This window comes from Lathyrus oleraceus, chromosome 6 (genome assembly GCF_024323335.1).
Source record: "Lathyrus oleraceus cultivar Zhongwan6 chromosome 6, CAAS_Psat_ZW6_1.0, whole genome shotgun sequence".
NCBI classification, from domain to species: domain Eukaryota; kingdom Viridiplantae; phylum Streptophyta; class Magnoliopsida; order Fabales; family Fabaceae; genus Lathyrus; species Lathyrus oleraceus.
In genome coordinates this window covers 1,080,139-1,152,227 of record NC_066584.1, presented here as the reverse complement: position 1 = coordinate 1,152,227, position 72,089 = coordinate 1,080,139, and the positions used below count along the sequence as shown (strand labels likewise).

The following is a 72,089-nucleotide window of genomic DNA, read 5'->3' as shown; positions in this document are numbered from 1 at the left end:
TCGACGTGTTAGAAGAATTGAATATTATTGTCCATACATAACTCTTACGGACGCTAGCCCAGATGGGACATACATGCATTATTGGGATCGTGTAGAAAATGATCTGGATGTTACTTGTATGTTTTCTGCACATAGTGGAGAAGTTAGTCGAGGTGTTGAAGATCCACTTGTCTTAGCTATTGTCGTTTAAAATGGTAATATGATCAAAGGTGATGTAGTGATTAGTTGTTATAACGTGTTGGAATAGTTGTAGTTTTTTATCTTTAGATGAAGTTGTTATTATGTTGTAATCTGTCTTGTGTTGTAGAAGATAATGTTACGCTATTAATAGAACTTGTTGTTGGAAAAAGGAAATACACGAAATATAATGAAGATTGAATATACTAAAACTTCAGACATAACTAAGTAGAAGGGCCAAGCCTGGTAGGACATTTTCTACGCATATGTCCTATTTCTCGACAAATACCACACCTCCTTTTTTCTTTTTCAGCGTTGTCCATTTCAGTTCTAATCCGACAACTGTTTGGGCGACCTTTCTTGTTTCTCCGCATGCGGTCGTTGTGGCATAACGTGTCACCTTCATATTGTGGCCAACTTGTTTCGGTCGGGATCCCGAGGAAACTTTCCTCGTAGACCTTAAATACGTTTACAACTTTGAACACGTCAGCTATATGCACAGAATAGTCTTGTCTTATGCTTGAACACGCTGCAATAACATATGAGAAAGGGACATGAAACGTTTGGAATCTTCCACACTCGCACGTAAGATTCTGAAGGTCGACGTTATAATGGGTAGTCGGTATGTCGTCACTATGATGAACAGTTTCCTGGACCAGGAAGCAGAACCTCTCACGATCAAATTGCATAACTGTGTGGCTATTTGATTTGATTACTTCCTCCTCAATTCCCTTCATGGAGTTTTCAGTGAACAGTTGGCCAGAACCCAACATTTTAGTCCAATCATGTCCTCTTTTCCCAAACAGTGTGCCCATTCGATAATATGTTGATTTAACAAAGCGGTAATAGGTAGGTTGCGTGTGGATTTTAAAACTGAGTTCATCGATTCTGCGAGGTTGGTAGTCATATGACCCCAACGTTTCCCTCCATCAAATGATCTCGTCCATTTTTCTCTTGGAATATTGTCTACCCATTCTAACGCTTCTATGTTAACCTTACGTATCTCTCCCCTGTAGTATTCATATGTTGCCTCATTTAATGCATACCCTGAAAATGAAAAGGAAAACTAAATTAGTATGTAGAAGTTAATGTTAGATATGGTAACAAAGATATTTTTTGGAAGATACCCATGTTAATAATTTTTTTCCGAAGTTCCTTGTCTCTGAATTCTCTCATGAAATTTTGAGCTATATGTCTGATGCAATAGACGTGTGAGGAGGGAGGGTGTTGCCAGCCATTATCCGGGTTATTATAGGCACTCTTTATTGACTCATGTCGATCTGATATCAAACATAGGTTGGGTTGTGGTGTCACATGCATTCTAAGATTTCTCAAGAAAAAACTCCATGCTTCTCCGGTTTCACCCTCTACCAATGCAAAAGCTATTGGAAATATGTTCCTATTTCCGTCTTGTGCCACAACCATTAATAAAGTTCCCCTGTACTTTCCATATAACCATGTGCCATCTACTTGAACCACCGCTTTGCAGAATGCAAAACCCTTGATGCATGGTTGGAAAGACCAAAAAAGGCGGTGAAAAACTCTAGCACCACTGATTTGAGTCCCTTCATTTGAAAATATAGGAAGGGTCTCGAGTTCTATTATAGTACCTGGTAGAAATGTTTTCGTGACCAACAACCATTGCGGCAGGTCGTTGTATGAAGTCTCCTTTTTGTAAGAGATTGTGTAGTTGAATGTCTCCCGAATATGAGCAATGATGTGTTTCACTTTCAGTGAGGCATCACTGTTGATTAGAGACTTGATACTGTTACATATTAGATTAGATTCAAGTTTTGTATGATCTTGAGACATTGTGGAAGACATGCATGTGTGCGGACCACTAACCTTAGTGAAATTCTGGTGTAGTCAGTGTTCAGATGTTCTACTCCAAGTCATGACATCTGATCCAACATTGTTACTAATACAACAAGATAGTTATACAATTAACACCCAGTACTAATGTGCACACATTCACAGATGTCACGACATCTGCTACTATATTACCATAGAATGGAAGAACACCCAGTTCTGTCCATCTGATACAAAGACTCAACAGAGATCAAACATAACACTAACTTATGTTGAGCTTGCACAGTTATCAGCCTGATGTCTCAATAATGATTTGAACATCACCTGTTACAGTATTACAGTTTGCTGGCCTTGTACTTGTATTTCCTAAAATAAAAGTTAAACACGTTAACCTAATTTCCACATATTAGGGTGCTAACAAATAGGCTATTTGTTAGGTTCATTAATTGTAGCTCAGTTGTTAGTTTCCTGGATTTTAGCTCGGCTGTTGGATTCCTGAAGAATAGGCTGAGATAAATACTGAAACAGAAAAACTAACCATCCTACAATTTAGCATATGCTGTCAGGAATGAATGTCACAACATTCAGTTTGACGACCAGAACATATACCACATGCTAAGTTTGTTTTGTTCCTGAAAGCAGACTGTGCTAAATGTTGTACTGTAAAAGACCAACCAGTATATACTTCGGTATCAGCTTACAGTAATAAATGTCAAGACATCCAGTTTGACATTTTCACAATGAGCCTTATGCCAGGTCTGTTATCCTCCTGAAGAACAGACTGAAATAAATACTGAACTGAAGCAGAAAAACCAACCTGCCTATTATTCAATATATGCTGCTAATGATGAATGCCAAAACATTCTGATTAACATTCAAACAGTATGCTATGTACCAGGTCTGTTATTCTCTTGATAAACAGACTGAAATACATGCTGAGTTATAACAGACAGGATTATACCGTGCAGAAGGAAAAACAAACACAGGAAATTGTTAACCCAGTTCAGTGCAACATCACCTACTCTGGGGGCATACCAAGCCAGGAAGAAGATCCACTATCAGTAGTATTAATTCAGAGTTAAACTCCCCCGTTTACAACTCTTCACTTAATCCCTACCCAATGCAATCTATAACTAGGAACTCCTAGATAGAAACCACTAGTTTCCATTCCTATCACTACAATTTCAAAGTAATGCTAAACAAATTGAACTTGCTTCATAGCTTCGTTCAAGACCATAACAACTCTTACCTACAGGCTTTGAGTTACAAATAATCTCAGCTTTGAGCACTGAGAAACACATGGTAACCTTCCCACAGGTTGGGATGTTTACCTCACACACACCCCTAATTTTTACATTGTTTGAGGCTTACTTAACCTAGGTTACAATCTGCTATTTATAACCTAAACACCCAACTGGATTTGGGCCTTAGAAATCGTAACAAGCTTCTCCTTTGCTGTTACAAAGTCAGCAGAAAACTTCTGCTACAATCAAGGTCTTTAATCTTTTAGTTCCCAAAATATCTCCATATATATCTCCATATTTAGAAACTGTATATTCTGATTGAGTCTTTAAGACCTCCACAAAGAAGTTAGGATATTCACCAAATATCCTCACTAATCCCAGAATATATGCCTGAATTAACTAATTCAGTTTTCTACACATGTGTGATGTCACAGTCACGATGTCGTGACATCGTACATGACATGTTGGTCCAGATGTTGAACTTCTTCAACCCAACATATTAAAACAACAGAGGTGATTACATTATTTGTTTTACAAAATTAATGCCAATCCTAAGGTATTAACACTTAGTGATCACCCACTTACCACCCCCCATTCCCCACATATGCTTTGCATTTGAAGGTGCATTCTTCGTTAACACACTTGATTATGAGTCATTTAGAATCAGACTTATACACTGAATAATCAAGACAATTTCTAATGTGAAATTGGCAAATGGCGAATACACATCACTCTTTCCTATTAAATTCCATGCCAAGCAACCCCCCTCTATCCGAAGTGGCTCCGTGGTTTCAAAAATTGATGCATCTTCGTCAAGTGAGTATGTGGGATTCTCATGTGTAGTGGTGGATTGTATAGATCTTGCACTTGATCTTGATGCACCACGGGGATATCATTGTCAGAGTTGTCACTTTCTCCACTGAAAAGATTTTGCGTTTCTACGTACCGCGCTTCTTCATAGTCACTATCATCCCCGACATCCTCATCTGGAACTGGTGTCAACGATAGTATAGTCTCTGGAACTGGTGTCAATGACAGTATAGTCTCTTGACTCATTTGATATTGATGAGATTGAGAAGTTTGCGTCAGATACGTTACTTGATCACCCTCATCGTTGTCTACTAAGCATACGTATAACTCAATCACATCTGACAAATTATACGTCGAATGGCACTGGAACATTAACCCGACGTCATTGTCGTCTTCTATTTTCGTTGTTGTATAAGTCACGTTAACGCCGTCATTAAATACTGGATATCGATAATAAATATCGTTTATCTGTTGTTGGAGCTTGTTTTCGAGTCTTTCTTTTAGACGCGTGTAATTGGATCTGGGGTGTATTTTGAGTTGCTGTACGTTGGTGTTTTGAAATATGACTCCGACATTAACATCTGGAAAAATACTTCCATTATAATGGATTTGAACTGTGATATTATTTTGAGCCATTGTGTGTATGATTTAATTTCAAAATTAAAGCTTCAATTATATACAAGGGCTGTTTGGAATTGGACACTGTAGACGTCCTCCATTTGAGATGGAGGACCTAAACTACCTCTAAAAAGTAGGAAGGGGTCCGCCGTTTGAGATGAAGGGAGAGGGCGTGGGGTTCCTAAAGGCGTTAGGGTCCGCCATCTTGGATGGAGCGCGCGTGCAGGACTCCATGCGTAAGGACATGTGGAGTGAGGGTCCGCCGTCTTGGTTGGAGGACCTTGGCGCGTGGAATTGTGCACGTTAGGGACGGCCATCTTGGTTGGAGTACCCCTAAAAAAATTTCAGAAAGGCTACTATTTTTGTCCACCAACTTGGAAGTTGTATATATACTGCATGTTTGGTCTTATCAAACACATTGTAGAATCCAGACCTGAGCAATTCAAACGTATCAGCTACCCACATGGCTCTCTTAATCGGTCTAATATACATTATTAGGCCAAAATCATCTAAAAAAGTTGATTCTTGCAATGCTATTTCTGATCCAATATCAATCAGATTATTGGAAAACTTTGGTTTTGACGACATCCAAACTCAGATACTTCATGTTACCGAATTTGAGAGAGAAATTGTTGCTCTGCGCTATCGAAAACCATACATCAATTCAAATGGCATGTTGTTGTATGAAGAAATTCGAATTTGTAATGATGAAGATGTACGTCAAATGTTTAACAATTATTTAAATTTCATTAACTTAGGGCCATTAGAGTTATATGTAAGTCTTCGTAGAACAACAGACGAAATTGTATCATTATGTAAAAGTGAAAACTAGAACACGTCATGAAAATATATCTATAAATACTCCTCCATGATTTCATTTTTACCACAACTCACTTCTCTATCATCATCTCATTTTTACCACAACTCAAGCTTCTATCATTTTTACCACAAATCTCAATATGTCTCAAACTCCTTTTTTTTGGATGGGTGATAAACATAGGGGAACTAATGATAACATTCAAGCATTAGTAAGTGATACTTATCGTTTTGATAATTGTTTAACATTTGCTTTGTTATTTTTTTTACAAATAAAAATATATTATGTATGTGTTATTTTGTTTATTGTTTTCGCTACATGTATCAGGTGGAACCTGAAAGAGCTTTTAGAACCCGAAACCATAAGTTAATTGATGCCCCACATTATATTCAACCTTTTTTGGATACCTCTGGTTTTGCAAATGTCGTAAAACTGAAGGATATATTTATTGATACAAGTTTCATATATGCTCTACTTGAACGATGGAGACCCGAAACACATATTTTTCACTTCCCAACCAGTGAGTGCACTATAACTTTAGAAGACGTAAGTATGCTTTTGGGTCTACGCGTCAATGGTAGAGCCGTCGTAGGACCATCCGAGATTAGTGCAAGTGGATGGACCACGTTTTTGGGCCGTCAACCTCCAGAAAATCACATTAAAGGTAAACGTGTTAGTATCTCTTGGTTAAAACAAATATTAGAAGAAACTCTAATATCTGAAAATACCTCCCATGACGAACTTATTATATACACAAGAATTTATATTATATTGTGCATCTCCCTAACTTTATTCCCTGATAAATCGGCAAAAGATGTACATAGTATGTGGATACCATTTGTTCAGGATTTGGGTCAGTGTGGTGAATATAGTTAGGGATCAGCTGTGTTAGCGTATCTATATAGGGAAATATGCAAAGTAGTTGACAATAGGTGAAAAAATATATATTTTCTGCTCCCTTATCTTTCTGTCAGACATATAGCCATCAAAAGATACGACACTAAAGTCAAGCTATGGAAGATGCAAGAGGGTTATTTGGTCTTAAAGCAAGTCGTTATGCCCGCACAGCAGGAAAAACTACAATCCAATTGGAAGAGACCAAATCGCTTATTCCAAAAACTTCCTCATCGTGCGTACAAGTTGGAGGAACTGGACTAACAACTCCTGCCCAAAACTTGAAACCTTTCAATCTTAAGTATTATTGTCGTACTCCAAATTTTGACCACTCATAATTCAGCCAGTTTATTGGGATCCACTGTTCCTAACTATGAAGTAGTTAGTGAATAACTGTTGCGCTTGACTACACCTCATGCTTTTGGACTGATTTCTATGCCATGTCCCACTAAATCATCCGCTCTTGCTTCCCACTACCATGGTCGTGGTGAACGAACTGGAGGACTTTGTGGTCATCATCATGGTATTCATTATAACCATTGCAATCGTTACGGTCGCATTAAAGTTGATTGTCCTACAAAGGCAAGAGAACGACAACGACAACCACAGGTCATTGTTGTTGCTCAACCGATGATCATTAAAGGCATTACTATTCCCGTTGCTGATTACAATGATTTACTTCAATTCAAAGTAGCCCATCAACCATCATCATTTGTCGTCGTTGCTCAGTCTAATAATCCTGTAATCTTTGTCTCTACATCCTCTCTTGGTCATTGACTCTGGTGCCTCTGATCATATGACTCGTAATAAATTTATTTTATCTCACTTGTCTTATTTTGATTCTTTTCCTTCTGTCACTGTGGCAGATGGCTCTAAAATCAAAGTTCAAGGCCTTGATCAGGCATACCCACTTCCAAACTTGTCTTTAGACTTTTTTTCCTTTACATTCCTGGTAATCTAATATTTGTTAACAAGTTCACTCGTACTCTTGATTGTTCAATCCTTTTTATGATAATTTTGTTTATGCTCGGGATGGACGTATAAGACGGACGATTGGAACAGGGAGTGAGTTTGGAGGATTATATCATTTATCTCCACTAGTGGCATGTGCTTCTATTTCTTCTCAAGACCTTATACATCAACATTTGGTCACCCTAACCTTAATAAAATGTGTCTTTTAGTTCCTAGTTTTTTAAGCTTTCATCATTTGAGTGTCACACATATCAATTAGACAAACATGCTTGTAGCATTTATTGTCAACGAGTACATAAAAGTGTTTCACCGCCTTTTGCTTTAGTTCATTATGATATTTAGGGTCCTAGTCGTGTCAAGTCAACTTTAGAATATTATTACTTTGTAACTTTAGATGATTTCCATATATTCCAAGAATTTTATGCTGAAAATAAAAACCAGTTTGACACTTCCATTAAAATTTTATGCACTGGTAATGCTTGTGAATATATGTCATCCCAGTTTCAACATTTTTTAACATCACATGGAATTATTCATCAATCATCATGTGCTCATGCACCACAACAAAATGGTGTCACTGAATGGAAGAATCGTCATTTTTCGAAGGAAGGAAAAACGGCCAAGTTTCCACAATACCATGAAAGATTGGAGACTTGCAATCTCACTTACTAGAATGATATGCCTTTAGGGTCAAATTTATCTATATGTTAAGCAATCGTAATTGAACTTATGTAGAAATCACAACTATCTGAGGTTGGGCAATAAAAATTTAGGTGCTAATGCATGTTAGAGATTTGGTATAATGAACCAAACTCCTAAAACATACCACACACTAAAAGAAAAGATCAAAATGGATGAACCTATCTCATCCATACTTGTACTGGTTCATCTGACACAAGGTCATTGATGAACCAATTAGCCTTAGGATATTGAGATTTCATTGGTCAATGAAAGGGATGGGAAAGAATGGGAATGAAGATGAAAGGGGAGGGGAAATGAGAGAAACACAAATTGGACATGGGAGGAATTTTATCAAATTAAAATCATTCATTCATGTCGGGAGATGAAATGTGCATAATGTGTCATAAGACAATTTAGCGTTATGTTAAGCAATCGTAAGTGGACTAATGTAGTAGTCACACCTATCTGAGGCCGGTCAATAAAATTATAGGCAAATAAACACAAGTTAGAGATCATGACTAGTAAGCCAATCTCCTACAAGGAAATCTCCAGCAGAGTGAGCAGGAATTCCCAGCATGAGTAGAAGTCCTCAGCAGAGTAAGCATGTTTTCCCTGCATAGCTATCTTTCAGGTATCTCCTCAGCAGTAATTGTTTAGAGCAGTTGGCAAGTTGTAGGAGTTTGGCTTACTAGTCATGATCTCTAACTTGTGTTTATTTGCCTATAGTTTTATTGACCTGCCTCAGATAGGTGTGACTACTACATAAGTCCAATTACGATTGCTTAACATAGCGCTAAATTTTCCTTATGGCACACTAACTGAAGGAGAATTGCCATCCAAGGCGCAGCGGAATTTAAAAATTTCTCCATTTAGTGATCCTTACGAATGGGCATGATCAGTGATAGAATCGTTACCTCTTTTGATGATTGAAACCTTTGGTGCAGATCTCTTGTAACGATCAAAACCTTTGATACAGATCCACAGAGCGATCACAAACGTTGAACGATGACAACGTCTTTACTCAGTCCACACGAACGGATTCCTTCAATCTCAGTGCTAGCTGGTACGAATGAAGGCTTTGAGTGAGAGAGAGAGGGAAACGAAATTCCAAGTCTAAGAGTTGAGTGACAATGCTTCTACCCAAGGGTTCTATTTATAGAACCACTTGTGTGGGCTTCAAGCTAAAAAGCCCACTTAAGTGTATTTTGGCCCATATCTCATAATATGCCAAAATCACTTAAGTATTTGGTACCTTACCATATTTCGTATTCCACTTAAGTGCATCATACCTTACGATGTTCCTTAGTTACTCTATCTCTCATCAATCCGTCCTTTATGTGTGACCCTGTAGGTTTTCGCGACGTTGGCAATTATATTAAATCACGCATTTAACATAATAAACAGTGAGCGGTATCTAGCAACACATCACTGCTACCCAAGTCACGAAAATGTCATGTGATCTGACAAAACCTCCGGTGATAATAATTATGTGTATAATTACCCATTTGCCCTTATGTCTATATTGAACACAAGGTATATACTGTGTCATCCTTGTCCAGTTCAATATTGGGCCCATAGACATTTATCCTGTTACGCAGGATGGGCAAATTCCATCTAGGACACTCATGTCCCTCAGCATGCTTTGTGGAGTACCCATCAACTGTCTTTATGGTTATCCAGTTACGGACAACGTTGGATCAACAATAAAGCACTTGACTCTACATCTAGGATCCATAGTGGTTTCAGGTCGAAGAGTGGTATACACCATTATCACCATGAGAATAACTTATGACAATTTACATAACTTTCTATATAGTATTCTCATAGCGGGTCAATCCGGTATAAATATTACTCTTAATATTCATACCTATGTTTAAGACTTGATAACTCTTTATCCATGATCCATGAGATGTGATCATCAGTCTACAAACATAATAGTCTTAATGCTTTAATGTTATCCCACTTCACAATAAAGCTCGACTACGGATACTTTAAGAATAGTCTCCTTATGTTTAATGTGCTCTCATGATCAAGTCACACTTGATACATTAAACGAACTATCTATTCCAGGGACTTTATTAAACAAACATAATAAAGAAAAAGCCTTTTATTATTAATAAATAATTCGATACAAGTACCAAAAGTATTGGCCTCTAGGGCTTACACCAACACTAACTACTAACACTAACCATTAACCATTAACATTTACTTTTTGCTCTTTACATTTATGCAATTTACTATTCTTGTCCATATTATTCATTTGCTTTTCCCCCTTTGCTCACTTGAGCACATGTTTATGTTAATGCAATTTGCCTTTTGCTCACTTGAGCACATAATTGTGTATATATATTATTGTGCTTGTGTTTTGTTTTGATTATTGTGGATCAAATGCAAAGAAATGGACAAATGGACTTAGTTTCTAGGATATTCCCTATGCAAATTGGAGTAAAAGGACCCTAATGTTGAAGATGGATTAGAAGGACCAAACCTCTAAACTCACTCTTGTCCATTCTTGATTTACTTCATGGAACTTTTGATGTGTGTGATTTTGTGCTAGGGGATCCTATGAGAGCTCAAATTGAAGAACCATTGTCATTGTTCATCCAAAGTGAAAGATACAAGATACATTGGGGACCTCCTAAGGAGCTTGTTTGGTTATGTTGATTGCTTGAGCTTACTTATTTTGCTTGCTTATTCCAAAGGATGGAAGCTACTTGGATCATCAATATGATCTCAAGAGAGGAACTCCATTTGTGGTCTTGTTTCTTATCCCTCATCTCTTGTATGACTAGGACTTTAGCCATTCTTCTTCTTCCCTCCACTCTAACCCAAGCCAAAACTGTTTGTGCAAACACTTAACACTTCTTTTCAAACATTAGAAACCTAAGCCTTATGCTTTTGATTTTCAAACTTTCTTTTCATAATACTTATTTTGAATTGAATTTCTAAGCCAACTTTGACCATACTTTGTACATACTTTTCATTGGTAAATATAACCCATTTAAGTACCTTTTTGTGGTTTCAATGGCCACTCTCTTAATCAAAAAATTTCATAACCTTTAGCTATTAGGTTTGAGTTATCCTTGAGGTAGATGTAATACTCACCTATATCCTTAGTGATGGACAATGAGTCTTCCATGCTTATTATAGGGTTAACCCCTCACTAGCATGTTGAAGCTATCTTCACATGGTGGATTTGTGGTTTTGGGTTGAGTTTTCTCCCTTGGATAATAAAAGACCTTAAGGCTTTTGGATCAATCAATTCACCAACTCATTTTGAGATTTTTACCCCGAACTACGAGGTTTTGATCCTAATCTTTTTTAAGATGGTACGTAGGCAATGGGTTTATCCATCCAAACACAAAATGTAAATAACTTGTATATTCTTCTCTCATCTCTTCAATCATGTTTGCATAAACAAATTTTCACAAAATACCAACCTTACAACAAATGTGAAAAGGGCCCCCTAGGAGTACCTAAGATGTTTTGGGTGCTTAAAACCTTCCCATTGCATAACCACCCCCCTTACCCAGATCTCTGACATTTTTACTAGTTTTTGATTCGATAAAACTTTTAGGTTTTTGTTCGCTTTCTAACCATTCCTTTGGATAAATAGAAGTGCGGTGGCGACTCGACTTGTATGGTTTACCTTGGATTTAGTCAATATAGAAGTCCGAAAATTTACACTGAAGTGAAAAAATGAAGTAACAATGCCTGTCAGAATCGACCAAGAGGTCTTGATCTGAATATCAACAAAGAATCCGTCTGGTACGGTGGGAGTCAGTCTGAACACCGAAACAAGGAATGTTAGCCTGAATACCAAAATAAATGGTAACACAGAAATAACCATGGTTTGAATGCCGCTCATCAATCTGAATACTGGAAATGACTTCGATCTGAGCATCGGACGATACTTGATTATCAAACATCGGTCTGAACACCGGGAAACTTGCCTGAATGCCACTTCGGTCTGAATACCGAAAAACTGGCCTGAATGCCACAAGTTGCATCGACCTGAATGCCGGAAACTTCTTCGATCTAAACATCGGAAAATTGGCCTGAATGCCACTTCGGTCTGAATACCGGAAACTTGGCCTGAATGCCACAAGTTGCATCGACCTGAATATCGGAAACTTCTTCGATCTGAACATCAGAAAATTAGCCTGAATGCCACTTTGGTCTGAATACCGGAAACTTTCATGCCTATCAGCATCGACAGAAATAGGGAAAATGATAATTGAGGCGGCGCGTGGGCCAACGACCCCTGCTGGGAATAATAAAGATAAGTCATGAACAATCTTCAGTCTGAGCACTGGAAACAAACTTCCGGTTTATCACTTGGGATACCGAGAATGCCTTATGCTTTACATGCGTATGTTTGAATTTTTCAATGGCGTAATGCTCCATGAAAATGGAAATGCTACGCAATTTGGGAGGATGCAATGCAATATGATTCTACATGCAGGGATGCGAAATGCTTGATTAGAGAGAACGCCAAGCTGAGGCAAGGAATTCTGCTGGGGAAATGATCACAATCTTTTGGACCCTGGCAAGGCTGTTGGAGATGCACAGCACAAAGAACTCTATGGGGAAATGACCCGCCACACGGTGTTCTCGCAAATAACAAAATACCGAGGCTCTGACTGGGGAGAGAATGACACTGAAAACTTGTTGCTGAGGAAAGCGACAGTGGTTCTGGCAACCATAATATGCGAGAGAGACGACTCAGCAGGGGAAGCAAATGTGGTGACGACTTTGATTTTATTGACGTTAAGCTTGTCCATAGCTTGATGGTCATGAATTTACCGCTATAACTAGAAAGCTCTGAAGTGGATTCTGAGATACATAAAAGGATCTCTGAGTTGGGTCTTGGTTTATGGTTGAACCATGAGTTATGGTGAAGTCGAAGTCGAAGAATTTATTGACTCTGACTATGCAGGATGTATGGATTCCATAAAATATCTTTTTGGATATGTTCTCATAATGTTTAGCACCACAATCAATTGGAAAGCTTCTCTTCAGAAAGTTGTTGCCTTATCAACCAGTGAGGCCAAATATATTGCCCTTATTGAAGTTGTGAAAAAAGCATTGTAGATTGAAGATTTTGTTAAGGAACTGAAACTTCAAGGTCAAATATCACTATTAAATGCGATAGTTAAAATGCTACAGATCTGTTGAAGAATTCAACATATCATGAGAGAACAAAACACATTGATGTTAGCCTACATTTCGTCAAGGAGAAAATCGAAAGTGGAGACGTCAAAGTGATGAAGATTTCGACATATCATAATGTTGCGGATATGATCACTAAGTCATTGTCAAGTAGCAAGTTCTTCCACTGTATCATATGTAGTTGATAAAGTTGTATGATAAAAACTAGTTTGTTCCCTTTATGTTGTAGAGTTCATTCCAAGGTGGAGATTTGTGGTATTTTGGTTTGAACTCTAGTCTCGACAAAGATAACTTCAAGTTTCAACAAAAGTTGTGCATGTTGTAGTCAAAGTTTATTATAACATGCAATTGTATAAGTTAACTTCTTGCTTAAGTTAGCTTAGTGCTTAAGTTAGCTTATTTCCTAAGTTAGCTTAATGTTTAAATAGGTTGCTCTCTCAGGTTGTTGAGAGAGGGCTGAGCGTTGATTGTTGTTATTCATTTGTAAAAAAAATTTGCCTTAATTAAAAAAGTGAATAGAAAAACAATTTTAACCAATTCTTCTTCTTCTTCCATTCTCTCTCTTTTTCATAAACCTAAAAGGAGTTTCTTGTGTTTGTTAAAAAAATTCAAATTTTCTCATAATTTTATTTGTTCATGGTGTGGCGTTTATCACAATAGTTATTTTTTTAATCTCATGGGCCATCATATTCCACTTATCACTTGCACTTCCTTATAATAAAAAAAACATGGATTGAGTTGGATTTCCTTAAAAAAAACCTCAATGGACTTTCCTCTAAAGCTTACTAACACTATTAGAGATGTGTAAACTTTGTTAGCTTGTCTATTTTCATTAATGACAATTCCTCATATGTTCTATCCTCGCATATCTCCTTATCTTTTTATTATCTTTGACAAAGTTCTTTCAGGTCTCTCTGTACATGCTCAATCAAATAATTGTATCCATATCTAAGGGATAAAGATCTTCATAAGAGCTCCGGAAATCATTCACTCTTTTGTATGAAATATTTTAGTTGAATAATTAATAGTTAGAAGATAATAGTAACAATTAATGTCAGACTATTTAATAGTTAAAAGATATTAGTAATGGGATTATGTGAAATTCTTTAGTTAATCTTAACATTAATAGAACTAAATAGAAATATGCTGCAACTTTAGATTATTTGGTTATCTCTTATAGATTGTCGTTTACTTTTTATTTTGACTAAAATATTTTATAAATATGCATCAACATCAATAATTATATGAATGAATAAAAATACTTTTGATACACATATTTATTCATAAATACTATCAACTTGGCTCAACGTGTAAAGGAACACAGTTTCAATTGAATTTTGTTATGCGAAGCTTTCAGAATAGTAGCAGCTAGTTGTAGTTGCCAACAAGTGTATAATGTTTTGTTCTAGCAGTTGAGATGCTAAGTCTACTGTTCAAGTTAGCTTCAACTTCCCACTTTCTAGTTGGAATATGATAGAAGGAAGTTTATCTAGCAAACAACCTACCTATCTACTAGCTTGTCTCAAACCATAAACACGTTATTTTGAGATAAAAGCAGTATGATACCCAAGATTTTAAAAAAAAATGTTACTGCGATTTAAGCTCCCACATCGATAATCTTATAAATTCAAATAGTGTTTATATAGGTAACAGATACCAATTGCTTGGGTAGCCTTGGATTTATTAAAGAGTATCAATGGCATGGATAATTCATTTTTTAAAACTTTTAATGATTGATTTAGTTATGCCTATTTGTTAATTATTTTTTAAAAAAAATTCCCCGCCATATCCCTCACTTCAACGGATTCTAATTTGTTTTTTCCACAATTCTACATTAACGATCCTTTATTTAACTGTTTTTCAATTCGTTTTTTTCTACATTCTACACTAACGATGTTTCACTGAATCGCTCTCTTCTCTGGCTTCTGATACCAAAACGTTCGTTCTGATTCTCTCTCGCTCTCTTCCATTTGCTACTCTAGGAGGTTCTTTCTGAAACCAAGAAAAGCTCACTCTTTTCCATTTCTTTCTGATACCAAAGAAAAAAAGCTTCTTGACTGTTCAGGTAAATTTTGATCCCTTCTCTGATTCTACACTAACGATGTTTCACTGAATCGCTCTCTTCTCTGGCTTCTGATACCAAAACGTTCGTTTTGATTCTCTCTCGCTCTCTTCCATTTGCTACTCTAGGAGGTTCTTTCTGAAACCAAGAAAAACTCACTCTTTTCCATTTCTTTCTGATACCAAAGAAAAGAAAGCTTCTTGAGTGTTCAGGTAAATTTTGATCCCTTCTCTGATTCTACACTAACGATATTTCACTGAATCGCTCTCTTCTCTGGCTTCTGATACCAAAACGTTTTATTCTGATTCTCTCTCGCTCTCTTCCATTTGCTACTCTAGGAGGTTCTTTCTGAAACCAAGAAAAGCTCACTCTTTTCCATTTCTTTTTGATACCAAAGAAAAGAAAGCTTCTTGACTGTTCAGGTAAATTTTGATCCCTTCTCTGATTCTACACTAACGATATTTCACTGAATCGCTCTCTTCTCTGGCTTCTGATACCAAAACGTTCGTTGTGATTCTCTCTCGCTCTCTTCCATTTGCTACTCTTGGAGGTTCTTTCTAAAACCAAGAAAAGCTCACTCTTTTCCATTTCTTTCTGATACCAAAGAAAAGAAAGCTTCTTGACTGTTCAGGTAAATTTTGATCCCTTCTCTGATTCTACACTAACGATATTTCACTGAATTGCTATCTTCTCTGGCTTCAGATACCAAAACGTTCGTTCTGATTCTCTCTCGCTCTCTTCCATTTGCTACTCTAGGAGGTTCTTTCTGAAACCAAGAAAAGCTCACTCTTTTCCATTTCTTTCTGATACCACAGAAAGAAAGCTTCTTGACTGCTCAGGTGAATTTTGATCCCTTCTCTGATTCTACACTAACGATATTTCACTGAATCGCTCTCTTCTCTGGCTTCTGATACCAAAACGTTCGTTCTGATTCTCTCTCGCTCTCTTCCATTTGCTACTCTAGGAGGTTCTTTCTGAAACCAAGAAAAGCTCACTCTTTTCCATTTCTTTCTGATACCAAAGAAAAGAAAGCTTCTTGACTGTTCAGGTAAATTTTGATCCCTTCTCTGATTCTATACTAACGATATTTCACTGAATCGCTCTCTTCTCTGGCTTCTGATACCAAAACGTTCGTTCTGATTCTCTCTCGCTCTCTTCCATTTGCTACTCTAGGAGATTCTTTCTGAAACCAAGAAAAGCTCACGCTTTTCCATTTCTTTCTGATACCAAAGAAAAGAAAGCTTCTTGACTGTTCAGGTAAATTTTGATCCCTTCTCTGATTCTACACTAACGATATTTCACTGAATCGCTCTCTTCTCTGACTTCTGATACCAAAACGTTCGTTCTGATTCTCTCTCGCTCTCTTCCATTTGCTACTCTAGGAGGTTCTTTCTGAAACCAAGAAAAGCTCACTCTTTTATATTTCTTTCTAATACCAAAGAAAAGAAAGCTTCTTGACTTTTCAGGTAAATTTTGATCCCTTCTCTGATTCTACACTAACGATATTCCACTGAATCGCTCTGTTCTCTGGCTTCTGATACCAAAACGTTCGTTCTGATTCTCTCTCGCTCTCTTCCATTTCCTACTCTAAGAGGTTCTTTCTGAAACCAAGAAAAGGTCACTCTTTTCCATTTCTTTCTGATACCAAAGAAAAGAAAGCTTCTTGACTGTTCAGGTAAATTTTGATCCCTTCTCTGATTCTCCACTAATGATGTTTCCTGAATCGCTCTCTTCTCTGGCTTCTGATACCAAAACGTTCGTTCTGATTCTCTCTCGCTCTCTTCCATTTGCTACTCTAGAAGGTTCTTTCTGAAACCAAGAAAAGCTCACTCTTTTCCATTTCTTTCTGATACCAAAGAAAAGAAAGCTTCTTGACTGTTCAGGTAAATTTTGATCCCTTCTCTGATTCTACACTAACGACATTTCACTGAATCGCTCTCTTCTCTAGCTTATGATGCCAAAACGTTTGTTTTGATTCTCTCTCGCTCTCTTTTATTTGCTACTCTAGGAGGTTCTTTCTGAAACCAAGAAAAGCTCACTCTTTTCCATTTCTTTCTGATACCAAATAAAATAAAGCTTCTTGACTGTTCAGGTAAGTTTTGATCCCTTCTCTGATTCTACACTAACGATATTTCACTGAATCGCTCTCTTCTCTGGCTTCTGATACCAAAACGTTCGTTCTGATTCTCTCCTGCTCTCTTTTATTTGGGACTCTATGAGGTTCTTTCTGAAACCAAGAAAAGCTCACTCTTTTCCATTTCTTTCTGATACGAAAGAAAAGAAAGCTTCTTGACTGTTCAGGTAAATTTTGATCCCTTCTCTGATTCTACATTAACGATATTTCACTGAATCGCTCTCTTCTCTGCGTTCTGATACCAAAACGTTCGTTCTGATTCTCTCTCGCTCTCTTCCATTTGCTACTTTAGGAGGTTCTTTCTGAAACCAAGAAAAGCTCACTCTTTTCCTTTCTTTCTGATACCAAAGAAAAGAAAGCTTCTTGACTGTTCAGGTAAATTTTGATCCCTTCTCTGATTCTACACTAACGATATTTCACTGAATCGCTCTCTTCTCTGACTTCTGATACCAAAACGTTCGTTCTGATTCTCTCTCGCTCTCTTCCATTTGCTACTCTAGGAGGTTCTTTCTGAAACCAAGAAAAGCTCACTCTTTTATATTTCTTTCTAATACCAAAGAAAAGAAAGCTTCTTGACTGTTCAGGTAAATTTTGATCCCTTCTCTATTTCTACACTAACGATATTTCACTGAATCGCTCTCTTCTCTAGCTTCTGATACCAAAACGTTGGTTCTGATTCTCTCTCGCTCTCTTCCATTTGCTACTCGAGGAGGTTCTTTCTGAAACCAAGAAAAGCTCACGCTTTTCCATTTCTTTCTGATACCAAAGAAAAGAAAGCTTCTTGACTGTTCAGGTAAATTTTGATCCCTTCTCTGATTCTACACTAACGATATTTCACTGAATCGCTCTCTTCTCTGACTTCTGATACCAAAACGTTCGTTCTGATTCTCTCTCGCTCTCTTCCATTTGCTACTCTAGGAGGTTCTTTCTGAAACCCAGAAAATCTCACTCTTTTCCATTTCATTCTGATACCAAATAAAAGAAAGCTTCTTGACTGTTCAGGTAAATTTTGATCCCTTCTCTGATTCTACACTAACGATATTTCACTGAATCGCTCTCTTCTCTGGCTTCTGATACCAAAACGTTCGCTCTGATTCTCTCTCGCTCTCTTCCATTTGCTACTTTAGGAGGTTCTTTCTGAAACCAAGAAAAGCTCACTCTTTTATATTTCTTTCTGATACCAAAGAAAAGAAAGCTTGTTGACTGTTCAGGTAAATTTTGATCCCTTCTCTGATTCTACACTAACGATATTTCACTGAATCGCTCTCTTCTCTGGCTTCTTATACCAATACGTTCGTTCTGATTCTCTCTCGCTCTCTTCCATTTGCTACTCTAGGAGGTTCTTTCTGAAACCAAGAAAAGCTCACTCTTTTCCATTTCTATCTGATACCTAAGAAAAGAAAGCTTCTTGACTGTTCAGGTAAGTTTTGATCCCTTCTCTGATTCTACACTAACGATATTTCACTGAATCGCCCTCTTCTCTGGCTTCTGATACCAAAACATTGGTTCTGATTCTCTCTCGCTCTCTTCCATTTGCTACTCGAGGAGGTTCTTTCTGAAACCAAGAAAAGCTCACGCTTTTCCATTTCTTTCTGATACCAAAGAAAAGAAAGCTTCTTGACTGTTCAGGTAAATTTTGATCCCTTCTCTGATTCTACACTAACGATATTTCACTGAATCGCTCTCTTCTCTGGCTTCTGATACCAAAACGTTCGTTCTGATTCTCTCTCGCTCTCTTCCATTTGCTACTCTAAGAGGTTCTTTCTGAAACCAAGAAAAGCTCACGCTTTTCCATTTCTTTCTGATACCAAAGAAAAGAAAGCTTCTTGACTGTTCAGGTAAATTTTGATCCCTTCTCTGATTCTACACTAACGATATTTCACTGAATCGCTCTCTTCTCTGGCTTCTGATACCAAAACGTTCGTTCTGATTCTCTCTCGCTCTCTTCCATTTGCTACTCTAGGAGGTTCTTTCTGAAACCAAGAAAAGCTCACTCTTTTCCATTTCTTTTTGATACCAAAGAAAAGAAAGCTTGTTGACTGTTCAGGTAAATTTTGATCCCTTCTCTGATTCTACACTAACGATGTTTCACTGAATCGCTCTGTTCTCTGGCTTCTGATACCAAAACATTCGTTCTGATTCTCTCTCGCTCTCTTCTATTTCCTACTCTAGGAGGTTCTTTCTGAAACCAAGAAAAGCTCACTCTTTTCCATTTCTTTCTGATACCAAAGAAAAGAAAGCTTCTTGACTATTCAGGTAAATTTTGATCCCTTCTCTGATTCTACACTAACGATATTTCACTGAATCGCTCTCTTCTCTGGCTTCTGATACCAAAACGTTCGTTCTGATTCTCTCTCGCTCTCTTCCATTTGCTACTCTAGGAGGTTCTTTCTGAAACCAAGAAAAGCTCACTCTTTTCCATTTCTTTTTGATACCAAAGAAAAGAAAGCTTCTTGACTGTTCAGGTAAATTTTGATCCCTTCTCTGATTCTACACTAACGATGTTTCACTGAATCGCTCTGTTCTCTGGCTTCTGATACCAAAACATTCGTTCTGATTCTCTCTCGCTCTCTTCTATTTCCTACTCTAGGAGGTTCTTTCTGAAACCAAGAAAAGCTCACTCTTTTCCATTTCTTTCTGATACCAAAGAAAAGAAAGCTTCTTGACTGTTCAGGTAAATTTTGATCCCTTCTCTGATTCTACACTAACGATATTTCACTGAATCGCTCTCTTCTCTGGCTTCTGATATCAAAACGTTCGCTCTGATTCTCTCTCGCTCTCTTCCATTTGCTACTCTAGGAGGTTCTTTCTGAAACCAAGAAAAGCTCACTCTTTTCCATTTCTTTCTGATACCAAAGAAAAGAAAGCTTCTTGACTGTTCAGGTAAATTTTGATCCCTTCTCTGATTCTACACTAACGATATTTCACTGAATCGCTCTCTTCTCTGGCTTCTGATACCAAAACGTTCGCTCTGATTCTCTCTCGCTCTCTTCCATTTGCTACTTTAGGAGGTTCTTTCTGAAACCAAGAAAAGCTCACTCTTTTATATTTCTTTCTGATACCAAAGAAAAGAAAGCTTGTTGACTGTTCAGGTAAATTTTGATCCCTTCTCTGATTCTACACTAACGATATTTCACTGAATCGCTCTCTTCTCTGGCTTCTTATACCAATACGTTCGTTCTGATTCTCTCTCGCTCTCTTCCATTTGCTACTCTAGGAGGTTCTTTCTGAAACCAAGAAAAGCTCACTCTTTTCCATTTCTATCTGATACCTAAGAAAAGAAAGCTTCTTGACTGTTCAGGTAAGTTTTGATCCCTTCTCTGATTCTACACTAACGATATTTCACTGAATCGCCCTCTTCTCTGGCTTCTGATACCAAAACATTGGTTCTGATTCTCTCTCGCTCTCTTCCATTTGCTACTCGAGGAGGTTCTTTCTGAAACCAAGAAAAGCTCACGCTTTTCCATTTCTTTCTGATACCAAAGAAAAGAAAGCTTCTTGACTGTTCAGGTAAATTTTGATCCCTTCTCTGATTCTACACTAACGATATTTCACTGAATCGCTCTCTTCTCTGGCTTCTGATACCAAAACGTTCGTTCTGATTCTCTCTCGCTCTCTTCCATTTGCTACTCTAAGAGGTTCTTTCTGAAACCAAGAAAAGCTCACGCTTTTCCATTTCTTTCTGATACCAAAGAAAAGAAAGCTTCTTGACTGTTCAGGTAAATTTTGATCCCTTCTCTGATTCTACACTAACGATATTTCACTGAATCGCTCTCTTCTCTGGCTTCTGATACCAAAACGTTCGTTCTGATTCTCTCTCGCTCTCTTCCATTTGCTACTCTAGGAGGTTCTTTCTGAAACCAAGAAAAGCTCACTCTTTTCCATTTCTTTTTGATACCAAAGAAAAGAAAGCTTGTTGACTGTTCAGGTAAATTTTGATCCCTTCTCTGATTCTACACTAACGATGTTTCACTGAATCGCTCTGTTCTCTGGCTTCTGATACCAAAACATTCGTTCTGATTCTCTCTCGCTCTCTTCTATTTCCTACTCTAGGAGGTTCTTTCTGAAACCAAGAAAAGCTCACTCTTTTCCATTTCTTTCTGATACCAAAGAAAAGAAAGCTTCTTGACTATTCAGGTAAATTTTGATCCCTTCTCTGATTCTACACTAACGATATTTCACTGAATCGCTCTCTTCTCTGGCTTCTGATACCAAAACGTTCGTTCTGATTCTCTCTCGCTCTCTTCCATTTGCTACTCTAGGAGGTTCTTTCTGAAACCAAGAAAAGCTCACTCTTTTCCATTTCTTTTTGATACCAAAGAAAAGAAAGCTTCTTGACTGTTCAGGTAAATTTTGATCCCTTCTCTGATTCTACACTAACGATGTTTCACTGAATCGCTCTGTTCTCTGGCTTCTGATACCAAAACATTCGTTCTGATTCTCTCTCGCTCTCTTCTATTTCCTACTCTAGGAGGTTCTTTCTGAAACCAAGAAAAGCTCACTCTTTTCCATTTCTTTCTGATACCAAAGAAAAGAAAGCTTCTTGACTGTTCAGGTAAATTTTGATCCCTTCTCTGATTCTACACTAACGATATTTCACTGAATCGCTCTCTTCTCTGGCTTCTGATATCAAAACGTTCGCTCTGATTCTCTCTCGCTCTCTTCCATTTGCTACTCTAGGAGGTTCTTTCTGAAACCAAGAAAAGCTCACTCTTTTCCAATTCTTTCTGATACCAAAGAAAAGAAAGCTTCTTGACTGTTCAGGTAAATTTTGATCCCTTCTCTGATTCTACACTAACGATATTTCACTGAATCGCTCTCTTCTCTGGGTTCTGATACCAAAACGTTCGTTCTGATTCTCTCTCACTCTCTTCCATTTGCTACTCTAAGAGGTTCTTTCTGAAACCAAGAAAAGCTCACTGTTTTCCATTTCTTTCTGATACCTAAGAAAAGAAAGCTTCTTGACTGTTCAGGTAAGTTTTGATCCCTTCTCTGATTCTACACTAACGATATTTCACTGAATCGCTCTCTTCTCTAGCTTCTGATACCAAAACGTTGGTTCTGATTCTCTCTCGCTCTCTTCCATTTGCTACTCGAGGAGGTTCTTTCTGAAACCAAGAAAAGCTCACGCTTTTCCATTTCTTTCTGATACCAAAGAAAAGAAAGCTTCTTGACTGTTCAGGTAAATTTTGATCCCTTCTCTGATTCTACACTAACGATATTTCACTGAATCGCTCTCTTCTCTGGCTTCTGATACCAAAACGTTCGTTCTGATTCTCTCTCGCTCTCTTCCATTTGCTACTCTAGGAGGTTCTTTCTGAAACCCAGAAAATCTCACTCTTTTCCATTTCATTCTGATACCAAATAAAAGAAAGCTTCTTGACTGTTCAGGTAAATTTTGATCCCTTCTCTGATTCTACACTAACGATATTTCATTGAATCGCTCTCTTCTCTGACTTCTGATACCAAAACGTTCGCTCTGATTCTCTCTCGCTCTCTTCCATTTGCTACTCTAGGAGGTTCTTTCTGAAACCAAGAAAAGCTCACTCTTTTCCATTTCTTTCTGATACCAAAGAAAAGAAAGCTTCTTGACTGTTCAAGTAAATTTTGATCCCTTCTCTGATTCTACACTAACGATATTTCACTGAATCGCTCTCTTCTCTTGCTTCTGATACGAAAACGTTCGTTTTGATTCTCTCTCGCTCTCTTCCATTTGCTATTCTAGGAGGTTCTTTCTGAAACCAAGAAAAGTTCACGCTTTTCCATTTCTTTCTGATACCAAAGAAAAGAAAGCTTCTTGACTGTTCAGGTAAATTTTGATCCCTTCTCTCATTCTACACTAACGATATTTCACTGAATCGCTCTCTTCTCTAGCTTCTGATACCAAAACGTTTGTTCTGATTCTCTCTCGCTCTCTTCCGTTTGCTACTCTAGGAGGTTCTTTCTGAAACCAAGAAAAGCTCACTCTTTTATATTTCTTTCTGATACCAAAGAAAAGAAAGCTTCTTGACTGTTCAGGTAAATTTTGATCCCTTCTCTGATTCTCCACTAACGATATTTCACTGAATCGCTCTCTTCTCTAGCTTATGATACCAAAACGTTTGTTCTGATTCTCTCTCGCTCTCTTTTATTTGCTACTCTAGGAGGTTTTTTCTGAAACCAAGAAAAGCTCACTCTTTTCCATTTCTTTCTGATACCAAAGAAAATAAAGCTTCTTGACTGTTCAGGTAAATTTTGATCCCTTCTCTGATTCTACACTAACGATATTTCACTTAATCGCTCTCTTCTCTGGCTTCTGATACCAAAACGTTCGTTCTGATTCTCTCTCGCTCTCTTTTATTTGCGACTCTATGAGGTTCTTTCTGAAACCAAGAAAAGCTCACTCTTTTCCATTTCTTTCTGATACCAAAGAAAAGAAAGCTTCTTGACTGTTCAGGTAAATTTTGATCGCTTCTCTGATTCTACACTAATGATATTTCACTGAATCGCTCTCTTCTCTGGCTTCTGATACCAAAATGTTCGTTCTGATTCTCTCTCACTCTCTTCCATTTGCTACTCTAGGAGGTTCTTTCTGAAACCAAGAAAAGCTCACTCTTTTCCATTTCTTTCTGATACCAAAGAAAAGAAAGCTTCTTGACTGTTCAGGTAAATTTTGATCCCTTCTCTGATTCTACACTAACGATATTTCACTGAATCGCTCTCTTCTCTGGCTTCTGATACGAAAACATTCGTTCTGATTCTGTCTCGCTCTCTTCCACTTGCTACTCTAGGAGGTTCTTTCTGAAACCAAGAAAAGCTCACTCTTTTCCATTTCTTTCTGATACCAAAGAAAAGAATGCTTCTTGACTGTTCAGGTAAATTTTGATCCCTTCTCTGATTCTACACTAACGATATTTCACTGAATCGCTCTCTTCTCTAGATTCTGATACCAAAACGTTCGTTCTGATTCTCTCTCGCTCTCTTCCATTTGCTACTCTAGGAGGTTCTTTCTGAAACCAAGAAAAGCTCACTCTTTTCCATTTCTTTCTGATACCAAAGAAAAGAAAGCTTCTTGACTGTTCAGGTAAATTTTGATCCCTTTTCTGATTCCTAATTTTTCAACTTTTAGGGTTTCTCATCTTTATTTTTTCTCTCTCTATGTTCGATTAGCTACTCCTATGTTTATTTCTGATACAAAGGGAAAAAATTTACTGCAATTTTCAGGTAAATTTTGATCCTTTCTCTCCTTATTGTTAAGTTTTAGGTTTTATAATACTGAATTGTAAGTGTTACAAATTATTATATGAATTTACTTAAATTAGGTTACTTTAGTATCAATAAAGTAGCTGTAATGAATAAGGGCAAAAGGGGTAACAAATCACAACAAAGCTTTGCAGCAATTTCTGGAGGATTCAGATCGTCGTCACTCCGAAAACACCCAACATCGTCTCATGGACCAAGCCCGTTTGGAATGCGTCGAAAATCAACTGAGTTCGCTCCATTCAACACCGCACCCCGGCAACAAGGGCTCCGTCGTTCCTCCACTACCACAGCAGCCGTTTCAGACCTGGAACATCAAGCTTGATTTCCCACGATTCGACGGAACAGAGGTAATGAATTGGATCTTTCGCGCTGAACAATTTTTTGATTATTATGCCACACCGGATGTTCACCGCCTTACCATAGCCACCGTATACATGGAATAAGATGTAGTGCCATGGTTTCAGATGATTTCATGTAATCATCCCTTTCAGTCGTGGGCTATGTTTACTCGGGCCTTAGAGATGGAATTCGGCCCATCCCCTTATGAATCCCTTAGATTAGCCTTGTTCAAACTTACCCAAACATCCACTGTTGCTGACTTTTACTCTGCTTTCACTATTTTAGCCAATAGAGCCTAAGGACTCAGTCCAGATGCTACCCTAGACTGCTTTGTTAGTGGGCTCAAGCCAGAAATCAAACGAGACGTCATAAGCCAAACACCAACCACCCTTTCTCGTGCCTTTGCTCTGGCAAGGTTGTTTGAGGATAAATACAACCCACCTCCATGCAAGAACCCACCCCCCATCAATTCCAGACCTTACCATTACCCATGCCCAAACACTAACCCCAAGCCTACCAATAATGTACCCATTTTACCTAACCCCAAACCACCCAATCCATCACCTAAATTCCATCCAGTCAAAAACATCACCAGAACAGAGATACAACTTCGCAGAGAGAAGGGGCTCTGCTATTACTGTGATGACAAGTTCTCTACCACACACAAATGTCCAAACCGCCATTACTTTCTATTTCAAGTTGAAGATGGTGACACTGCACAAGCCATCGAAAACAATGATTCTGCTATTCCTGACTCATATATTGTTGACGATTCTGAGCACCATATTTCCTTGAATGCTTTGAATGGGTCACACGGAACGGGTATCATGCGTTTCCAAGGGCGTATTCAAGGGGTGGCTATCACGGTGTTATTGGATAGTGGAAGTTCCGATAATTTTTTGCAACCTAGAATTGCAAATTGTCTTGAACTCCCTATTGAATCTACTGCTCAATTTCCAGTTTTGGTTGGTAATGGAAATTCTTTAACTACCATGGGGTACATTGTTGATTTACCGGTGGATGTCCAAGGCAGACATTGCACCTACCAGTTTACCTACTCCCTATCACTGGCGCGGATCTGGTACTAGGAGCACCTTGGTTAAAGACATTAGGGCCACACATAGCAGATTACAATGCTTTGTCCATCAAATTTTATGTCAAGGACACATTTATCACCCTTTATGGTGATCAACCTAAAGGTCCAAGACATGCTCAGTTTCATCACATTAAGCGATTGCACAACACTCACTCAATTGAAGCTTCATTTACACTTCAGTTTCAGAAAATTGAGCCTTCTTCCACTTGTGCACCAACTGAATTACATCCGGACCTAGCCACCATTGTTACTACTTTCTCTGATATCTTTGCCGAACCAAAGGGCTTACCACCACCGCGGTTTCAGGACCACACTATTCCATTGCTAGAGGGTAGCAACCCGGTCAAAGTGAGGCCTTATCGCTATCCACATAGTCAAAAGGCACAAATAGAGAAGATGGTTGCGAAAATGCTAGAGCAAGGCATTATTCAACCAAGTAACAACCCTTTCTCTTCACCTGTGTTATTAGTGAAAAAGAAAGATGGTTCATGGCATTTCTGCACCGATTATCGTGCATTGAATTCCATCACTGTCAAGGACAGCTTTCCTATTCCCACTGTCGATGAACTACTTGACGAGCTATGTGGAGCACAGTACTTTTCCAAGCTTGATTTACGTTCCGGATATCACCAAATTTTGGTGACCCCAGAAGATCGTCATAAAACGGCCTTTCGAACACACAAAGGACTCTATGAGTGGCTTGTCATGCCCTTTGGACTCTCTAATGCCCCAGCCTCATTTCAAAGCTTAATGAATCACGTGTTTCAAACGCAACTTAGAAGGTCGGTTTTGGTATTCTTTGACGATATTCTTGTCTATAGTCCGACTTGGTATGCCCATCTTACTACTTGACTGAAGTTTTGACACTGATGCGTCACCATTCCCTCTTCGCAAAGCTATCTAAGTGTTGTTTCAGATTTACTACTGTGGATTATCTTGGTCACACCATCTCTAGTCAAGGTGTGCATATGGATAACTCTAAGGTCCAAGCGGTACTTGACTGGCCTGTTCCACAAAATCTCAAGCAGTTGCGTGGTTTCTTAGGCCTCTCAGGTTATTACAGACGCTTCATTCGCAATTATGCGACCATAGCCGCTCCTTTAACCACCTTGCTCAAGAAGGATGCTTTTGGTTGGAATTCTTCAGCTGCCACTGCTTTTACTACACTTAAGCAGGCCATTATTGTTGCCCCTATTCTGGCTTTACCGGACTTCTCTAAGCCATTTATACTAGAAACTGACGCGTCAGGGACTGGTATAGGTGTTATTCTCAGTCAGGAGAAGCATCCCATCGCTTATTTCTCGAAAAAGCTCAGTCATTCGATGCAGCATAAATCTGCGTATGTGAGGGAATTATATGCAGTCACCGAAGCTATGGCTAAGTTTCAACATTATATTTTAGGCCATAAGTTTATCATTCGAATAAATCAGCAGAGTTTGAAAGCTTTAACTGAACAAACGATACAAACACCGGAGCAGCAGAAATGGCTTCACAAATTTCTGGGCTTTGACTTCACCATTGAGTACAAACCCGGAAAAGAAAATGTGGCAGCCGACGCCTTATCTCGTTCGTTCTTTATGGCTCTATAAGGTCCAGTTAATCCACTATTATCACTCATATCCACTGTTGTTGATGCGGATACTAACTTATATCAGATTAAGTTACAATGCATCCATGGTTCTTGCCCTGACCCCTCGTATCAAGTGAAACAAGATATGCTTTATTGGAAGAACCGTATTGTAGTACCTCAGGTGCCTAGTATCATTCAAGCTATCTTAGAAGAATTCCATTCTTCTTTATTGGGTGGCCATGCTGGTATTGCTCGCACCAAAGCTCGCATCACTTCACACCTCTGGTGGTCTTCTATGTCTAAAGATATTCGCCTATTTATATCAGAATGTTTGGTCTGTCAACAAGCTAAGACCGCTACTACAGCTCCTGCCGGCTTGCTGCAGCCTTTGCCTATTCCATCACAAATTTGGGAGGATGTCTCCATGGACTTTATCACCGGTCTCCCACCCTCCAATGGCTTTACCGTTATCATGGTGGTTGTAGATCGACTATCCAAATACAGTCATTTTGCTCCATTGAAAGCTGATTTCACCAGTGTTAAAGTTGTTGAATCCTTTCTTCACAATGTAGTGAAATTACATGGTTTTCCCAAGAGTTTGGTGTCCGGTAGAGATAAGGTGTTTATAAGTTCCTTTTGGAAACACTTATTTAAGTTGAGTGGTACTACTTTGGCGATGAGTTCCGCATACCATCCGTAATCCGATGGGCAAACCGAGGTGTCATACCCCGATTTTGTCCCGGTTCTATTTTTTCTCACGGATACCACAATGCATGCATCATGACTGTAAAACTTCTATCTCTTTGCATTCTTTGAAACCATATGAACTTGCACTTATGGTTTAGGCTCCACCAGGACCCTCTAGGTAAAAATCTCATCGCATGTTGCTTCAATGAACCTATGGAGGTGCAGTTGGCTAAAGTAAAGTTGAATGGTTATTACCTTAATTAATTGGACATTTATCCAAGTCATGAGGGTACATCACTTTAGATTTCCATCATTATTGTATCACTTCCATGGTACTGGGAAACTTGTGTTTCATGAATCCAATTCCGTCCAAAAGCATGGTCTAGTATGCAAATACGGGAAAAGGGATATGAGGAAGGGATGTTACTTGAAGCGATCAATTAATTTGAATCAATTGACGTAGTCATGAACATGGTCCATTGCAAACAGCGGTCATCGATACGCCAAAGTAGTCCATAACTTTGAGGATATCGTTTTGTTTTAAGAGCAAAGCTTACCCTGAATTTGGATTTTTGTTGAACCAAGTTGATAAAGGTTAACGGGATGTCGATGAATGATTTAAAAATGAATTTGTGGCTTTTTAGGATGAAGACCAAGTGCTCATTTGGCATCATATGATCATGGATTTCAGACACAGCATTGTACAACTTGGAGTTTTGGTTTAAAAACACATTAGTTGGACAAAATTCTGGGTTTTACAAACACTTGCTTCAAATGTCAAAAGGAATACATTATATAACCAAGCATAAGCAGTGCTAGTTGCTAAATGACATTACAACCAAACCAAATGTAGGAGGTAAATTTCTAAAGTTGAAAGTGCACATCAGTCTGCCGTGGAGAAAAAACCTTGGTCCACAACTATTCATGTCGCCATAAGTCAGTTTGTCTCAATAACAATGGACCTGCAATACCAACAATGCCAGAAATAACAAGTTGAAGAAAAAGGTACAGTAGATAGGTCCATGATAGATGAAACCACCCTGGGAATTCTTTCATGTTGTATGCATTAACCGAGATACATTCACCAGCCGAGTATCACATCCGTACCAAAGCTGTCATGACATAGGCTAAGTCGGTAAAATCAACAATACCTGTTGCAAAATACTCACTGTCATGAAATTGAAAGGCAGCACATGAAAACGAAGCAAAAATGCAAATAGCCTAGAGGTTAGCTACTGCAGAAAGCATACCCGATTGCAACCGGGATGTGAAGTCTTAGATTCTACATACAAGACAAGCCAAAGTCCAAGGTCATTACAAAATGCGAATTGCTACGCTTGCTTTGTGAACCAACATGATAAAGTATGCATCACCCCTGCAGTGTCAATGTTCCTTCAAGAAACCGCACCAAACTGAGTATCAATGGCATAATGAAATCGTGACTTAGCACTTCACAAGCATTGGTAGCTAGTGCTGCAAGCCAAGGCTACGAACAAGAGGTGGCTGTGGTATACCAACCGGAAACCATGAGACCGTGTGGCCAATGTCCCGCATTACCGAACAAACCTGCAATACATTTTTAATACCATAAGAGCCACACGGTGATGTAAAGCAGATTCAGCATAATTACACCATGATACCAAGATACACGACGCATAACGTACCTAAGGCCGAACAGGACAAAATGCTGCTGCTCTACACCAGCCCGGAATCACTACAACAACAAAGTCATGCCAAGCATCATGAATTCACCATCACCATGACTTCAATCCTTACAACAGCCAGACCTGCATCAACCATTCCAAACTATAGTTCATTTATACATATTTGAAACAATACAGGGGCTACAAGGCAAAATATATATGTGACTCATCGTTCCAAAAAATGGCAAGAAGTTTTACACGACGGTTCCAAATTTCCAGCCAGAAAGAATCCGTCTGTCACTTTGAGCATAGACTCATCATTTCCAAAACAGTTGTCGAGTAAGCTACAAATATTCGCCAAATGATATTCTTGACCTGGATTTAGATTGGCTTGGTGGTGACTTACAGGATCATGATAAGGAGTTTTTACATCGAATATGAAGGAAGAGTCCGCCAAAATGCACGAAGTCATTCGAAAGGTGTGCCTTGCCAAGTTGTGACTGAAGATGAATGAAACCTGGAGTTTTTCAAAAGCCCAAATATCTCAGCACATTCAAATAGCAGCCGAATGATCAAAGCAAAATGATTTCAAACTTTGAACATCAAGCTATTCCTGGTTGTGACAATCAGAGGAGAACATCTCAACAAAGAGTTAAAGCAAGAACGAATGGAGGATTGAGTAAACAGTATGCAGTAATATGTGTCCTCTCTAGAGGACATCATTAAGATTACCTGAACCTATGCGTCCTGTAAGTTGGTTTTAACCTTGCAATTGCCATAACCCTGTCAAGCAAATACAGGCGTTGTTTCCAAGAACAGATACGTATGTTGAAGTCATGTTTTGTGCTGCACATAACATATGAAAGCAGGATACAATCAGTTAGACCTCAAGGCAAAAAATTACAGAGGGAACACAACAGTGAAAGTAATACTCTTACCACGACATGTAGATCTTTCACCGCAGTAAATGAGAAACTCAACACATGATGTTGATTCTGAAGATTTCACTACGGACAAAACAGAAACAGATTTCGCCACCTTCATTCCTGGGACCACACCAAATCTTAAGGAAAATTCCCTCTAACGGATTGATCCTATCCAAGATTTGCCAGCTCATGAAGGATAAGGACGTATGAACCTCGTACCACCTCTCTATAAAAAGGGAGTGAAATCCACTGAAAGAAGACCGAATCCCTGCACCGTTACTCTGCTGAAATCACACTCGCACCCATCACCAAAGCTCGAATACTCCCGTTAGTTTACTCAAAGTTCATCACTAGAACGTTAAGATAACTGAGCTAAGCCCTGTCAAAACCAAGACAAACCCGAATCGTTAAAGAAGAACGGAGGGGAAGAGGAAGCGAAGAAGACGGAAAGTTCGAGAGGAAGAAAGAACCTTGAAAGACGCTAAGGATCACTTACCTCACCTTGCCGGGGTTCAAACGTCGGACTAGCTCCGATTTGGTATTTAATATTTCCCTTTGCATGATTTGATATTACCATCTTGTTCACATCGCCTCATAAAACGCAAACCCCATGATTATTGCATAAAACTGTTCTTGCCATGGTTTTTTGATTTTGAGCTGAAAAAACTTAGGTTCCTGATTGTGTTTGTTTTCCGAATTTGGCTTTTTGGATTTCACTGTTTTTGCAAAAGTTACTGGTTTAAATCTGGGTTTAGGAGTGTTTGTTCGATTAGGAGTTTGATGGTGGTTTCCGAGTCTCATGACGGTACCGCCATGGTTGCACGGTTTGCTTCAACGTTGAAGTGGGTTTTAGAACAGAGAAAGAGAAAGGAAAGGGAAAAAAGAAGAGAACATAGTTTAGAAGGGGAGATAGGGAGAGTTTAGCACACGTGAAGAGAAAAGATTAATTATTAATAACTTTTCACTAATGATACATTTAATGCTGGGATAATGATCTGTTCAAGTCCCATTTGAATGATAACGTTACATTGGGTTACTGTGCATTCATGTTTTTAATGCATCATTATTTTTTTTAAATTATTATTTGTTTGGTTTTCAATGCCTCTATTTATGAATCCGTCTGTTTCTATGTTGAGAAATGGAAAGACCATCTTGAAAGATGAGGCGCTGGCCTCTTTGACTTTATTTTTTTTACTTTTATTATTTATTTTAGTAGTTAATAAAGATTAGGCCAGATTTAAATCCAGTTTTTCTTTCTACATCACCTTGGATATGTTCTTACCCCCTGCGTTTTGCAGCAAAGAGTGGGCCATTCGCCTTTGGGCCAGACACTGTTTGCTAATAAACACCGTTAGTTTATCCTTCTAAATATTTCTTTAGGTTAAGTAAGTAAAATAGAGTTAATTGGATAATCTTGTTAATTATTCTAATAATAATTAAATCAATTTATTTGTTCATTTGGATGACTATTAATTAAATTATTTAGGTACTTAGTTGATTTCTTTTAAATTAAATAACCTTTGACTAAGTCGTTTTATCGATTAATCCTATATTGATTAAATATTAGAAACCATTATGAGAAAAAACTTTTAAGAATCTCTTAATTTAATTTTGAATGAAAAGGAGAATAGTAAGCCACCGCTTCACTATCTCTCGACTATTCGAACAATTGGCGTACGCCATATTGCTCGGATTTTCGTCATTCATTTAAAACCCTAACAAACTCTATAAAATTAAAACTACTTCCTCAAGTTAATTAAATCCCAAAAGTTTCATTATTTAAATTAATTTTGAATGAAAAGGAGAATAGTAAGCTTCCGCTTCACTATCTCTCGATTACCCGAATAATTGGCGTACGCCATATTGCTCGGATTTTCGTCATTCAAATAAAATCCTAAAAATCCATAAAATTAATATATTCCCCCAAATTAATTAATTAAATTCTAAAAGTTTTTTTTAATAATTAATATTTAAATGAAAAGGAGATTAATAAGCTTCCGCTTTATTATCTCTCGATTATTCGAATAATTGGCGTACGCCATATTGCTCGAATTTTTGTCATTTAATTAACACCTTAAAAACTCTATAAAATTAAAATTATTTTCTCAAATTAATTACAAATCCTAAAAGCATTATTTAAATTAGTTTTGAATCAAAAGGAGAATAGTAAGCTTCCGTTTTATTATCTCTCGATTATTCGAATAATTGGCGTACGCCATATTGCTCGAATTTTCGTCATTTAATTAAAAACCTTAAAAAAACTTTTAAAATTAAAGTCATTTCCCCAATTTAATTATTCTAAAAGTTTCTATTTTAAATAATTAATCTTTAAATGAAAAGGAGATTAATGAGCTTCCGCTCCATTATCTCTCGATTATTCGAATAATTGGCGTACGCCATATTACTCGAATTTTTGTCATTTAATTAAAACCCCAAAACTCCTTAAAACTAAAATTACTCCCTCAATTAATTATAAATTCTAAAAGCTTTATTTTAATAATTAATCTTTGAATGAAAAGGAGAATAGTGAGCATCCGCTTCATTATCTCTCGATTATTCGAATAATTGGCGTACGCCACATTGCTCGAATCTTCGTCATCAAATTAAAACACAATCGAATAAATTCAAACTATTTTCACAAACCAAACAAAACACCCAAACACATCAATTCAACTTGTCACCCCCGTGTGATCGAAACCCTTTTCAAAACGAACACTGTTAATCATTTCTAACGCGCACAACAAACCAATGCTTAAGCCTCCGCCGAGAGTAGACAAGCCAGCGTTTAGCCGTTAGAACGCCGACCTACACAGTCGTTCAAACAAAACACACCAAAACCGTAGTTGCCCGAACTACGAATGCTCTGACTTCCTTATTGCACCATAAGGATACGTAGGCACGAGATTGCGAGATCTTGGCTAGCACACTAATAAAAAAACCTCCCCTTTCCCCTTCTGAGGTCTTCATCCATCTCTATTATCAATTCTAATTACACGAAGAAAGCGGATAACAATCAACTAACATTCAAATAGCAAATTAGACTAAAAGGTTCCCGTTGAGTACAACGGACGTGAGGGGTGCTAATGCCTTCCCCTTGCGTAATCGACTCCCGAACCCGAATATGGTTGCGACGACCATTATTCCATTTTTTAAAAGGTTTTATCGATATTTTCCTATTCCTTCATTGGGATAAATAAAGTTCGGTTGCGTAATCGACTCCCGAACCCGAATATGGTTGCTCAACATTGGAAAGATAGATTCGAGGCATTCCATCAAGACAGTGTGATATGGCTAAGAGAAAGAGAGCAAGTCATTGAGGATTACGATACCTTTAGGAGAACTATCAATTTCTTGCAAGCGGACAAAGATGGGTACCGTGCAAAGCTCAACGGTTTGGTACAATTCTGCAACTGGACGACCTAAGAAATGCCTTGGAGGTTGAGAGAGGCAGTGGAAGGATTGGATCAACATGGCACACATCCCGCTGTAATCCATTTTGTTATGATGTGTGAGGGGATGGTGAAGAGGTTCAAGCTTGAATTAGAAGAACTCATAACTCGAAAGACTGCTGTGTGATTCTTTTGTTTTTCTTATATTCAGTTTAGTATTTGAGCTGTATCGATTTGGGCGGTTATGCCTTTGTACTCCGTACTTTAAACATTTGAATGGAGGAGGCAGTGGAAGGATTGGATCAACATGGCACACATCCCGTTGTAATCCATTTTGTTATGATGTGTGAGGGGATGGTGAAGAGGTTCAAGCTTGAATTAGAAGAACTCATAACTCGAAAGACTGCTGTGTGATTCTTTTGTTTTTCTTATATTCAGTTTAGTATTTGAGCTGTATCGATTTGGGCGGTTATGCCTTTGTACTCCGTACTTTAAACATTTGAATGGAGGAGGGTGATCCTCATTTTTATTTCCTGACTTTATGTTTTCTTCAAATGCTTAATATAACTACAACCGTGATGAAAATTCCCTGAAAATAAAATATGCATAACATTCGCATCCTCATGCATCACGCTTCATAAAAACAAAAAAAACTTACTCAACCTTTTGCCCTCTATCCAGTAACGCTGACTAATCAACACCTATACGAGACGCGAAGCAACTACAAGATGACGTTAGAGCAAGTGGAGGCTAACCAAGCTACCATGAGGTCAGACATCAATACGATCCAAGAGAAGATGGATCAACTGCTGGAAACAATGCTCGCCATCGCCCAGAGAGAGAGGGTTGCGGATGCAGAAGCTGAGGCTAGAAGGAATGATAACCCATCAAGTTTGGTCCACCAAGACGAGAGCTTCGTCCATGCCAAGAAGAGTCTGGTTCATATACCAGTAGGAAGCAAAGGGGAGGGTGATCGTGCAGAGCCTTCTGAGGCGCCTGCTTATTATGGGTCCGAAATGGGAGATGACCCATACGAAGCTTTCTATGTGCCTGATCATCCGAAGCCAAAGATGCTTCCAGACCCTGCTGCAGATAGGCTTCGTGCCTTGGAAAAGAAGATCAAAGCTATCGAAGGGAATAATATCTTCGGTGCCTCTGCCATGAACATGCGCTTGGTATCAAATTTGGTCATTCCGGCTAAATTTAAAACTCCTGATTTCGAGAAATACAAAGGCCAGACTTGCCCAAGAAGTCACCTCGTGATGTATTTCAGGAAAATGGCTGCTCATACCAAAAACGACAAACTACTCATACACTGTTTCCAAGATAGTTTGAGTGGAGCGTCTCTAAGATGGTACATGAGCTTAGAGCAAGGGCGGATTTAAAACTGGGAAGATTTGGCTGACGCATTTCTCCGTCAGTACAAATATAATTTGGATATGGCACCTGACCAAATGCAGTTGCAAGGGATGGCAATGAAAGAAAAGGAGTCCTTTAAAGAATACGCCCAGCGATGGAGAGAGTTGGCTGCTCAGGTAGAGCCACCATTGTCTGAGAAGGAAATAACTGGAATATTTGTGGACACGTTGAAGGACCCATTCTTTGATAGATTAGTGAGCAGCGCAGCATCTGATTTTGCGCATCTGGTCACAATCGGAGATCGCATAGAAAAGGGTCTGAGGGATGGAAAGATCTCAGGAGCCGTGGCAACCCCTAGCACACCGAAAAAGTATTATGGAGGCTTCCAGAAGAAAAGAGAGGGTGAAACGAACGTTGTATCTCGAGGATATAAGGGGAAGCAACAGGCTTCATATGGCCAAGTCGCTGCCGTGGTACCCATACCCTATCAACAACCCATACAACAACAACCAATGTATCAACCACCAAGTAACAAACGAGATAAATAAGCAAGTGGTAAAAATAAGAGATTCTGAATTAGTAAGGGCACATAACGGGCCCTAAGAGCCCAAAACCTTCTTGTACCAAACGATCCATCAGCAAAAATTAATAAAATAAGAAAAAGTGGGCCTTAAGCCAAAAACCGGTGGCCCACTTGGAGACCAGAGAAGGTGAAGAAGCGAACGGTCAAACGACCGCTGGACTCCACATGCGGCCGAGACACGTGTTTGGCCTTGCTTCGATTTCTCTTCCTTCCAATCCTGAATACCTTAAACCCTCTTTTGAATCCTCCGAATATATGAACAAAACCTCTAAAATTTTAGGAACATCTAAGAGTTGTTCTAAACCAACAAACTAAATCAAGAAACAAACAACAATTATCCCTACACTAGATTTACTCCGATGCAATCGAAACCTAACGATTCATCAATAACACCACACAAATAAACAAGTCTTCCATGGCATGGTGAAACAGGGAGATATCCGCAATGTTTATACAAAGAGAAGTGCTTATTAAATGAGGAATAAAGTAATATGAGGCTCGCCGAAAAACGAAGTTTCCGACGAGCATACCGACGTTGTAGTCTAACCTCAAGGTATATTGCTCTATCTTTCCTTCCTTTTTTTTGTTCTCTTGTGCTCCTCGACTCTTTTCCGTCTTCTTTACGTCCTCTTGCGCTCCTTGCTTCTTCTTCTTCGTTTCTATATCACAAATCGCGATTGGCGGTTTAGTTCGACTAATCCAGAGTTCCAGTGAGAAACTCTGGGTAGTTTTTGGTCGTATGAACTTTTAATGAATGGTTTGATGTGTGTTTTGGCAGGGTAACAGTGCAAAAAAGGAGACATTTCATCCCAACGATAGATGGTCTTTATATAGAGCTTTGGGGGTACGAGGTTTCTGTGGCGTGAGCTGGCAAAATCAGCGAATCGTTCTGTTAGGAGATAGGATCTTTCTCTGATTTGTTGTGGTCCCTCAATAACAGGTGGTACCAACGGAATTTGTTTTGCGTGACCACTCCTCCAAATCCTTTCTTTGAATAATTTATACTGCTGTAAAAGATATGTCGTATGTGGTAAGTAACTTTGTCTTTACCGCTTTTAAAAATCATGTTTTAACTTCTCTAATTTGTATGACTCGACGTGATCATTTGCAACATAAGAACCTGGTCTTGGGATTACGTGGCAACTCTTCTCAATTCTTATATCTGTACTGTTTTGAATCACAGGGTCGCCGTTCACAGTTATGAGTTTGTAGGCTCTTCTTGACGCATGATTGCTAATGTAGCTGATGCGTAACTCTATCATTTGCTTAAATGGAGGCGAGAAGTAGGCCAATGAAACACCTTTCGAATGCTACAAACCATTGGATATCACCTTGCACTCTAAGTTAAGTTTCAAACGCTTTTGTGATACTGACTTATAACGATCATTTGGCTTATTATTCTATGGTACTTTGATAAACTTATTGTTGATCTGACTTGTGCTTGTAACATGCTGTTATGCCTGGTTTTGCAGCAATCATGGCTGTTACTTTTTAGGATTTTCAGGATGGTTAGATCATTGCAATGCATGACAGGTTAGGCCAGGTATGTTATAGTCGCAACAAGACATTTGTTCGGCAGGACCTATTATGATATCTTTGTTGGATGCCTCCTGTTATGACATTTGCTGTTGTTTTTCCTCAGATGTGTTGTTTCCAAGAGTGCACCATTGAATGCTGAAACCATTTTCTCTGTTCTTGCAACATTAAGGAACGTGGCAGAACCTATTAGGATGATCCCCGAGGCTCTATCCGTTATGATTCAAGTTTAAAGTTTCCTTCGACTGTCTCAATAACATTTCTGCTTGATGAAGAAATAAAAAAAGATGATGGTGAAAGCAACTTCAAGCAATGTTCTGCTGTGGAAATTCAAGATGACAACCTCATTTGGGATCGTGAATTTGTGTCTCCAACTTTATCAGATGTAAATTCAGGAATCAAACAGGGACAGGAAATAACAATTTGTGGACCAGTTGGTGCTGGAAAATAATCACTTTTGTATGCAATATTTGTGGAGGTTCATAAGATTTCTGGAACAGTAAGTTACGAGTAGAACTGTTACCTTTTTTATCCTGGCGCACCTGTATTCACATTCACATTGTCGGTGTAGCGCTGCTAGCTCTTGGATCTATATGTCACCGCATCACAGTAAGTTACGAGTAGAACTGTTACCTTTTTTATCCTGGCGCACCTGTATTCACATTCACATTGTCGGTGTAGCGCTGCTAGCTCTTGGATCTATATGTCACCGCATGATACGGGAGAGAATCTTATATTGTCTTGTGGAAACTAATGCAAGGAATGGCCTGAGAAACTGATGTGGCCAGCGGATGCATACCTTTAGTTTTTAATTCTTTCACTTGGCTTGACTGTGATGTATCTTAAGTCACAGGGTTTTTATGAACGGTCTTGTGGTATGGTTTTATTAATGTATTTGAAACAACTTTGTTTGTAAATTGAAACTTGTGGTTCAAATATCATAAATCAAAGCTAATACCCACACCAAACGATGTTATGCATGAAATCCGCAGACAAAGGCCTGCCTATTTCCTATAGTCACACAATGCGAAAAATAAACACTTATACTCAGTCCAAATGAAACTTCTCCATTCACGACCCAAAAATGACGATTACAAATGGTAACCCATGACTTCATCTTAAGTCACTCACCACCTACTTGTTGACCTTGAATTCATAAGGTGAGAAAGATGCAAATTTAATGCAATAATTGTTTTACACAAGATGTAGTGTTATTATGGTCCATCTGATATATTAACGAGTCTAGCTTGTAACAAACCAAGTTCATGGCTAAGCTTACGGATTCATCGACATGATGCTTGCATGACAAGACTCACCCATGACCTTGATTCAAACTAGTATTTCAATTTAGATAGTATCCTTTCATTATGTCATTTTCCTCGTATTCGTGTAAGAAACCATACTTTAAATCCTAAGCACTAATTGTAACATGATGTTGTGCATACAATGCACACTTATTATTATTATTATTATTATTATTAATAATAATAATAATAATAATAATAATAGCAAAAGATAGAAAATATACCATATGTATCCTTATTATTTATTAGACTTGCAACATAGTCATGTCACAGTACAAGAATATGTATCAACAATAGTGAAATACAAAAATATGTATCAACAATCCCTCATGTTAAAACATTTTCTACTTCTTCCATGTTAAGTTCCTTAAACCCAGGTTCTACTTTCCCTTTTAGTCCAACTATTTTATTTTCAATAGAATTTGTAACTATCAATCTAAAAGCGCCCTGAAATATATCATTTCTTTTTCCCTTAACTCCTGTAATGTGATTGATAACAGCATTTTCCTCATATTCCTTCACTGCCTCCATAAAAAAAAAACCGGTGGACAGAAGATATGTCGATGTCACCTGAAATGGCTTCCATATTCGCTAATAAAACCTTGTTTTCCTTACTTGAAGAATTTTGAAACAGTTGAGTTATCTCTAATATCTTCTCAGCCTCCATCTCATGATGGATTCTATTGACTTCAAACCCCTTTTCTTGGAAAAACTTTTCAAGGCGGGTTAAAAACTGATCAAACTTTGAAACAACCACTGACTTGGGAAAATTCCTTACACTCTCTATGCTACTAAGCAATACATTTGCTTTTGTGCTAAAATCACACTCAAAAGGCAGTGAGAACACAGACTTGTCATCCAGCTTGAGTCGATAGGAAGCACATTTTTCATCTTTAAGGCACCCGTCTACCATACACATATGACAAAAGAAGTGTTTGCATATGGTGACGAACATTAAAGAAGTGTTTGCATATCTGTTTTTTGTATTCTTACTAAAAAAATTGCAGAAAGAATGTTAGAAAATTTATGTATGGTAGATGTGTATGGTAGATGGGTGCCTTAAAGATGAAAAATGTGCTTCCTGTCGACTCAAGCTGGATGACAAGTCTGTGTTCTCACTGCCTTTTGAGTGTGATTTTAGCACAAAAGCAAATGTATTGCTTAGTAGCATAGAGAGTGTAAGGAATTTTCCCAAGTCAGTGGTTGTTTCAAAGTTTGATCAGTTTTTAACCCGCCTTGAAAAGTTTTTCCAAGAAAAGGGGTTTGAAGTTAATAGAATCCATCATGAGATGGAGGCTGAGAAGATATTAGAGATAACTCAACTGTTTCAAAATTCTTCAAGTAAGGAAAACAAGGTTTTATTAGCGAATATGGAAGCCATTTCAGGTGACATCGACATATCTTCTGTCCACCGGGTTTTTTTTTATGGAGGCAGTGAAGGAATATGAGGAAAATGCTGTTATCAATCACATTACAGGAGTTAAGGGAAAAAGAAATGATATATTTCAGGGCACTTTTAGATTGATAGTTACAAATTCTATTGAAAATAAAATAGTTGGACTAAAAGGGAAAGTAGAACCTGGGTTTAAGGAACTTAACATGGAAGAAGTAGAAAATGTTTTAACATGAGGGATTGTTGATACATATTTTTGTATTTCACTATTGTTGATACATATTCTTGTACTGTGACATGACTATGTTGCAAGTCTAATAAATAATAAGGATACATATGGTATATTTTCTATCTTTTGCTATTATTATTATTATTATTATTATTATTATTATTAATAATAATAATAAGTGTGCATTGTATGCACAACATCATGTTACAATTAGTGCTTAGGATTTAAAGTATGGTTTCTTACACGAATACGAGGAAAATGACATAATGAAAGGATACTATCTAAATTGGAATACTAGTTTGAATCAAGGTCATGGGTGAGTCTTGTCATGCAAGCATCATGTCGATGAATCCGTAAGCTTAGCCATGAACTTGGTTTGTTACAAGCTAGACTCGTTAATATATCAGATGGACCATAATAACACTACATCTTGTGTAAAACAATTATTGCATTAAATTTGCATCTTTCTCACCTTATGAATTCAAGGTCAACAAGTAGGTGGTGAGTGACTTAAGATGAAGTCATGGGTTACCATTTGTAATCGTCATTTTTGGGTCGTGAATGGAGAAGTTTCATTTGGACTGAGTATAAGTGTTTATTTTTCGCATTGTGTGACTATAAGAAATAGGCAGGCCTTTGTCTGCGGATTTCATGCATAACATCGTTTGGTGTGGGTATTAGCTTTGATTTATGATTTTTGAACCACAAGTTTCAATTTACAAATAAAGTTGTTTCAAATACATTAATAAAACCATACCACAAGACCGTTCATAAAAACCCTGTGACTTAAGATACATCACAGTCAAGCCAAGTGAAAGAATTAAAAACTAAAGGTATGCATCCGCTGGCCACATCAGTTTCTCAGGCCATTCCTTGCATTAGTTTCCACAAGACAATATAAGATTCTCTCCCGTATCATGCGGTGACATATAGATCCAAGAGCTAGCAGCGCTACACCGACAATGTGAATGTGAATACAGGTGCGCCAGGATAAAAAAGGTAACAGTTCTACTCGTAACTTACTGTGATGCGGTGACATATAGATCCAAGAGCTAGCAGCGCTACACCGACAATGTGAATGTGAATACAGGTGCGCCAGGATAAAAAAGGTAACAGTTCTACTCGTAACTTACTGTTCCAGAAATCTTATGAACCTCCACAAATATTGCATACAAAAGTGATTATTTTCCAGCACCAACTGGTCCACAAATTGTTATTTCCTGTCCCTGTTTGATTCCTGAATTTACATCTGATAAAGTTGGAGACACAAATTCACGATCCCAAATGAGGTTGTCATCTTGAATTTCCACAGCAGAACATTGCTTGAAGTTGCTTTCACCATCATCTTTTTTTATTTCTTCATCAAGCAGAAATGTTATTGAGACAGTCGAAGGAAACTTTAAACTTGAATCATAACGGATAGAGCCTCGGGGATCATCCTAATAGGTTCTGCCACGTTCCTTAATGTTGCAAGAACAGAGAAAATGGTTTCAGCATTCAATGGTGCACTCTTGGAAACAACACATCTGAGGAAAAACAACAGCAAATGTCATAACAGGAGGCATCCAACAAAGATATCATAATAGGTCCTGCCGAACAAATGTCTTGTTGCGACTATAACATACCTGGCCTAACCTGTCATGCATTGCAATGATCTAACCATCCTGAAAATCCTAAAAAGTAACAGCCATGATTGCTGCAAAACCAGGCATAACAGCATGTTACAAGCACAAGTCATATCAACAATAAGTTTATCAAAGTACCATAGAATAATAAGCCAAATGATCGTTATAAGTCAGTATCACAAAAGCGTTTGAAACTTAACTTAGAGTGCAAGGTGATATCCAATGGTTTGTAGCATTCGAAAGGTGTTTCATTGGCCTACTTCTCGCCTCCATTTAAGCAAATGATAGAGTTACGCATCAGCTACATTAGCAATCATGCGTCAAGAAGAGCCTACAAACTCATAACTGTGAACGGCGACCCTGTGATTCAAAACAGTACAGATATAAGAATTGAGAAGAGTTGCCACGTAATCCCAAGACCAGGTTCTTATGTTGCAAATGATCACGTCGAGTCATACAAATTAGAGAAGTTAAAACATGATTTTTAAAAGCGGTAAAGACAAAGTTACTTACCACATACGACATATCTTTTACAGCAGTATAAATTATTCAAAGAAAGGATTTGGAGGAGTGGTCACGCAAAACAAATTCCGTTGGTACCACCTGTTATTGAGGGACCACAACAAATCAGAGAAAGATCCTATCTCCTAACAGAACGATTCGCTGATTTTGCCAGCTCACGCCACAGAAACCTCGTACCCCCAAAGCTCTATATAAAGACCATCTATCGTTGGGATGAAATGTCTCCTTTTTTGCACTGTTACCCTGCCAAAACACACATCAAACCATTCATTAAAAGTTCATACGACCAAAAACTACCCAGAGTTTCTCACTGGAACTCTGGATTAGTCGAACTAAACCGCCAATCGCGATTTGTGATATAGAAACGAAGAAGAAGAAGCAAGGAGCGCAAGAGGACGTAAAGAAGACGGAAAAGAGTCGAGGAGCACAAGAGAACAAAAAAAAGGAAGGAAAGATAGAGCAATATACCTTGAGGTTAGACTACAACGTCGGTATGCTCGTCGGAAACTTCATTTTCCGGCGAGCCTCATATTACTTTATTCCTCATTTAATAAGCACTTCTCTTTGTATAAACATTGCGGATATCTCCCTCATATATGACCTGACAATGGAATAAAAGCTCAACAACAGGTTCATACATGACTTGAATAGTATTGAACAACAAGGAAAAACTCTTAAGAACAGGTTCATATATGACGTGACACTGGAATAAGGCTCAACAACAGGTTCATATATGACGTGACACTGGAATAAGGCTCAACAACAGGTTCATATATGACCTGAATAGTATTGAACAACAGGTTCATATATGACCTGACAATGGAATAAAAGCTCAACAACAGGTTCATACATGACCTGAATAGTATTGAACAACAGGTTCATATATGACCTGACAATGGAATAAAAGCTCAACAACAGGTTCATACATGACCGGAATAGTATTGACCAACAGGTTCATATATGACCTGACAATGGAATAAGGCTCAACAACAGGTTCATATATGACCTGAATAGTATTGAACAACAGGTTCATATATGACCTGACAATGGAATAAAAGCTCAACAACAGGTTCATACATGACCTGAATAGTATTGACCAACAGGTTCATATATGACCTAACAATGGAATAAGGCTCAACAACAGGTTCATATATGACCTGAATAGTATTGAACAACAGGTTCATATATGACCTGATAATGGAATAAGGCTCAACAACAGGTTCATACATGACCTGAATAGTATTGAACAAACAGGTTCATATATGACATGATAATGGTCAACAACAATTGGACTCTTAACCGTAAGTAATGGATTGTAACCAACTTTTAACGGATTTTGCCAACAACAATTGGACTTGAAAATGACTGCGAAAACCGGATGTTGGTTTAAGGGCACCAAAGATGAACTAGAGTTAGAGGTCAAAGGATATAGGATCAACAATAAGACCTGGGTCAATGCAAAATGAGCACGGAGTACATTTCGGCTATGCATGATTTGAATGCATTATGCATGATATGTGAATGATCATGATATGCAATGCTGACAATAGGCAGACTGGGAGTTTGAAGGGACTGCTTACAGAGATTCTGATTCCTCAACACCAAGAACTCAACCAAATATTTATGATAGATGTTGTCAAAGGAGAATTTTATCCAGCTTGACGGCCACAACTTAGCAAATGGGATCCTTTTGGAGAATTAATGAATCATGCTAGCATAATTTCCGGGCACTTGTCTTAAACTCAATAGTTGTTGACATATGGCAGAATTTGTTTGAGCAATTTGAAAATATGAAGGGGGTCTGCCCCTCTGTGGCTCATCTTGCCCCAGTCTGTTGGGACTTTGGAAATGTTCACCTTGAAAGTGAGTTTGGAAATAACTTGTCATGAGACTACCTCGAGATGGCTTACCCCAAGTGTTTGAAACTTGCAATGGTCTGAACTTGACTAACCAAATGTTGGAATGGTACACTCTTGATTGACTATCCTTTGGATAGTTGGACTCATTGAGCTCTGAGGTGGATTGCCCCGGTCTGAGTCTTGAAACAAATTACTCTTGACTAGATGACCCTTATGGTGATTAGCTTGAATTGAATGATCCTCAAAGTGATTTCCCCTGTTTGGACTTCTTTCACTTTATCAAGTTCCTCAACTGTGTATTATTGGAATTTCTTCGATGCTAAGTGTTGACTCACAAATAAGATTGTGCATTCAAAAAATGGTAATTTTAATGCAATGTTTATGCAAAAATTTGAACTCAAAGTTTATTGATATGAATGGGTGAAATACAGTGAACGAGTCGTTGATAAGAACACAATGGTGATCAAGTCATTCATAGTATGCAAGTTGGTGCCATCAAATGATTTAACAAAAATCGTTTGGAGTCAGGTTAACACAACCTTGTTGTAGTATGCTTTCAAAATAAACCCTGTCTCAATTAGGTCTTTTAAGGGTTGTAACGTGGTCTGGTTCACGGTTTTTTGAAACAAAAGGATATAAGGCTCAAAATTTATTTTTACCAACCCCTTCTTCTTGATGATCTCCAGATCCTACGTTCAGCTAATTCGATACACGCATTCGACTTCTAAGAGGGTTCGAAGGTGTGATGATAAAGATGAGGGTTCAAGATAGATTTCCTTGAATGACAGTCACCTTGTTTTGTTTTTGTTGAGGATTTAGTGACCTCTTTTGATTGATTTTCCTTATCTCTAATTTTGCCTGGATTGCTTCTTTGAAGCTTTCAGTCCATCGGGATGCCTTGACTTTTGCCTAAGTCATTTTATGGTATTTGACTTAGCGGGTTTTTTATTTTTTAAAGGTGTTGACTGCCACATTATCGGTGGATAAGGATCAACCAACACTAATTTTAGCTTTTCTTAGCTTCTTCGACACTTCAACATGTGCGCGAAGGATAACATGTGGTTGAACCTAATTGGAGGGTGTACATATGGACGATTTTTTTGAAAGATCGAATGCATGATCAAACTATCTGAACATAACTACCCTGCCCCAGGTTAAGATTAAGGGTTTTAGATCCGAAATAAACACCAACTTCTAGGCTCAAAGTGGTTGTCTAGGGATTAACTCCTTATCACTCTAGTGTTTGGGGATTTGAAACAATGCCTTACATCCTCGACAAGGTTTTACTCAAAAGCATACCATAACAATTTCAGGTGTTCCGTTTTCATCATCCTCCTTCCAATCTTTGTTAACACAACGGTTTGATAAACAAAAGTGAATGAGAGGAGTATTTTTGTTTTTTAACATAAATGAAAAACGAGTGAATACGAATGGATTAATTCAAAAGATGCATAAACATTTCATTAATCTTACCAATTCAAAGAAAACAACAATGCTTAAAAGCAATTAATAATCAACATGCAAGGAAACTACAAAAGAGATGCTAAAACAGCCAAATGATTGCCAGCTTTAGGGAATTGACTTCTTCAAACTTGAAGGTTGGGATCAACAAGCCTTTTTGACATGATGATCTTCCAATTCTTTTCTTTCAATCTCATCATTGAACGTAACCCTCTTGGATCCACTACTCACTTCTCCTTTTCTTTCATTGGTATGGGTTGTGACATTGGAAATCCAAGGCGGTATCTCAACGCTCTTACCAGGAAACAACGATAGCTCATTAGCCACATCCCTGACATCTTCCTTGTGGAACAAAACCTTGAGGGGTTTCAAGGGTCCTTTCCCTTTCTCATTACCTGGCCCATAAATCAAGGTATATGTACCTGAGCCTTCCTCCTTGAGTGTTGGTGACCTTATGTCAATCAATCTTTGCAGCTTTAGCTTAAAACTCTTGCATTCCTCGATGGAGTGCCCCATTGTTCCAGTATGGTATTCGCACTTGACCTTCGGGTGATCTTCTTCAAAGATTAAGCTCTTTTTGTTAATCAGCTCTCGTACAAAGGCTTTCAGCGCTAAGCAAGAATCTAGGTCATGTCCCACTTCCCCTTTATGGAATTCGCATGTTGCATTTGGGTTGTACAATGGCAGGTATGGTGACACATGTGTGAGAGCTCGAGGGATCACCAACGCATTCTGGATCAGCTGTGGGTAGAGCTTGCTATATGGCACCGGAATTGGGTCATTGTGATTTTTGTTCCTCTTGTTCTGATTCTGATCTTTGTTATGAACCTGACTTCGGTGATTTTGAGGAGGAATAGCCTGAGGATGTTGATGATGACGTCTTGAGGGAGGGCCATAAGCCGGTAGACGAGGAGTTGCCATATAGAATTTCCCTTGACTTGGGGTAACATCAGATGAATGTGGGGTAGCAGTTCCCTTTGTTGCAGCAGTGTATATTGGGTGACCCTCTTTTCTCAACAAGACTTGCAGGGTTTCCAACACCCATCTCATTTGGCTCTTCAAAAGATTAAGTTCCTCCTTCAGTGCTTCTTGGCTTTTCCTTAGCTCGTCCATCATCTCCTGAGACATGGTTCTTTGTTCTAAACGCGTGTTGGGAATCACTTTGCTGATCATGGACAAAGGGTGGATGAGTTTTTTTTGTATTTTGACATGCATTATGATGAGATGCAGCTGCAATGAAATGTGAATGAATGCAATGCAAGCCATGCATATTTGTTTTTTCTCAATACACAAGTTCAAAAGTATGAGGTACTGATGACTCTGATTCTTTTCCAAGAATAGGTTTTCACCGGGTAAGATCTAAGGTTTTTCTTTGAAAGAGTTCCTAGAGTCATGGATCCATTAGACTGTTTGTTACCTGCAGCAACTTACTTGTCGGGAATCAACTCCATCTAAAGAATCTACTCTAAGTGAGGTTCTCGCATCGATCCAACGAGAAATACATCTCGCAGACCCACACTATGCAACCATCTTTCCTAGTTGGGCAAAGAACTAAGGTTCTACAAATGGTTCTCAGAGTCATGGATCCTAAAGAAAATATCGAAGCTTACGGCAACTTACTTGCCGAGCGACAACATCCTCTCAAGAATCTACTCTAAGTAAGGTTCTCGTACCGACCCAACGAGAAATACATCTCGCGGACCCGCACTACTCAACCTCGTCCTATCTTATGTTTTTACTCGAGACTCGGGTAAAAAGTCTTTCCCACAAGGTTTGCAATCAGAGTATCCAAGTACCAAACCATAATCGAACCAATACAACAGATTCATATCAATATGATAATAGAGATAGTAAAAACAATAAAGAAAAGCCACATAGGTAAACAAACAAAGGCACACAACGACCTAACTAGGCTTGACTCACTTAGAGATTGTTGTCCCCAGCAGAGTCGCCATCTGTCACACCTCGAAAAATGGGGATACGACTTTAAAGCGAAGCGCAATCGCACGCTCGCAATGATGGACTGAACAGAGTCACCACCGAACTTTATTTATTCCTAAAAAGGAAAGGGGAAATATCGATAAAACCTCTAAAAGAAAGGATAAGATATGGTCATCGCAACCAATATCAGGGTTCGAGAGTCGATTACGCAAGGGGAAGGTGTTAGCACCCCTCACGTCCGTTGTACTCAACGGGAACCATTAGGTTAGTTGTGTGTGTTAGTGTTAGTTGAAATATTAGGCTTTTCGAATTATTAGGTGGGAAAGAATAAATAGAATCAAAAGAAAAGAGAAGATGTTTTTGGATTTTTTAACGAAGGACTAAACCTAAGTTTTTTATTAGTGGGCCTGACAAGATTCATAAATCCTGCTCCTACGTATCTCAAAAGAGAAATTAAGGCTTACGTAGTTCTGGGTAGAAAAATGTTTGTTTGTTGGTCGATTTTAGCGAAAGCTACTTTGTGTCAAATCGACGAAAACATTGTTGGACTACCCAAAACAGGTGGAGAAACATTGCCTTGCATTGTTTTGAAACAAAGTACCTTTCGTTTGTGAAAAGGTTTAAGAGATCAATCGCACGGCGGCGAGGAAAGAAATTGATTGATTTGGTGTATTTTGAGTGATGGCGAGAACTTGGATGAGCGAGATATACATCTCGAATCCTAGTCTCAGGAGTGCACGACATACGCCATGTTCCATTTCCATCTTTATTGAAAAAGTATTAAGTTAGGAATTAGGTATTTTGAAGTTTGAAAGACGAGTACTTATGAGCTACAAGCTCTTACAGCTTGGGTCTAATACTCGGGACTACGTCTGGACATTCCACCCAGGCAGTCTGTTTCTTTCCAATATTGCTAAGAAAATGATTCGAATATTTACGAATGCTTTGGAGGGAAGACGAATATTTATGGCTTGCAAGCTCTTACAGCTTGAGCCTAATATTCGAGATTACGACTGGATATTCCCTCCAGGTAATCTTTTTCTTCCAACTTTATTAAGAAGAGGTTTTGAATCTTGGAGTGTGAAAGAGAAGACGAATATTTATGGCTTGCAAGCTCTTACAGCTTGAGCCTAATATTCAGGATTATGACTGGATATTCCCTCCAAGATAATATTTTTCTTCACGTTTTACTTAGAAAATGATTTGAATACTTGAGTGTTTAAGAGAAGACGAATATTTATGGCTTGCAAGCTCTTACAGCTTGAGCCTAATATTCGGGATTACGACTGGACATTCCATCCAGGTAATCTTTTTCTTCACGTTTTATTTAGAAAACGATTTGAATATTAGAGTGTGGAAGTGAAGACGAATATTTATGGCTTGCAAGCTCTTACAGCTTGAGCCTAATATTCGAGATTACGACTGGGCATTCCATCTAGGTAATCTTTTTCTTCACGTTTTATTTAGAAAACGATTTGAATATTAAATTAAAACAATTAAAGTACCGAGGTTTGAAATTATTGAAAGTTAAGTTGATGTTGCTTAAGAGCTCATTGTAAGAAGGCCCAAGAGTAAGCCATGTGAGGTTGATGGCGATGCTTAAAAGCAATCGACTTACAAGGGTATGGAAATGGGCTCGACGTTGAATCGAGAATTAAGTGATATTTATCATTATTACTCTTTTTAATGTTTTTTTTTCCATCAAGGAAAATGAGATGATTCATCATGATTGTAACATACCTCACATATAAAATCAATAATTCATACAAATAAACGGACAAGCACAAATATAATAATTCTCGTAAATCCCAAAAAATAAATAATTGCCTAAATAATATTTAAAAAAAAAGAATAAATAAAGTAAATGATAAGAGAAACATGTTAATTGATTAAATAAGAAGACTATATAATTAAATATGAGTTATTAATAATAATAATAATAATAATAGTAAAGATTTAATTGTTAAACAAAACTTTATTTAAATTAAATAGAATTTGTTTTTTTTTATTTTTTGAAAGAAAAGGAAAAGAAATAAAAGAAATAATAGAGTTTGATGATGAGGACACGTGGGGAATAAACCCCTCCAATTCCAACGGTCACATGGGGTGACCGAGAAAATAGCCATTAATGCAGAAGGAGAAACAAAACGGTACTCCTCCTTGGGCAGTGGGATAAGAGTCATCATCAATGACCTTAAAGCCTTGATGAGATCCACATAAAATCCCAACAGACAGCGAAAACACTCACCTCCACCTTAAACTCACTCTCTCTCTCTTGAGACATTCGTCTCCTCCCTCACTCAAAACAAATAGCAAGCTCAACAGGGACTCCTAACACAAACCAAACTCAGCACGACAGGCACGCAAAGGCAAACAAAAATCACCAAAATCAAAGAAAAATAAACAAACAGGGGTCGACCTTGAATACCGAAGAACAAGAAGGAACAATCACTTACAGAGAAGTGAATCAAGCATGGAAAAACATTACACATACATTCAGAATTGAAAAATGAAAACGAAGAAGGGGCAAGAAAGCTACCGGATCGGGATACTTTGGAGACAAATGAACAGGTATATGATCTCCTACGCTTCTAATTTCTTCGAGTCCAACTGTAAATCTTTCCTTCTTCGTTATTGAGCAGTAGCGGTCGAATTCCCTTCGTGTTCAGTAGTGGCGGCTGGAAATCAATAGGGTTTCGATTAGAATTCGTTTAGGGTTTTTTGTCGTACTCAATTCCTCTAGGGTTTATTTTGAATTGTAGCCGCTCCACTCATTCCCTTTTTTCTGAACAGTATCCCCTCTTTTATACCCAGCTTTCTAGGGTTTCAGATTTGCTTCCAGTAATCAAAAAGGGTATGCTCTTGGGAGTGCTTTAAGGGGCTCAGTTTGTTTGCCTCAAATTGGTACCCAATCTGAAGAGGTAATACAATTCTACACTTTCTTGCTTTGAATTTGTCTCAATTCCTTTTTAGGTATTTTTGAATCTTTACTGCTTTGGCTAATTTTATGTTTTCACTGCAGTGAATTTCTCTTGCAAAAATGAACTTTCTTGTTTCATCGTAGCTGCTGATATTGTTGTGGTTAATATCGTGCAGGAGGTATGTTGGAAAAAAAATGAATCAGTTCCTGTATCAAAAGCTGGAACTCTGGGGAGAGAAGCTTATCAGCTTCGTCCAAAACCAGCATCGAGCAATGCTTAAGAATGCAAACACACTTCTTAGTAAGATCCAGTATCCTTTCCAGCCTTGGTCAAGAAGGGCTTGGTGGTTATCCACTGTAAGACTTTCATCCAATTGCCTCTGATGTTTTCTCGCGAGACTCTGCACTGACTGTTATGATTTGGTTTACATTGGTGTTGCAGGTACTTATATGGGCAAACGGCACTTGTTCCCTTATTTGGTAGGAACTCCTTCATTTCACTGGATTTTAAACTCTTCTAACCTAGATACTTCCTCTTCCACACATTTAATGAAATCCGCGGATAAGGTATTTAGTTCGGTTATTTTGTGTTCTGAAGCAACTATATTACAAGTAACATTCTGAAAATCTTGTTGCTCTTCCATAGGTGTATCCATCAGGTTCGAGAGCTCCAACATTGTTATGGCAAGACCTTGGAAACTATTTCCTGAGCTGGTGGTTGCATTGAAAAGTCCAGAGGTGGGAATATTTTCTCGGCAGCTCGACGAGGTACTGAAAAACCACCATGAGTCCTAGTGTCACTAGCTGTTAAAGTTTTTTTGCAAAAGAATTCAGTAGGTTGTTGATTTTGTTTTAGACCCATGTCTGAAGCCAACATTGCTTCCTTATCATATTTATTTACAGGTTGGAGGGTCATCTGTGTGTAGACCTCATTGGTTTCAGGGTCAGCATGGTGAGTGGTTTAAGCCTCAACACTTTAATCACCATATATGCTCCAATGGCCGAGCAGATAAAGTGGATACAGGATACTGATAGGGGAAACTTGAAAATCTAGTTTTTTTTGAAAGTTCCTCTTGTTGATAATAATGACAGTGACATTGAAAGCCCACTATTGAAGAATTGCCAAAAGAGATCTAATAACGGTCCACTGGAAAACTAGTCCTTCTTCCGTATCACCTTCTTATTACTTGTTTCTCACTCTAAAACGCGATTCAGAATCGCAATTGAGATGCGAGAATTTTCTTTCTATTTTGTTGCTATTTCTTTGCTCCACTGTAAGAACTTCTGCCTCTATCTTGATGCATAGCTTTATTCAAGCAAGTTGACAGTTGATTTCTTGCAGGGTTCTTGTGTATCAACAATATTGACCGGTTAATTCTATCATTTATCATGAACCCATAAGCTGCATCGGCAATCGCAAAGGGATATGGACTGAAGCACCAAAAGCAGCAATGTGAGTAATAATTTCATGATCAAATTGGCTTTGGCAGGTAGCAGCTTGTCGCAGGTCTGTTTGCAAACCGTGTGCGAACTTGGATTCACCTAAGAATAGTGAAAGGATGACCCTTTTTTGATCATCAATGCAGGTCTTACCAAGGTAATAGTAAACGACATGCCGGAAATCCCATGAAAACTCTTTTCACCAATGACAACTGTATGCACAGGCCTCAAAGAAAATTGAAGCAACGGAGAACCGATTGCCTCTCTGATATAGAATTCCTGTGAATGCAAGACTCTTAGAGATTGATGCATCATCATCCAATGATTGAAAGTAAACCTCCAATGTATCAGTTGGTTCGAAAGCAACTTTATCTTAACTTCTGGATTCTGTCAACAATCTACCTCGCAGCAACAGCCTCAAACAACGACTCGACGGGTCGTGAATCCAATATAGCTAAACATTACCATCCCCAACAGCGTCAATCTCATCATCCGCCATAACAACAATAATCTGAACCCATGATATCTATCTCTCCTGACACAATTGTTTATGAGTATCTTCTCAATATTTCCTCTTTGGCGATATTGTTTCCACAAATGCCGATTCAACATAGTGCAGTTCAAGGTGAGCATTGTCTGCTTCATCATCTGATTCAATCCGTGTAATTATTGAATCTGGCATGACTGTTATATTGTTTGGTTCGTTATTCATAGGGTGCTGCTTGCATTTGTTATGTTTTGCAGGGAGGTCATAGTCAAAATTGTACTGTCACACCAAACTTCCTAACAACATCATCAACAATGTCTTCCAAAGGCCCCCGGTATTTTTTCCGACATCGGAAGATTGTCCAGAGATATCCTTACCAAAGATTACAACTCCGTTCAATGGTTCACAATATCCTTCTCCACCAACTCCGGCATCCATTTGCATTCAACGTCATTGAAGAGTAGAGGACTTTCCTCCGGTGATGTTGCTGCTCAAATTAACCATAAAAAGAATACTCTTCTTTTCAAAGTTGATACCGAATCAGTGTGTTGACAACATTTACTCTCACAGATTTTGTGTCTTCTGCGAAAGCCGTTGCTTCTATTCGATTACCTGATTTCGAATCCGGAAAGATTGAGGTTTCATGATCATGCTGGTTTTACTACTTCTGTTGTTTTAAATTGCAACTCTGCTATTGATTTTTCTGCGTTGACTTGTGGAAGTGCGGGTTATGGTTGGTGAACAAACACGTTTCTAGTTTTGGGTTTGAACAAACACATTTGTAAACTACTGTTGTTTGTCACTTGTAGCCTCAGGTTGTTCTTCCTTGTTCTTTGGCTTTGCAGGGGCTACCTTGGCCGGGTTAGAACGCTCTGCCTGTGTGAATAAAATCAAGATGTGCATAAGACCAGTAACAACTGCCAAACCCAAGGTTGAAAATGCAACACCCTTCCGTGATGATAACAAATGAAGACCATTGTAGGAACTTCACAGAGCCTGCGACAACCACAAAAGCCCAAGATAGAGCTACTGCAAGAGGTTTTATTGGTCGCCGAGTATCCTGTAGCTCTAGATCACTGAAAGTATCATCGGCTATGTGTTTGTCTAACAATGCATCCTTGGCCACAAATATATCTTTACACCACTGAGCAACAGCTTCATCTGTTTCTGGCAATTCTTTCATCAAATGTCGCTTGATATGAACTTGCACCACTGAAGGTTTCCCATTTAAGAGTCTTAGCATGGTAGGTGCTGGAGAACTTTTAGGGACAGCCACTGTTATGTCATAAATGGCAGGAACAAATGGCCGCATATGGCTTACAGCCGAAACAAGCCCCTTAGTTCTAGGAATCAACACGTTTCTAGGAACAGGTAATCCAGTGGATGTAGCATATTCCTGAGCAGCTAACGATTTAACCTTTGTAAAACGTGTTCCTTCTACAAAGAGAGCCAACCAAAAAGGAAGAGGAAAATCTCTCAACCGCTGTATACCTGATTTCAATGTGTTTTCATCCTTGGCCCAACTTCTCTCCAGGAAAAGATACTCAGAAAACCACATTGACCAGCCAATTACCGGTAGTAACTTTGATGATTTCTTCATCACTGCTACAGTACTGCCAAGGCAACCTGAACGCTGAGCTAAAACCCATCCAACAAGCCAATCAATATTACTTCTGTGATTGCATATGACAAGTGCATGTTCTTTACCCATCAAACGAAAAGTCTCACGGTCTGTGTATATTTGGACCTTAACTCCAGCCCACCAATCAATAAGCCAAATAAGTTCCAGCCACAACAGTTCTGCGACCACCCGGTTGATCCGTCTGTACAAATTCTTTGACAGTGGCCTTACAAGGACATAGAATGTTGCCTGAATGAGATTAACGATGAGGCCTGAGGCGAAGAAGAGCATGCCTAATGGAACCACAACAGCAGCAGCTGCAATAGCCATGCCTGCTCTTTTTCTCTCCGAGAGAGAAAAATGGATATAGAGAGAGAAAGAGGAATGTTGTGCTTTGGATGGTGGATTATTTGGGAATTCTTATGGGATTGGGATTTGAGGTGAATTATGGTTATACCTTGGTTGATTTTTGGATGAATTTTGAGAATTGGTTGTAACGTAGGAGTTAGTTGTAGGATATGGGAATGGATATGCAATGGTAATTAAATGTAATTTGACATGAAAATATGTGTACGAAAATGAGTTCGGAAATGCTTGAAAGTTAAATATTATTGAATGTTATAAAATGTGTATGTGCTATTTTGATTTGGGATGAATTACGGTTATAAAATGGATTTTTAGAAATAATCCAAGACTAATTTAAATATCAATTTAAATAATAATAAAAAATCAGTAAAAACCCAATTAAATTCAAATTAATCCATAATTTGTTAAAATTACTTTTGATATAGTTTGAATCATTAGTAAAAATAACAATTAAAATTAAATTGAAATTTGGAATTAAACTTAATTCGAAATTAAAATCAAATTGAAAATTACAAAAAAGTCAAATAATTAAAATCCATTTTATAATCAAAAGCACCATGATCAAAAAGGCATAGACAATGACCAATGTGTAACAAAACATGGATTTGGGAATGATTGTATGCAAATGAACCTTAGGCCAAGTGCAAAATAAAAATGAAAAAAAAAAAGAAGGAAAAAATTCAGGATCAAAATCGGGGTATGACAGCTTTCTAACCATTCCTTTGGATAAATAGAAGTGCGGTGGCGACTCGACTTGTATGGTTTACCTTGGATTTAGTCAATATCTCTAATGGTAACGAATACCCCGCTACAGGTCGCACTTCCTTCCTCCTTACAGAGGGCCTTCTTTTGATATGGGAAGAAACAACATGAGTCTCCCCTTCCTTCTTCCTGGAAAATCCTCCATATTTCTTTGCCGGATTATCCTCGCGGGACAGACGTCCTTCGCGGACTCCTTCTTCTAGCCATTTCGGTAAAGTCCGAGGGAGCACTTGCAATCATGAACTCATAGTAAAAAGAGATCAAAGTCTTTAGAAAGATCTTTGTCATCTCCTTCTCCTCCAAGGGTGACACTATCTGAGCTGCTGCGAATTCTCTCCACCTCTGGGCGTATTCCTTGTAGGTTTCTTTATCTTTTTGGGACATCGCCCTCATCTGATCTCTGTCTGGAGCCATGTCCACGTTGTATTTATACTGTTTCACAAAAGCCTCTCCTAGATCATTGAAAGTATGGATGCTTGCACTCTCTAGCCCCATATACCAACGGAGTGCAGCACATGTTAGGTTGTCCTGAAAATAGTGAATTAGCAGTTGATCATTATCTGTCTGGGTTGACATCTTGCGGGCATACATCACAAGATGACTGAGTGGACATGTGTTTCCCTTATACTTCTCAAAGTCAGGCACTTTGAATTTGACTGGGATTTTCACATTGGGCACTAAGCACAATTCAACAACATTCTTCCCAAACAGATCTTTGCCTCTCAGCATTTTTCAGTTCCTTGTGCAACTCAAGAAATTGATCATTCATCTCATCCATCTTCTCATAGACATCCGGGTCCTCAGATGGCTCGGAGTGATAGATGGTGTCATCAACACGTGACAAAGTGTGCACAACGGGAGGTGGCACAGACATGACCGGGCTAGATGCCGGCATAGAAGCAAAAGTGGGTGTGAAACCCTTTGGCACAAAATTAGGTGGAATTCCCCAAGGGATCCAGCAGGCAGATTAGGAGCGAAGTGGACGGTGGCAGCAGGCACTGTTGAGGTTACCACTTCAGAGATGACTGTCTTCGCGGGAGGAGTTGCAGGAGTTGGAGAGGCTTGACTCTGTGCAGCAAGAACTGACTCCATCATAGCATTCAGTCGCGCAATCTCCTATTTCAAATCTCCGTTCTCTTGCTCAAGGTGTTCTATGATCTTCGAATGATTTGCTCGAGTGTTATACCGGTGCGTCAACTTGTCTTTAAAATAAATGAAGAGCAAAGAGTTAGACCATTGTATCAAGGGCTTGGAACCAAAACCTGCTTATGCATATGATGCATGCAATGCTTGTGCATATGATTTATTTTTTATCAGAGGAACTTTATAAAGATCTATTTGCAAATGTTTTGAAAATATTGAACTTTTTAAAACATATGTGGAATACTCATAGCAATATAATATTTGGAAACTTTTTACAACAAAGAAGTAGTACAGTCTCGATAACCAAATACAATACAAGAGAAAAGGAGAATAAACATCCTATGGAGCCCTAGAAGCAGTCGTCCAAAGCTTTCGAGATTGGAAGATACGTCACACAAAGCCTCTTCACCTCTCTCTCATAAGCTGCTTCCATGTCGGTGTCGCAACCTGAAAAATGCAGTGTGCGAAAAAACAACCGGCGAAAGAAAATGACAGAAGAGTCACCACCGTGCGTTATTTATCCCAAAGGAGGGAAAAGAAACGCTTGAAGTATACCTGAAAAGAGGAAAGGAAAAGACAAGGTCTCGCAACCAAATCTTGGGTTCGGGAGTCGGTTATGCGACGGGAAGGTATTAGCACCCCTACGCATCTGTAGTACTCTACGGGATCCACTTTTGTAGTTCTTGTCTAAAGGGTGTGAGTTTATCTTGTGCTGTTTACTAAAAAAGGGTTAAATAAAAATGACTCGTGTAACACCCCGATAAAATATGATAATTATTTAATTTAAGTTAATAGTATATTTATTAATTTAATTAAATAATTGGAATAATTTTTTGGATTATTATTATTATTGGAATATAAAGTTGGAATCAGTAAAGAGTCCCATTTGGTAAAAAGGGTTTTTCACGTGAAAAGAGAGAAGCGACTCAAAAGTGGAAAAAGGGCAAAAAGGAAGAGCAAGGGAAGAAGGGTTGAAGAAGGGAAAAACTTGAAGTTAAAGGATTTGCCGGATTAACTCAGGTAAGGGGGGTTATCGTCGTTTAATGGGTATTATAGGTTAACATGTAATGGGTAGTAATAAACCATTGAATCGACTCTAATTAGGATGATGAATGTTGCAAATTGTGAATTTGTGGATGAATGAGATATGGGTCTATAATTGAAGAAAATTCGTAGGAATTAGATGTAATAAGGTTAGAAATTGTGAAATTGAGTGGGTATGATCTGTGTTAGATAATATGAACGAATGCTGTGTAAACATTGGACTGTGGAAGGTTGGATTTGAGAAATCTCGTAGCAGAGAAAAACCCATAGCAGATCTGGAATTTGGTTCCTGGTCATACGCGTATGACACTAGGCCGTACGCGTATGAGATGGCCTGGTACGCGTATGGAGTGAGGCCATACGCGTATGAATGAAGAAGATGATGTTCTAACGTAGTTTTGTCTCTGTTGGTACGCGTATGGGAGAAGGGGTACGCGTATCATACGCGTATGAGACAGGCTATATGCGTATGGGCAGAAGTTTGAATTTTGTCTGAGCTGTTGTTGTGCAGTTTTGGTTGTTTCAGCTGAGTGATGTAATTTAGCTGATGTATGATATATTAGGGATCATTTCCCGTTGTTTTGAGCAGTATATGTATTAGTAGAGTGTGCTAATACTGTGAATTATTATTTGGCATGACATGATATGATTCTGTGATAAACATGCTGATGATGTATGATGGTATGCATAATGTTGTGAATATATCTATTATGTATGCGATTGTGGATGGAATGTTTATGGCTTAGAGTGTGAGCATATGTCCATTGTGGATTGTTGTTGATGTTTGCATGCTAGGTGATTTAGCGTGCATATCATGACCTTTATGGTGGTAGCTAATTCCCATGGTGAGGAATTAGTGAGTGAGTCACTAGGTCTCAAATGAGTGGGACTAGTGAGCTTGGTAGCCGTATCTGGGTTGGATCGGTGAGGTTGAACTATGTGTTCACGAATAGTCGGTACCGCATGCATGGAGTCTCATTGCATAATGTATGTATGGCGTATAATATGAATGGATGTATTCCAATATTATACGTGTGTTTTGTGTTTGTGTTGAGTATGATTTTGAGTTGATGTTGCCGTTGCTGAATGTGTGATCTGATTAGGGTGATGAATGTGTTAATTTACTTAGCATTACATGATATTTTATAATGCTTATTATATCGATTGAGGAACTCACCCTTACAACTATGTTTCAGGTAACGAGCAGTGATTGAGTAGAAGCTAGTGCTTGAAGTCTAGTGTAGTTCCTTAGTGGGTCATGCTCTGGTATATGTAACATCGGGACGGGATGTTTTACTTTGTTTTCATTTTGGTGGTTGAACAATTTTACATGTAATGTGTTACATGGTTTGCATGTTGTTAGATTTCTATCCGCTGCGAATTGTGCAATGTTTTATTTTGATTAATAAATGAGCATGACAAATTATTTTGGTGAATGGTGTGAAGTGTCAAGTGTGACACCCTGAAATTGCATATCTACTCTGATTCATATTTTGTTGTTTTAATTAATTATTGAGGTATTTTAGAAGGGTGTTACAACTCGCGCGGATGTCGCATCCACTGCATACGTATCTCATCTGAATATGAGAATCAGAGTCTTCGTAGCTCGGCTGACCTATGGGTTGGGGGGATGTGTGCTCGTTAAGACATCGCGTCTTATGCCTACGTATCTCATATGGAATGAGAATCAGAGCAAGTCGTAGTTCGGCTAACTACGGGGTTATGGATTGGGTTTTGGACGAACGACGTTACTACACAATCTACCGGATGCTCGACCTTTGGAGACTTACTCGCCTGTAGTAGAAGGAGTAAACGTGTGTTTAGGAGAAGAAAAATCAATGAAGGGTTAGGGTTTGGGATGCTCATGCAAAAAGGCAGTCCTTGACGAAGGAACCACGCGGATAAAGATCCGAAGTAACAGCAATTAGAGGAATGGGAAACCCAGGGATCCTCCCAAGCTAAACACCATCAAAGAAAGTGAGTCAGTACAGGTAATCAGAATGAAACCTCCAGGGGGTATCCCACAAATAAAGTGGAAAACCACGCAAGTTATCCCTGCAAAAGTCATGTGAGCCCTCACAAACACTCAACAAATAGGTTAGAGACAAAAAAAAATAGGGTAATCAAGGGTTGCCCCCAAATCAAAATGTAACCACATGAATCATGCCATTAAAATTCACAAAAAAGACATGCATCAAAAGGGTATCAAATTCACCCATAATACCTCAAACATTTAGAGTATTCAAATTCAAAGCTTAAAGGTAATGGGAATAAGGGCAAACCTGATTGGAGAGCTTGATTGAAATTGAGTTGCACCCGTGAGGTTTACAAAACAATCTTTAGGGTTTATGTGAGGCAGAGGTGATTTTGTGCAGTTGAGTTCCCTTCAGGGTTTGGAGGTTGCTATGAACTCTGTTAGCTCTTCTCTCACTATCTTTTTCCCCAGGGTTCTTCTCTCACTATCTTTTTCCCAGACAGGGTAATAGGAATAGAATTGTCTTTTCTTTCACTGAAACTCTGAATTTATAACCTGATTTTTGTGGACCTGTGGGCTCAAATGAGAGAGGTCCAAGTCCAAGATTTTTTCTTTTATTTATTTATTTATTAAATTTTTTTTTTCGTTTTTTTTTCAAAACACGTGGGCTTCGCCTAGCGAGCATGACAGCTCATGAACAACCTTCGCTCCTTCAAGATTAACGTTTTGACTGACGAATAGACCCTTGTTGGAAGTAACTCAAGTTTTTCCCTTGTGTTGACTGATCATCTAAATAGGACCCACAAAGTGTCTTGGATGATGTTCAAGCTTCTTGGATCTAATTCCGATTGACATGATGAAATGCAAATGTTAAATGACCTAAAAAATAAATGCATGCATGAGGTGTAAAGCGTATGCTTCCAAGAAAAATGAAGGGTAAATTTTGGGGTATTACAGCTGCTCCTATTCAATCAACTGGAGATCTGGAAAGAAGATAGCAGCGGCTTTCGTGCTTTCGAGGTATCAAGGGATTGAATACAATAAAAGCCCGAAAATTTTCACTGAAGTGAAGTGAAGTAACATTGCCTATCAGAATCGGCAAAGAGGTGGTCTTGAAAGAAGAATCCGTCTGGTACGGTGAGAGTCGGTCTGAATACCGAAAAAGAATGTTAACTTGGATACCGAAATAAATGGTAACACAGAAATAACCATGGCCTGAATGTCGCTCATCAGTCTGAATACCGAAAAAGAATGTTAACCTGGATACCAAAATAAATGGTAACACAGAAATAACCATGGCCTGAATGTCGCTCATCAGTCTGAATACTGGAAATGACTTCGATCTGAACATCGAGAGATATGAGATTATTAATATCGGTTTGAACACTGAGGGGCTGGCCTGAATGCCACAAGTTGCGTCGACCTGAACGTCGGAAACTTCTTCGATCTGAACATCGGAAAATTGGCCTGAATGCCACAAGTTGCATCGACCTGAACGCCGGAAACTTCTTCGATCTGAACATTGGAAAATTGGCCTGAACGCCACAAGTTGCATCGACCTTAACGTCGGAAACTTCTTCGATCTGAACATCGGAAAACTGGCCTGAATGCCACAAGTTGCATCGACCTGAATGTCAGAAACTTCTTCGATCTGAACATCGGAAAACTGGCCTGAATGCCACTTCGGTCTGAATACCGGAAACTTCATGCCTGTCAGCATCGGCAGAAATAGGGAACGACAATAGAGGCGGCGCATGGGCCAATGACACTTGCTGGGGATAACAAAGGTAAGTCATGAATAATCTTCAGTCTGAGTACTGGAAACAACTTCTGGCTTATCACTTGGGATACCGAGAATGTTTTATGCTTACATGCGTATGTTTGAATTTTTCAATGGCGTAATGCTCCATGAAAATGGAAATGCTACGCGATTTGGGAGGATGCAATGCAATATGGTTCTATATGCAGGGATGCGAAATGCTGGGTAGAATGCCAAGCTGAGGCAAGGGGATCTGCTGGGGAAATGATCACCATCTTCTGGACCCTGGCAAGGCTGCTGAAGATGCACAACGCAAGGAATTCTGTGGGGAAATGACCCGCCACACGGTGTTCTAGCAATGACGAAATACCGAGATTCTGACTAGGGAGAGAACGACACTGAAAACCTGTTGTTGGGGAAAGCGATAGTGGTTCTGGCAACCACGATATGTGAGAGATGACTCAGCAGGGGAAGCAAACACCGATACGGTACCGAGGTTCTGCTTTAAGGAAAGAAACCATGGATCTAGCATTGGGATTATCGATCTGGCCTCGAACTCTAAGGAGCAGCCGCTTCTGCTGGGAAGATACAGTCTGGCACTGTCAACTCCGCTGGGGAGTGTATAATCTGAAACCACCGCTTGGGGGGGAGGTACAGTGGTGAGAACCTGCTGGGGATTGAAGAATCCAACGCTCTGATCAGCTCTGTAGGGATAAGATACCGAATTCGTCTGTTGGTGGAAAACATTCACGATCATCTGCAGGGGATTTTAAGGAAATGCCCCGAGGGTACCTGTTCTGAATAGACGATCCAAAGCACTTAAAATTTACAGCAATTTTAAATGTTTATTAAGCATGTACCTGTAAAGCTCTTATGTGTCATGATGCAATGTTTATCAAAAAATTCGGACGTCATTTTTGCAAACAAAATAGAAAAATGAAAGTGAAAACAGAGATATACTGAATAACATGATTTTATTGATTGAACGGCCTCTGAATAAGCATTTACATCAGGAAGCAATCCCTGGAAAGAGGTAATGCACAACAGATAAAAACAAACATTAATCTAATGGCAATGTTAAATGGATTTCTATTGGGTTCCAATTCTGCTATGACTTGCTCGTCTTCAAGATCCTCCAAATGATCAGCTTTCTGAAAGAGTGATTGGACTATTTCCTATCCTTCAAAAGTTTCCAGTCACTGACACGAGATGAGATTCATAACTACTCAGAACGCAGTCATTCGCTTAATCCCTAACTTTTTCCTGGATCGCCCTTTTCGGGTTTTCAATCCACCGGGATACCCATTTTTGCCTAAGTTACCTTTTCAGGTTTTCAACTTACCGGGTGTACAATCTTTTCACTTTTAATCCCTAATTTTTGCCCGAACCTTTTTCATTTTCTTGGTTCGCCGGGATGCCCATTTTTGCCTGGACTACTCTTTTTATTGTCTAGCGGGTCTATTTCATGTGAAGTATTTTTTAACTGCGTCTGAGTTCACCGGGGAAGTGAAGTTTTCACCATCCATCGTTTCAAGCATTAAGGCCCCACCATCAAAAACCTTGGTGACAATATACGGTCCATCATAGTTAGGAGTCCACTTGCCCCTGTGATCTGTCTAAGGAGGAAGGATCCTTTTCAACATCAAATCTCCGACCTGGAAGCATCGAGGACGCACTTTCGGATCAAAGGCTCTCTTCATCCGACTTTGATACAACTGCCCATGACAAATGGCTGCCATTCGCTTCTCTTCGATAAGACTTAACTCATTGAACCTTGTCCGAATCCATTCAGCTTCGTCTAACTTGACATCCAACATGACTCTTAGAGAAGGAATCTCCACTTCAACAGGTAGGACTGCTTCCATACCATACACAAGGGAGTAAGGGGTTGCCCCGGTCGATGTACGTACTGAAGTACGGTACCCATGCAAGGCGAAGGGTAGCATCTCATGCCAATCTCTGTACGTAACGACCATCTTCTGCATAATCTTCTTTATGTTCTTATTTTCCGCTTCAACAACATTGTTCATCTTAGGGCGGTAAGGGGAAGAATTGTGATGCTGAATGTTGAAGTTCTGGCACAACTCCTTCATCATTTTGTTGTTGAGATTAGAACCATTATCCGTAATGATTCTTTCAAGAATCCCATAGCGACAAATGATTTCTTTCTTAATGAATCAGGAAACCACATGTCTAGTGACATTCGCGAACGATGCTGCTTCAACCCACTTGGTGAAATAGTCGATGGCAACAAGGATGAAGCGATGCCCATTGGAAGCGATCGACTCAATCTTTCCAATCATATCGATGCCCCATATAGCGAAAGGCCACGGCGAAGACATCACATTCAAAGGATTCGGCGACACATGCACCTTATCAGCATAAATCTGGCATTTATGGCACTTCCGAGCATATTTGAAACAATCAGATTGCATGGTCATCCAGTAATAATCTGCTCTCAACAATTTCTTAGCCATTGCATGTCCCCTGGCATGAGTACCGAAGGATCCTTTATGAACTTCCTGCATTAACATGTCTGCTTCGTGTCTGTCCACGCATCTGAGCAAAACCATGTCGAAGTTCCTCTTATACAACACCTCGTCTTTGTTCAAGAAGAAACTGCCTGCCAATCTTCTCAAAGTCTTTCTATCATTTTTGGATGCCCCTGCAGGGTACTCTTGATTCTTCAGAAATCACTTGATGTCGTGATACCAGGGCTTGTCATCAACTACCAGTTCAGCAGCAAACACATACGCGGCCCTGTCAAGGCGCATCACGTCGATCTTGGGAGCATGGTTCCAACGGATCACCGTGATCATGGAGGATAGAGTAGCAAGAGCATCTGGCATCTGCTTCTCATCAAGAGGTATATGGTACGACTTTACTGTTGTGAAGAAAGTCAACAGTCTTCTCGTGTAATCTCTGTAGGGGACCAGATTGGGCTGGAGAGTGTTCCAATCACCATTCACTTGATTGATTACCAGAGCTGAATCTCCGAAGATGTCCAAAGTCTTGATTCTCAAATCAATGGCTTGCTCAATACCCAAGATACAAGCTTCATACTCAGCTTCATTATTGGTGCACTCGAAAGTCAGACGAGCGGTGAAAGGCATGTGGGCACCTTTCGGAGTTGTAATGACAACACCAATTCCACTTCCTCTGGCGTTGACGGCCCCATCAAACATTAAAGTTCACTTTTCGTCTGGATTAGGTCCCTCTTCAACAACTGGCTCTTCATAGTCTTTCATCTTGAGGTACATGATGTCTTCATCTGGAAAATCAAACTTCATCGGCTCATAATCTTCAACCGGCTGTTGAGCAAGATAGTCTGACAGAATACTCCCCTTGATGGCTTTCTGGGAAGTATATTGGATGTCGTACTCTGTCAGTACCATTTGCCAACGAGCAACTCTTCCGGTGAGAGCTGGCTTCTCAAATATATACTTGACTGGGTCCATTTTGGAGATCAGTAAGGTTGTGTGAGACAACATGTATTGTCTCAATCGCTTAGCAGCCCATGCAAGTGCACAACATGTTTTTTCAAGCATTGAGTATCTCGACTCGCAATCTGTGAATTTCTTACTCAGGTAGTAGATGGCATGCTCTTTCCTACCTGTCTCGTCGTGTTGACCGAGAACACAACCCATGGAATTGTCTAGTACTGTCAAATACATAATCAACGGTCTCCCTGGGACCGGAGGCACAAGAATAGGAGGATTCTGCAAATACTCTTTTATCTTCTCGAACGCCCTTTGACAATCATCATTCCACCTAATAGCCTGATCTTTTCTCAACAATTTGAATATTGGCTCACACGTGGCTGTTAGGTGAGAGATGAACCTTGCAATGTAGTTCAACCTCCCTAAGAAACCACAGACTTGTTTCTCTGTTCTTGGCTCAGGCATTTCCTGTATCGCTTTCACTTTGGCCGAATCCACCTCAATCCCTTTTCCGCTAACAACAAAACCCAGTAGTTTTCCAGATCTCACCCCAAAAGTACACTTGTTCGGATTAAGCCTCAGCTTGAATTTCCTCAAACGCTCAAACAGTTTCTGCAAATTCACCAAATATTCTTCTTCTGTCTGAGATTTGGCAATCATATCATCAACATAAACCTCGATTTCATGATGAATCATATCATGGAACAGAGTCACCATCGCTCGCTGATATGTTGCTCCGACATTTTTCAGACCAAACAGCATCACCTTGTAGCAGAAGGTGCCCCATGGGGTTATGAATGTTGTCTTCTCCATGTCTTCTGGTGCCATCTTAATTTGATTATAGCCAGAAAAGCCATCCATGAAGGAGAATACCGAGAACTGAGTCGTGTTATCCACCAAAACGTCAATGTGAGGTAAGGGGAAATCATCTTTAGGACTAGCCCTGTTCAGATCCCGATAGTCAACACACATCCGTACCTTTCCATCCTTCTTAGGTACCGGAACGATATTTGCAACCCATGGCGGATAATTTGTGACTGCTAGAAACCCTGCATCCAATTGTTTTTGCACTTCTTCCTTTATCTTGACAGCCATCTCTGGTCTTGTTCTTCTGAGCTTCTGCTTGACCGGAAGACAACCTTCTTTGAGCGGCAAGCGATGTACCACGATGTCTGTGTCAAGCCCTGGCATGTCCTGATAAGACCAAGCGAAGATGTCAACATACTCTTGCAGCAATTCAATCAACCCCTTCTTCACATTGTCTTCCAAAGCAACCCCTATCTTGATTTCTCTCTTGGCGTCCTCGACGCCGAGATTAATCACTTCAACAGACTCTTGATGAGGTTGAATGACCCTTTCCTCTTGTTTTAATAACCTGGTAAGTTCTTCAGGGAGTTCACAGTCTTCATCACCCTCTTCTTCAGCTTGAAAGATTGGATTTTCAAAGTCAAAGCGAGCCATAGCAGAACCGTTATCAATAGGATCCGGTGATGTGCATCTGCATGAGTGATGGTATGTGCTTATGAGTGTGAAAAAAAAAGAAAAAAGGTGGAAACTAAACAAAACATTGCCATTTTTTTTTGAAAAACTGCAAAAATAGAAAGACAGGGAACGAAATATTTGAATGCAAAAAGACGTCCTTTATTTATGATAAAAAATGCAAGTGTCACATAGATGAGCCCTACAATGAGTCATTACGCCCTGGCGGAACGTAAGACTTGGATATGCATGAATAAACAAATAAAATTACTCCTCTAGACAAGTGGCTTGGACAATCTCCTCAAAAGACCAATTATTGAGAACTTCACCCGGGATTCTCGGACGCACCTAGTTATCGATGTCGCAATCACTATCCCCATCTTCATTGTTGACCGCAGAGACTAATTTGACTTCTCCTTCAACCATGTTAACATTGGCTCCACCATGCTAGGGCATGGGATTGTTGACGACATTAGGAGCTGGTGCAAAGTTAACGGCCTTCGAATCAATGAGGTCCTGAACTACGTGCTTAAAAGCTTTGCAGTTCTCAATATTAAGGCCAGGTGCCCCAGAGTGGAAGCTACACCTAGCGTTGGCGTCATAACCCACCGGAAGCCTACCAACGGGAGGAGCCAGAGTGCGCAACTGCACAAGTTGTAGTTGTTGAAGACTAGAAAGCAACTGAGCGTACGACATTGGAAGAGTGTCGAAACGCCGGTCCATCGTCCTTGGCCTCGGTTGATAGGCGGGTTTGTTACCCGGTTATTGTGGTTGGTACTGAGCTGGTTGGCGCTGTGGTTGTTGTTGTTGTAGTGGTGCTACAGCTGGAATGGTCACAGCCGCAACATACGGTTGTTGATGATAGTTCTGAAAGTTATTCCTCCGGTTATCCCTGTTCTGATAAGAAGATATGGCACTTGCATCCCCTTCTCTCCTCTTCTGTCCCTGAATGAACGGCTTCTTCACCCCTTATGAGGATCCACCTCCACTCTGGGTCTTGTATGTCCTCAGGTAATTCTCCACCCTCTCTCTGGTAGAGACTACATCAGCAAAATTGGAGGCATTGCAACCCACCAGGCGCTCCAAATAAGGTCCTGGCAGAGTGTTCATGAACATTTTAGCCATTTCCTTCTCCAACATAGGAGGTTGAACACGGGAAGCTATTTCTCTCCAGCGTTGAGCGTATTCTCTGAAGCACTCATTGCTTTTAAGAGACAGATTTTGAAGTTGAGTTCTGTCCGGAGCCATGTCTGCATTATACTGATACTGCTTCACGAAAGCCTCAGCCAAATCCCTCCAGCAACGGATGTGGGCTCTGTCCAGCCTCATATACCACTCCAGGGATGCCCCAGCTAGGTTGTCCTGGAAAAAGTACATAAACAACTTCTCGTCATCGGAGTATGCAACCATTTTACGGAAATAGGCTTGCACATGGGTCTTCGGGCAAGAGTTGCCATTGTATTTGTCAAATATCGGGACCTTGAATTTCGGTGGCACTCTCACACCTGGGACCAGCCCCAAGTCAACAACATCTACTCCCAGAGGATTCTATCCTTCCACTGCCTTCAACCTCTCTTCCAATCTTCTAAACATGGGGTCCACACCATGACCCATACCAAAGTCTTCATGCAGCAGGGGGAACTGATCGTCCTGATCATCATGAACGGGCTGTTGACCGGAGGTGACATGTAGGATTGGGATATGCCCCGGTCCATTGGGTCCATTAGCCTCTCCAGTTGGAGGATCAGTCACCGTCTCTGGTTGAGCAGGGGGATTCCTCTGTATCATCTGCCTGAGCTCTTGTTGTCCCTGAGCCACCCCTTGAACCACATCCATGAATTGATTCATGAGGATTTTCATCTCGGCGAACTCTTCCTGTAGGCTTTCCATTACTCTCTGTTGGTTTCTGCGGGTACCGTACCGGTGAATGCCTGGGTCAGCTATCCTGATAATGGAACACCAAACAAACTGAGAACACTGTGGCGGTACCTGTTATGCAAGACATGCTAATGAATATGTAAATGCAATGACATGTTTATCAATTCCAAAGGTATTCTACCCCCTTGATTACAGTCTCTCAATAGATAAACGATGTAAAAAAAAAACTAAGTCGTTTATGAGAACCAAGAAAATTCCGACTAGAATCAAGTAGAAGATATAAACCCCACAGAAATGGATAAACATGTGTGAATGATTATGAATGCAAAATGATGTGATGCAAAATGATGTGAATGCAGTGCAGTGGCATGGGAATCAGGATCGCTGTATCTGCTTGAACATCTGTCAAGTTGCACTGTCTGGAGAGAAATTAAGAGCACACCAAACAAAGGTCATGGGATGGATCATGTTATCCTTAATATCAACCACCAATTTTGGTGGATTATGTCTTACACCTTATTAACACCCAAGTTTCATTGATATTAAGGATACCTGATCGGATCAACCATGAATCAAGGGTTTGTTGCAAGTCACGAGCATGGAGTTTAGGTTAAGAACCACCCAAAAGGAGTGTACTAAGGTTTAAACCTTCCAAACATGTTCTACAAAAGGTTCCCATAGTCATAATCCCATCTTTCGGATATTATCGGAGGAACGACTACTCGTATTCCAAAAATATTCTCAAGAGAGACTCTTATGAGTGTAGTATCGCGTAACAATCGTATCAAATCTTACACTTGAACGACTTTCACACTACGTCCTACGAATAGGCCAAGATGGGTTTGGTAAACTAAGGTCCTCGGCTTCTAAGGTCTATATTGGAAAAAGTAATGTCTAACCACAACTTACTTGTGTGATATTATTGATCTCAACATGACCTCCACCAAGTGAATGGGCTTGCAAGTCAACTTGCTAAGGAATAACTCCACACAAGTCGACAAGACTATGCCATTCTCCTATCCTAAGTGCACTCGAGTTCAGGTATAGAACTCATCTCACAAAGATCACCAAGCAGCCATAGCCAGCCAACAGATACAGCAATGATATGTACACAATGCAATAAGGTAAAGCAGGTAAATAAATAACTATACAAAAGCATTAACACCCAATAAACAAACAAACTACAAAAGCTAGGAGGGACTCGCTTAGGGAAACCGGATCCCCAGCAGAGTCGCCAGCTGTCGCAACCTGAAAAATACAATGTGCGAAAAAACAATCGGCGAAAGAAAATGACAGAAGAGTCGCCATCGTGCGTTATTTATCCCAAAGGAGGGAAAGGAAACGCTCGAAGTAAACCTGAAAAGAGGAAAGGAAAAGACAAGGTCTCGCAACCAAATCTTGGGTTCGGGAGTCGGTTATGCGACGGGAAGGTATTAACACCCCTACGCATCCGTAGTACTCTACGGGATCCACTTTTGTAGTTCTTGTCTAAAGGGTGTGAGTTTATCTTGTGATGTTTACTAAAAAAGGGTTAAATGAAAATGACTCGCGCGGATGTCGCATCCACTGCATACGTATCTCATCTGAATATGAGAATCAGAGTCTTCGTAGCTCGGCTGACCTATGGGTTGGGGGGATGTGTGCTCGTTAAGACATCGCGTCTTATGCCTACGTATCTCATCTGGAATGAGAATCAGAGCAAGTCGTAGTTCGACTAACTACGGGGTTATGGATTGGGTTTTGAACGAACGACGTTACTACGCAATCTACCGGATGCTCGACCTTTGGAGACTTACTCGCCTGTAGTAGAAGGAGTAAACGTGTGTTTAGGAGAAGAAAAATCAATGAAGGGTTAGGGTTTGGGATGCTCATGCAAAAAGGCAGTCCTTGACGAAGGAACCACGCGAATAAAGATCCGAAGTAACAACAATTAGAGGAATGGGAAACCCAGGGATCCTCCCAAGCTAAACACCATCAAAGAAAGTGAGTCAGTACAGGTAATCAGAATGAAACCTCCAGGGGGTATCCCACAAATAAAATGGAAAACCACGCAAGTTATCCCTGCAAAAGTCATGTGAGCCCTCACAAAAACTCAACAAACAGGTTAGAGACAAAAAAAATAGGGTAATCAAGGGTTGCCCCCAAATCAAAATGTAACCACATGAATTATGCCATTAAAATTCACAAAAAAGACATGCATCAAAAGGGTATCAAATTCACCCATAATACCTCAAACATCCAGAGTATTCAAATTCAAAGCTTAAAGGTAATGGGAATACGGGCAAACCTGATTGGAGAGCTTGATTGAAATTGAGTTGCACCCGTGAGGTTTACAAAACAATCTTTAGGGTTTATGTGAGGCATAGGTGATTCTGTGCAGTTGAGTTCCCTTCAGGGTTTGGAGGTTGCTCTGAACTCTGTTAGCTCTTCTCTCACTATCTTTTTCCCCAGGGTTCTTCTCTCACTATCTTTTTCCCAGACAGGGTAATAGGATTAGAATTGTCTTTTGTTTCACTGAAACTCTGAATTTATAACCTGATTTTTGTGGACATGTGGGCTCAAATGAGAGAGGTCCAAGTCCAAGATTTTTTCTTTTATTTTTTTATTTTTTTATTTTTATTTTTATTTTTTTTTCGTTTTTTTTTTCAAAACACGTGGGCTTCGCCTAGTGAGCATGACAGCTCATGAACAACCTTCGCTCCTTCAAGATTAACATTTTGACTGACGAATAGACCCATGTTGGAAGTAACTCAAGTCTTTCCCTTGTGTTGACTGATCATCTAAATAGGACCCACAAAGTGTCCTGGATGATGTTCAAGCTTCTTGGATCTAAATCCGATTGACATGATGAAATGCAAATGTTAAATGACCTAAAAAATGAATGCATGCATGAGGTGTAAAGCGTATGCTTCCAGGAAAAATGAAGGGTAAATTTTGGGGTATTACAGTCGGCCTTCTCCTTGGCAAGCTGATCATATCTCTTCTTCCAAAACCTGGATGAGTGAGGCAGGAGAGAAGTAACCACATCATCGGGTTCATCAATAACCTGATGCTCTAGAAACTCTATCATTGCATCCTTATCCTTGAGCTGCTGAAGAAGCTCCTCACGCTCACGAATCTAAGCACGCGAATGGTCTTCATCTCTCAACTCCTCTACTCCTTGATTAGGGAGGGTTGAAGGCCCAACCATAACCATAGGGGTAGGTCTCGGATACTCGTACGACATGCGGTACTCGAGGGCTCTCTTCCTTACCCAAGAAGTGTAAGGTTCCAAAGCAATACAGTTCTTCGGACCAAGCTCATTCCTCCCTTTCCTATTTATTTTGTGCCAGGCGCGGACCATCCTATCCTTCAAGTTTTGGGGATCTTTACCCTCTTGAAAGAATAAGCCTTCCAACGAAATGTTGTTAGGTTTATCCTTTAAGGGGAACCCAAGCTGACAGCGAGCCAAAGCATGGTTGTAGTTAATTCCACCACATGTACCAAGAAGAGGTACATTGGAGAACTCACCACGAGAATCAATAATCTGAACGCCATCATAAACACGATTATACCAAGACATATCATCATTAGTGAGAGACATAAGTCTCGTGGACCACCGTAGACATCCCTTGTTCTCCTTGAGGGCAAGCGTCTGAGGCAAGTGTGAAATAAACCACTTGTACAACAGAGGTAGACATT

General features: G+C 39.2%; 2 protein-coding genes, 3 long non-coding RNA genes and 1 pseudogene across 15 annotated transcripts; 2 read left to right on the top strand and 4 right to left on the bottom strand.

The window, feature by feature from the left end:
• Positions 1-401: 401 nt before the first annotated feature.
• Positions 402-950, bottom strand: LOC127091390 (uncharacterized). The gene has a single exon (XM_051030015.1). The coding sequence runs from the start codon at positions 948-950 to the stop codon at positions 402-404; it is 549 nt and encodes a 182-aa protein (XP_050885972.1).
• A 28,100-nt stretch (positions 951-29,050) lies between these two features.
• Positions 29,051-32,812, bottom strand: LOC127096767 (uncharacterized). 6 transcript variants are annotated; one of them, XR_007792813.1, is made up of 7 exons: positions 31,390-32,812; positions 30,906-31,272; positions 30,700-30,813; positions 30,226-30,484; positions 29,989-30,111; positions 29,575-29,890; positions 29,051-29,475 (listed from the first exon to the last, which is right to left on the bottom strand). It is a non-coding gene; the product is annotated as an uncharacterized LOC127096767 (long non-coding RNA). The 6 variants fall into 6 exon arrangements; XR_007792815.1 differs by having other exon boundaries at positions 29,989-30,580; XR_007792812.1 differs by having other exon boundaries at positions 29,052-29,475; positions 29,989-30,484.
• On the top strand, positions 31,282-38,731 carry LOC127096765 (uncharacterized). Of its 6 annotated transcripts, none has more exons than XR_007792811.1 (6): positions 31,282-31,431; positions 37,003-37,254; positions 37,408-37,567; positions 37,697-37,767; positions 37,867-38,369; positions 38,442-38,731. XR_007792811.1 is itself a non-coding variant. In XM_051035311.1 (2 exons), the coding sequence occupies exon 2, from the start codon at positions 35,011-35,013 to the stop codon at positions 35,665-35,667; it is 657 nt and encodes a 218-aa protein (XP_050891268.1). In that variant the 5' UTR covers positions 31,282-31,431; positions 34,964-35,010; the 3' UTR covers positions 35,668-36,650. The 6 variants fall into 6 exon arrangements, 1 of the variants encoding a protein (XP_050891268.1); XR_007792808.1 differs by adding an exon at positions 36,657-36,777 and having other exon boundaries at positions 31,293-31,431; positions 37,867-38,731; XR_007792807.1 differs by having other exon boundaries at positions 37,867-38,731.
• Positions 38,732-41,302: 2,571 nt separating this feature from the next.
• LOC127096764 (uncharacterized) lies at positions 41,303-43,424 on the bottom strand. The gene is made up of 5 exons (XR_007792806.1): positions 43,302-43,424; positions 42,825-43,076; positions 42,512-42,671; positions 42,312-42,382; positions 41,303-42,212 (listed from the first exon to the last, which is right to left on the bottom strand). It is a non-coding gene; the product is annotated as an uncharacterized LOC127096764 (long non-coding RNA).
• Positions 43,409-52,350, top strand: LOC127096763 (uncharacterized). Its single transcript, XR_007792805.1, has 8 exons — positions 43,409-43,558; positions 43,600-49,397; positions 49,534-50,665; positions 50,909-51,015; positions 51,191-51,371; positions 51,457-51,581; positions 51,661-51,782; positions 51,918-52,350. It is a non-coding gene; the product is annotated as an uncharacterized LOC127096763 (long non-coding RNA).
• Positions 52,351-53,294: 944 nt separating this feature from the next.
• LOC127096762 (1-acyl-sn-glycerol-3-phosphate acyltransferase 2-like) lies at positions 53,295-55,171 on the bottom strand (annotated as a pseudogene).
• Positions 55,172-72,089: the final 16,918 nt, after the last annotated feature.

Coding starts and splice junctions, on each gene's coding strand:
- LOC127091390 (XM_051030015.1), bottom strand. CDS start 950: ATGTTGGGTTCTGGCCAACTGTTCACTGAAAACTCCATGAAGGGAATT.
- LOC127096765 (XM_051035311.1), top strand. CDS start 35,011: ATGACGTTAGAGCAAGTGGAGGCTAACCAAGCTACCATGAGGTCAGAC.